Raw genomic sequence first — 72089 nt, forward strand, 5'->3', positions numbered from 1 at the left:
TATTCTGTTGATTTGGGGTGGAGAGTTCTGTAGATGTCTATTAGGTCCACTTGGTGCAGAGCTGAGTTCAATTCCTGGGTATCCTTGTTGACTTTCTGTCTCGTTGATCTGTCTAATGTTGACAGTGGGGTGTTAAAGTCTCCCATTATTAATGTGTGGGAGTCTAAGTCTCTTTGTAGGTCACTCAGGACTTGCTTTATGAATCTGGGTGCTCCTGTATTGGGTGCATATATATTTAGGATAGTTAGCTCTTCTTGTTGAATTGATCCCTTTACCATTATGTAATGGCCTTCTTTGTCTCTTTTGATCTTTGTTGGTTTAAAGTCTGTTTTATCAGAGGCTAGGATTGCAACCCGTGCCTTTTTTTGTTTTCCATTTGCTGGTAGATCTTCCTCCATCCTTTTATTTTGAGCCTATGTGTGTCTCTGCACGTGAGATGGGTTTCCTGAATACAGCACACTGATGGGTCTTGACTCTTTATCCAATTTGCCAGTCTGTGTCTTTTAATTGGAGCATTTAGTCCATTTACATTTAAAGTTAATATTGTTATGTGTGAATTTGATCCTGTCATTATGATGTTAGCTGGTTATTTTGCTCGCTAGTTGATGCAGTCTCTTCCTAGTCTCGATGGTCTTTACATTTTGGCATGATTTTGCAGCGGCTGGTAACGCTTGTGCCTTTCCATGTTTAGCACTTCCTTCAGGAGCTCTTTTAGGGCAGGCCTGGTGGTGACAAAATGTCTCAGCATTTGCTTGTCTGTAAAGTATTTTATTTCTCCTTCACTTATGAAGCTTAGTTTGGCTGGATATGAAATTCTGGGTTGAAAATTCTTTTCTTTAAGAATGTTGAATATTGGCCCCCACTCTCTTCTGGCTTGTAGAGTTTCTGCTGAGAGATCAGCTGTTAGTCTGATGGGCTTCCCTTTGAGTGTAATCCGATCTTTCTCTCTGGCTTAACATTTTTTCCTTCATTTCAACTTTGGTGAATCTGACAGTTATGTGTCTTGGAGTTGCTCTTCTCAAGGAGTATCTTTGTGGCGTTCTCTGTATTTCCTGAATCTGAATGTTGGCCTGCCTTGCTAGATTGGGGAAGTTCTCCTGGATAATATCCTGCAGAGTGTTTTCCAACTTGGTTCCATTCTCCCCGTCACTTTCAGGTACACCAATCAGACGTAGATTTGGTCTTTTCACATAGTCCCATATTTCTTGGAGGCTTTGCTGATTTCTTTTCATTCTTTTTTCTCCAGACTTCCCTTCTCACTTCATTTCATTCGTTTCATCTTCCATCGCTGATACCCTTTCTTCCAGTTGATCGCATCGGCTCCTGAGGCTTCTGCATTCTTCACGTAGTTCTCGAGCCTTGGTTTTCAGCTCCATCAGCTCCTTTAAGCACTTCTCTGTATTGGTTATTCTAGTTATACTTTCTTCTAAATTTTTTTCAAAGTTTTCAACTTCTTTGCCTTTGCTTTGAATATCCTCCCATAGCTTGGAGTAATTTGATCGTCTGAAGCCTTCTTCTCTCAGCTGGTCAAAGTCATTCTCTGTCCAGCTTTGATCCGTTGCTGGTGAGGAACTGCGTTCCTTTGGAGGAGGAGAGGCACTCTGCTTTTTAGAGTTTCCAGTTTTTCTGCTCTGTTTTTTCCCCATCTTTGTGGTTTTATCTACTTTTGGTCTTTGATGATGGTGATGTACAGATGGGTTTTTGTTGTGTATCCTTTCTGTTTGTTAGTTTTCCTTCTAACAGACAGCACCCTCAGCTGCAGGTCTGTTGGAGCACCTGGCTGGCCGTGTGAGGTGTCAGTCTGCCCCTGCTGGGGGATGCCTCCCAGTTAGGTTGCTCGAGGGTCAGGGGTCGGGACCCACTTGAGGAGGCAGTCTGCCCATTCTCAGATCTCCAGCTGCGTGCTGGGAGAACCACTGCTCTCTTCAAAGCTGTGAGACAGGGATATTTAAGTCTGCAGAGGTTACTGCTGTCTTTTTGTTTGTCTGTGCCCTGCCCCCAGAGGTGGAGCCTACAGAGGCAGGCAGGCCTCCTTGAGCTGTGGTGGGCTCCATCCAGTTGGAGCTTTCCAGCTGCTTTGTTTACCTAAGCAAGCCTGGGCAATGGTGGGCGCCCCTCCCCCAGCCTCGCTGCCACCTTGCAGTTTGATCTCAGACTGCTGTGCTAGCAATCAGCGAGACTCCGTGGGTGTAGGACCCTCTGAGCCAGGTGTGGGATACAATCTCCTGGTGTGCCATTTTTTAAGCCCTTCGGAAAAGCGCAGTATTTGGGTGGGAGTGACCCGATTTTCCAGGTGCCGTCTGTCACCCCTTTCTTTGACTAGGAAAGGGAACTCCCTGACCCCTTGCACTTCCCAAGTGAGGCAATGCCTCGCCCTTCTTTGGCTGGCGCACGGTGCGCACACCCACTGACCTGCGCCCACTGTCTGGCACTCCCTAGTGAGATGAACCCGGTACCTCAGATGGAAATGCAGAAATCACCCGTCTTCTGCGTCGCTCACACTGGGAGCTGTAGACCAGAGCTCTTCCTATTCGGCCATCTTGGCTCCTCTCCCCCCCCTCCTTTTTTTTTTTTTTTTTTCTTATTGAGCACTTCAGAAATTAAAACTGATGGCATTTAAGTATAAAATTTAAATATAAGTGTTAGCTGTTATATCTAATCTCTCTAATCCACACTCTACCACTGAAAATGGAATTTAATTGAATTAACTAAAGGGGCAATCTATCATTTGCTTTGCTCTGGATTAGGGCTAGTCTCTCAAAGAATTTTCCTTTCATATACTGACTCCTGAATGACCTGATTTTGCGGGTGACAGCAGTGGTTAGGTGAGTACACAGTCTCTCTGAGGATGTTCAATGTAAAGTCATAGCCTGTTTTGTACAAAAAGAAGTTTCTTAGAAAGCACTCAATTTTCTGAACTTTCTGAAATTTTATTTTAATTAAACATCATAACAATGTGCAGAGAATTGTATTAGTCATCACCCTGCTTCATGACATACTGTTGCCATTGGTCCACGCACAGCCCAACTTAATATTACTTACATAATAATTTATTAAATGAATAATCCAGTCCAAAGTCTCAAAAATTATCTACAATATATACTTACCAATGTTCTCTTTCCCTGTACTTTGCATCAGCTTACGCTCATCCCTACCTGCAAATAGCAACATCATGAATGTTTGTTTGTATTCTTTTATTTTTTGATGTGTAGCTTTACACACACACACACACACATACACACAGACACACACACATACACACACACACACACACACATACACACACACACACACACACCCCTGAAGCATATATTTTCTAGTTTGTCTGTTACTGAAGTTAATGAACATTTTCTATTTTATTCTGTGATTTTTAAAAAAATCAACAGTACTAAAACTTACCTGTTGTGTTGTTGTAGCAGTGGTTCATTCATTTTCAATGCTGCAGGATATTCCATTATGTGATTAAAATTTAATTAATTTATCCCTTCATCTGTGTAGCAGCTATGTGAATGAATTTGTAGATCTCCTTCAGGAGTGTAAATGACCCAGGATCTCAGCTTCTTACTTTGAAATCCCTTGTAGTAGTTTTTCTGACACCCAACTTCCCGTGGGTTGCTCCTTGCTAATGTCTGTGTGCAAAATGGATTCTAAGGTAGACCCATACCTGGAAGACACAGGAATCCTTTATCAGTCCGTTTTGGTTCAAGGATTTCTCAATAACTTTGCTGAATTGTCCTTCTACTTCATGACAGTTTAACATGCTTCTGCTCAATCTTGTCTTCCTCTCTTCTTGACTTGGGGTCTGACTTGCATCTTTCTTAGCTTTTCTGATTGTCTTCCCTATTTCCTTTTACATAGATATCCTCCTAACGAAATGTTTGCATGTGTAATCCCATCTTGGTGTCTGCTTCTTAGGACATTCTGCCAATGGATGTTGGAGTAGTTTCTAGATTTTTCTACTATACACAATATCGCTATATACTTTATTGTACATGTTACTTGGTACAATTAGTTTTCATGAGTATTGCAGTAGTTTCCTATTCCTGTTGCTTCTGTAACAAACTACTACAGAGTACTTGCTTCTACAGAATACTTGCTACTTCCTCCTCCTCAGTTCCAATGATGTCATCACTATAGTGGACCAGAGCAATGTTCTACAGTTTTCCAGACGATCAAGGTCCCACAGGCTACACTGTGGCTGAGGAGAGTTCAGATAGCCCTGGGAATTTTGGGGAATGTTTGGTGATAGCTTTGTTAGGAGAATGTACGTTGTTTCTGAACTTGCTTCCTGGTAAGTGTGGAAAAGAACACATTTCCAAATTCGTGCCAGTGAATACTTCTAGAGGCTGTTTTTTCCAGTAAAATTGCACATCTGGGATGGCAGCTAGATTGGTGCTTCCATTAGGCTAAGATTGTAATAGTCTATTTTCTGCCATAATCAGTGTGGGTTTCATAGTTCCTGGACTGGTGGATTAATTGGGGATATTGATGGCAGCGGCTGCTCCTGATGGCCAGTTGCTTCCATCACACCAGCTGCAGCAGGGAGGTGTGGCTGGGGCTGCATGCTCTGTGGGCCCAGCAGAAGCTGGGGACAAGCGGGAGCCCTGCCCCTTTCTAATTAGGGTGGGAGCTCCCTGGGTGTCATTGCTGCTGCTCAAACTATGGCTGCAAAGGGCCTCTTGCTCCACAGAGAGGGCAGGATCCCTGGCTTCTCCCCCCAACCCTGTGCAGCTGCAACCACCCAAACCACAGCTGCAGACTCAGGCATCCCTTCACTCTTGAGGTCCCAGGAAGTCCCGACTGACCCCACAGGCTTGGAAGTGCCTGCTCTCACTGTCTGCCTTTTCCCTGCTGTGGGTGCCCACTCTGATCTCAGAGCAAAGTCAGTGCCAAGTCCAGGGGCTATGAATGGCAGCAGGATGCAGCCAGATTCCTGGGCAGAAGGGTGCACCCCATGTTCAGGCCAGGGAGGGCCAGAAGGCTTGGGCTGGGCTGTGATTCCCACTGACCAGAGGGAGATCTTGTGGTGTATTTTCTGGGCCTACCCATGGCTGCTCATGGACCAATCAGCATGCACTTTCTCCCATCTGAGGCCCATAAAAGCCCCGTGCTCAGCCAGAGCTTGGCAGTTGATGGGACGACCAGGTGCAGAGAGCAGCTACCCTCTCTGCTGATAACAGGAGACATCAGGATGACCACCAGGAGAGAGAAGCTACCCACTCAAGGGCCTGCTGCCTGCTGAGAGCTGGGAAGACAACAGGATAACTTGCCTGGAGAGAGAAGCTACCCACTCAAGGGCCTGCTGCCTGCTGAGAGCTGGGAAGACAACAGGATAACTTGCCTGCAGAGAGAAGCTTCCCACCCCAGGGTCTCTTCTGTGCTAGGATCTGAACACTCATCAGGACACCCTGGCTGCAGAAAGGTACTACCCCATGCAAGTCTGCTGTGAACTGTTTTATTGCTCAATAAAGCTCCCCTGTATCTTGCTCACCCTCCATTTCTCTGTGTACCACATTCTTCCTGGTCACAGGACAAGAACTCAGGACCCACTGAATGGTGAAGCTAAAGAAGCTATAACACAAATGGAGCTGAAACATGCCCCTTACTTGCCATGTTGTGGGTGAAAAGAAGGAAAGAAGAGATTCAGCCTCTTTGGGAGCACAGACTTAGGAGCTTCCTGAGCCAGGGCTGTGCCTCCCTTTATGGGGTCCTGTGGTGCCTGGCATCTCCAAGCTTCCAGGTGCCACTAAGTTCCCTGATGTCAGCCAGGAAAGCTGCTTGCAGTGTGCCAGGTCCAGACACAGCCTCACAGAGAGCCAGTTCCTGTGCCAGCACCTAGAGCTTCCTGCTCTGCTGTGGCAGCCAGCATATCTGACTGTGCAGGTGCTGGACCCTACGCTTGCTCACACACCCCTCACCACTCCATGCCTGACTTGCCCTTGGCAGGAGTGGGATCCGGGCTGGTAGTGTAAGCTGAGTGCAGCCTGCCAGACCGAGTTGGTGGAATGAGCCCAGTGGGCCCAAGCAAAACTCAGGCAAAGGTGCCACTAGCCAGAGGTTTCAGGCCAGAAAAGCAACACCCCAAGGATCCTGTAACAATATGATGAGGACCACTACCTAATCTAAGTCTCATAGAGTGGCACTATTCCACTCCATTCCACTCCACCTGGAATAATTCTGATGTACTGTTATGTTTACCATCCCCCCAAATCACTTCCCCATTCACTGTAGTGATAGATAACCATTTTCTTCTGCCTCATAGAAGATTGAGCACCAGTATCCTTGGCAGTATGATATTGGCAGTAGGACCAACATCCTTGGCATCAGCCTGACTTCTTTCTTAACTGTACTGTTATCTGTGCAAAGAATCATGTGTCAGGTGTTGAGGATTAATCCATGAAATGTGTAATTTTTCTGGTGAGGAATGATGGAGACCTCACGCATGCATCCACTGCCAAGATTACCCACTACTCCTCTAGGCTAAGTGACAGCTCTGCCCATGCTTTTCTTGGTGTCTATACTTCCTGTATTGCATTATACCCTTCTGCCCATATGTCTTCTGTGGCACATACATACATGTATACGCACCTACAAACTTGACCTCAGAATTTGAAAAGAAACATTACTAATAAAAAGCCAACAATCCTTGGAGGTTCCTGATAGCTTGCTCAAGCTACCAAGCTGGTTTCACATATTTTATTCCATAAACTGTGTATTGAAAAACTTATAACGTTAAGACATTGAGGAGCTGAGGGAATTAACCTGCTCACATTTATCCTGTTGCTCTTTTATTCTACTTTCTGCATATAAAATGACAGACATGTACTTTCTGTGTGTTTATTTACAATAACACTGTTCAATGTTGTTATAGGCAGTTGCTTCACCCAGTAAGCTTGGAAAAGCTCTTGTTGCTGCCTCACTTTTCAACTGAGATACAGCTGTGCTGGACTGCCGCTGACTTCTCTCAATCTCTGTGAGAATGCTCTGTCTAGATTTCTGGTCTTTCCTTTCCACTTTCATTTGTCCATTTATTTCTTCAACAGATGTTTATTCAGATACTACAATATGCTGAGAATATGCTGGATGTTGGGAATCCAATGTTGAGCAAGTATTTTCCTCACCTTTATGTTCCATATTAGTGAGGACATTCATCTTTCCTTGTGGCAGGATGAGTCACACCATTATTCAGAGCCAATAAGGAAAGAAATTAATTAACCATCCATAACATCTAGATAATACCAGATAACTTCTAGAAAAATGTTACAACATTTTCTTTGTGATTTGGCATCTCCCTGTCTTTACAGAGAGAGTGTTTTCATTTAATTCCTTTCTGCTTGAATGGTGGTCAGAAACTTTAAAACTAATATAGTGTCAGTATCTCTTGGGAAGCAATTTTTATCCTCAGGAGATATATCTATTATATTTTCCAATATTAAAGAGCTTATCTATTTTAAAAAAGCAGCATTGGTTTATAATGTGAATATGTTCCCTATTTTATTTTACTTTTTAATAATTTCAATTTTTATTCTAGATTCAAGGTTTCATGTACAGGTTTGTTATATGGGTATGTTGCAAGATGTTGAGGTTTGGGATGTGAATGATTCCTTCACCCAGGTAGTGAGTATAGTGATATGGACAGGAGACAGAGAGACACTGGGTAGAAGAGGGCAGTGCACTGGCAAAGGTCCCACCTTTAAGGCTGGAGACCCGCCAGAAATAAGTGAAAACAGGGGTTTCTGTTTTTTTACTCCAAAAGTGGCCTTTCGGCCTGCTATGCCCCCCTATCCTATACCCATATAAGTTCTGAACCCCAGACTCCAGAGGCAGACAAAGAGATGAGGAGATGACAGAAGACAAATGGAAGAAAGGTGCAGCAGAGAGAGAGAGAAGAGAAGGAACATCTGAATGCTGAGAGGAATTCGGCTGGAGGCAGTTGGAGGGCAGTTTGGCTGCTGGATAGCCAAAATTCCAGGGGAAGGTCATCTTTCCACTCCATTGCCTTTCTGGCTCCCCATCCATCTTGCTGAGAATCACCTCCACCACTCAGTAAAGCCCTGCATTCATTTTTCAAGCTTGTGTGTGACCCAATTCTTCTGGGATGCTGGGCAAGAGCTTGGGATACAGAAAGCTGCCACACTGGCCCTCTGCCCTTGCAAAAAGGCAAATGGTCCATTGAACTGTTTAAACACTTAAGCCATCTGCAGATGGCAAGGCTAAAAGAGCATTTTTACACTGGGGCAGTAGGCACCCACCCCTAGACACTCCTGTGGGGCCGGAGCTCAAAGCACTCACCCCAGCTCCTGCAACTGACTGTCTGTGTGCTCCCCGTCTCCCTCCTATCAGGGGTTTCACCAGTAGTGGTGACCAAACCTGTGAGCCACACCCTTATCGCATATCCTGCAAAGGGGATCAGGGAACTCTCCCATTTCATTTGGGGCCCCATCTGGGATACAAAGAAGGATGAGTTGAAATGAGGATCTGTGTCTTTTCCAAGACCCTGCCACCTCTCTCTTTCCTACAGATAAAAAGAACATTGACTATATTTCTCTTCAGAGACATCTATCCACCACAGAACTGGAGTAAAGCTCTAGGGTAACCAAAGGGATTTTTTTTTTTTTTTCTGGAAGGCCCCAAGACTCAACTCCATTGGCCAAGACTCCCAGACTTTGCCTGGTGTCTTTACTTCTCTCAAGGTTTGAAATGCCTCTTATCTCTTCCCTTATAATGCTAAGGGTTTTGCTACAGACCGCGACAATGATACTAAACATAATGAGCATTTGGCGCAGCCATCAAAGAGTGAAATTCAGAGCAATGTGGTTTCTGTTTATTCTTAGAGGTACCGTCCCCATCCTGAACCTGACAGTCACAGACACGCAGCACATGACACCTCTTCTCCTCGCCCACTCCCTTCCTGGCTTGGGTGCCTGGGCGTGTCCACATCGTGCATAAGCCATGCCCAGTGGCCACGAGGGGTGGGAGAAAACCGCAACTGCTGCAGGGGCCTCATGTGGCCAGCTGTCCAGCACTTCCCGCCTGCCATGCTGATGGAACTTTTCCTCCCCTGATCAAGAAGGTCACCCTGGTCTGAACCAGGTGAAGGATACAATGATAAAGGAACCTGTTTGCACTGAGCAAGGTGTTTTTCCCCCAGGACCTCCCACTTTTGCCTCTTAAAACAATTTTTTTCTTTTCTAAATAAGAGGGCTCCTATCCCCAGCAAGCTGCTTATGATAGGAAAAATAATGGAGGAGCGACCCCTGCTGGCTAATAACTGCAAATTCAACAGGGCTAATTTGAGACCATCTAGACAGATACAGACAGCCCCTGAAATACCTTTTTTTTTTTTTTTGTCTCAAATTCGATGCCAAGCTTCAGGCTGAATCCTTAGAAAGGAAAACCAGATCTGAGGGATTCAAAGCCAGGCAACAGGCACAATGTGAATGGGCAGGACCAATTCCTGCTGACTAAACCCCCACCACATGGGAAGAGGTCATGCTCCATAACATAAATGAACCCAGGGATCTCAAAGGTTGCCAGCAGTAGGGAGGATGGAGGCATAGGTGAGGGCAAATAATTCGTATTCTCTAGGCCTTCCCTGCATCATGGGTACATGTCGCATTGGCACCCATGGGTGGGAGCTGCCGAGGTCTCCAGGACTCAGGGACAAAAGATGGAAAAGGAAAAGGGGACACTTGTTTTCTCTCTCTTCACACTGTGAGTTTTCACTGAAAGAAGGAAGGGAAATGAGAGTCACCTCTATTTCCTTGTCTTTCTGAATGGGCAACCAGCTCTTTTCACCACCCTTTGCTTATATTCCTTTGGAGTCTATCCTGAACCACTGGGACTGCTTTGACCCTTAGAATCTGGAAGAAAAATGCCTCATAGCCCTCTGCACAGAGGTTTGGTGAAATTATGAAGGACTGGGTCTGCCTTAGGAAGGAACAATTTATTTCAATACCATCCTGCAGTGTTATCTTTTCTGTAGATGTGCAGACAGATGGTCTGAGGCCCCATATTTGCAGGCTTTCTGTAACTTGCAGAACAACCCAGGTCTTTGCTGACAGTGTAGGATTAATCCAGCCCTCATGTTAACCATCTCAGGAAGGCTGCAAGGGGCAAGCCAAGGAAACTAAAAATACAAATTCCAGAGACACCCCTAGCAGAGGAGCCAGCTCCTTTCAGCCCTGTTCCTCCAGGTCCACCCTGACCTCCCTATCCAGCTTCAGCCTTACACTTGGCCCCACTTGGAAACCCTCACCATAGACAAATCCCAGTCTCACTCTTGCCCCTCCAACAGATGCCTGGTGAATTTTGCCTCAGTCAGGTCCAAGTCTCCTTCTCCTTTTAAGAGTTAAAGCAAATTAAGGGGGATCTCGACAAGTTTTCAGATGGCCCTGATCAATATATAGATGCTTTCCAGAATTTCACCAAATAATTTGAACTCTCCTGGAGAAATGTTATGTTACTTTTGAATTAGACCCTGATAAAGACTGGGAAGCAGGCCACTCTGCAAGCAGCAGAGAGATTTGGGGATGAACTTTGTATCACATATAGCATCAGGGAAGGGGGTGAAATCCTCTAACTGGAAGAGAAGCAGTACCAATGGATGACCTAAATGAGATCCCAATGACGAGATGGGAGGCTGGAAGAGGAGACACTTTCAGGTGTGCATAATGGAGGGATTACACAGTACTAAGACTAAGCCTCTCAATTATACTAAGTTATTCATGATTGATCAGGGATTTGATGAAAATCCCACTGTCTTCCTGAGAAAGCTAAGAGAGGCCTTGAAAAAGCATACCTCTCTATCTTCTGATTTAGTCAATGGAAAACTAACCCTAAAGCATAAATTTATTACTCATGTAGCCACTAATATCAGGAGGAAGCTGCAAAAACAGGTCCTGGGACCAGATAGTACTTCATAGAACCTCCTGGAAGTAGCCACCTCAGTCTTATACAATAGGGATAGGGAGGCCCAGGAGAGAGAGAGAGAGGAAATAGAGAAAAGAGATAGAGACTTTAATGGATGCCAGGCAAGCCCACAAACCCAGAATTCCCAGAGTGCACTTGTTAACTTCTACAGATGTGCCAAGCCAGGGCGTTTGAAGAAGGATTGCCCACGCAGCATAAGGAAGCCACTTTGACCTATCCAATCTGCGGTGGGGAACCCTGGAGGGTAGACTGTCACTGGGGACACCAGCAGTAGGATTGCCAAGTCCTGGGGCTCTTCTTCTTGAGTCCGGTGGTCCAGACCGTTATTATCATCCAAGAGCCCCAGATAGTTCTGGAAATTGAAGGGGAAAAAAGTAGACCATCTTTTGGACACTGGGGCTAGTCTCTCAGTTCTCCTCCCCAATCTGGACCCTCTTTCCTCTCTTAGCAAGACCATGAGGAAAATCTCAGGAAAAGCCTTTAACCTGATATTTTTCCCAACCACTTAGTTGTAGCTGGGGAGACCTTTGGTTCACCCATGCTTTTCTAATTATGCTGGAAAGCCCAGCTCCTCTGTTGGGTGGGGATATTCTGGTTTATATGGGGACACCATCCTGATGGCCCCTGGGCAAACTTTTTGTCTGCCTCTAGTGGAGACCATTTTAAACCAAAAGTTTGGGCAACTCGACGGAAAATTGGCAGAGCCACAACCACCATACTGGTCCAGGTCCATCTTAAGGATCTTACCTCCTTTCCTAACCAAAAACAATATCCCCTGAAAGCAGAAGTTAGGAAAGGACTAGAAGCCATCATTGATAACTTGAAGAGGCAAGCCCTCCTCAAACCCTGAAATGGCTCTTGCAATACCACAATATTGGGGGGTACAAAAACCCATTGGGGAATGGGGACTAGTTCAGGACCTCCATATCATTAATGAGGCCATGGTTTCAATACACCTAGTGGTTCCCAATTTTTATACCCCGCTAGCTCAAACATCTGAGGGAACTAAATGGTTCACAGTGCTGGACCTAAGGGATGCCTTCTTCTGCATACCATTGCCCTCTGACTCTCAGTATTTGTTTGCATTTGGGGATCCCTCTAACCAAACCACCCTGGATGGTGTTACCACAGAATTTCTGAGACAGCCCCCACTTGTTTGGGCAGGGATTATTGAGAGACCTCAACAATCCTCTGTCCTTTATCCTTAGGTTAAAGTTTTACAATATGTCAATGACCTTCTTATCTGCACTCCAACTGAGGAAATCTCACAGGAGGGCAGTAAGGCTTTTCTTAATTTTCTGGCTAACAGAGGATATAAGGTTTCAAAATCTAAAGCTCATCTCTGTCAGACTTCAGTGATGTACCTAAGCCTGGTGTTCTCAGAGGGCACAAGAGTGTTGGGTGAAGAGAAAATTAAACCCATTTTCCATTTTCCCTCCCTGCAACCCTCAAGCAACTGAGGGGATTCTTAGGCATTACAGGATTCTGCAGACTCTGGATACCTGGTATGGTGAAATAGATTCTCCCTTATAACACCTAAGAAAGGAGACTTAGGCAATTAAACCTCACTGTCTAATATGGGAATCAGAGGCTAGAAAGGCCTTTGACTGAGTAAAACAAGCCTTGCTTAAGGCACCAGTCCTTAGTCTCCCCATAGGAAAAACAATTAATCTTTGTGTCAGAGAGAAAGAAAATGAGAGTTGGAGTTCTAACACAGGCCTTTGGTCCAGCCCAGCAGCCTGTAGGCTACCTGAGTAAGGAGTTTGATCTGGTAGCCAAAGGATGGCTAGCCTGTCTCTGGGCAATCACAGCAGTGGCCTTGCTGGTACCAGAGGCTACTAAGTTAACCATGAAGAATAATTTAACTGTCTATACCTCGCATAATGTGGCAGGACTACTCTTTTAAGGGGAGTCTCTGGCTATCAGACAACTGCCTCCTTGGGTATCGAGCTCTGTTATTAGAAGGATCTGCAGTCCAATTAAAAACCTGTCCTTCCCTAAATCCAGCCACCTTCCTCCCAGAGGAAGCTGAGGAACCTGAACATGACTGTGAACAAATAGCACAAATCTATGTAGCCAGAGAGAACCTCAAGGAAACCTCCTTAGAGATCTCAGACTAGATTCTCTTTACAGATGGGAGTTCTTTTGTAGAATAAGAAACCCATAAAGTAGGGTATGCAATAGTTACTCTGAAAGATATTGTTGAGAGTGCACATCTCTCCTCTGGCAAAACTGCAGAACTGGCTGAAAAAATTGCTCTCATGAGGGTGCTTGAATTAAGCAAAGGAAAAACAGTTAACATTTATACAGATTCTAAGTATGCTTTCCTTGTCCTCCATGCCCATGCCACTATCTGGAAAGAGAGGAACTTCCTTACAGCTAATGGGTCTCCCATTAAATCCCATTAGGAAATTTAAAGACTATCATCCTTGGCTTTCTTCCCATGGGAAGTGGCAGTAATACATTGTAGAGGCCACCAAAGAGGGATGGATGAAATGGCCAAGAGAAATAGGCTGGCAGACCAAGCAGCTAAATCCATCAGTAAGGGGGGCCCAGGTCTCTGACCCACTTGAAGCCCCACTGATCTGGGAGGAACCCATAAGAGAAATAAAACCCCAATATTCTCCTGTGGAAATAGAATGGGCCACCTGTTGGGGAAACATCCTTCAGTCCCCAGGATAGCTACAATCAGACAATGGCAAGCTTCATATACCAGCTGCCAACCAATGGTAAACTCTTAAAAGCCTTCACCAGGCCTTCCACCTCGGTAAGAATAAACCTTATCAACTGTCTCAGAGATTGTCCTCAGGCAAAAACGTTATACAAACAATCAAACAGGTTGATAATGATTGTGAGACCTGCTTTAAAAACACTCCTCTTAATTGATGTCTTCTTCCCCCAGGAACCCAGAAGACAAAGGCTACCTTTTAGCAAATGTATTTCACCCATATGCCAAAAGCAAGAGGCATCCAGTATCTCCTAGTATGGATGGATGCTTTCATTAGTGGGTAGAAGAATTTCCATGTTGGACAGAGAGAGCCTCTGAGTTGATAAAAGTACTAATCAATGAGATCCTCACTTTGGACTCCCTAAGTGCCTCCTGAGTGATAATGGCTCCTTGTTCAAGATGGCTGTCACCTAGGGGGTCTCAAAGGCACTAGGTATACAGTACCATCTTTTTTGTGCCTGGAGACCACAGTCCTTAGGAAAGGTAGAAAAGACAAATGATATTATCAAAAGGTACCTCAGGAAACTCTCAGGAAACTCATCTCTGCTGGACTACCTTCTCCCCTTATCCCTGCTACATATTAGAAACACTCCTTCAAAGATGGTGAGTCTCTTTGAAATGATGTATGGACAGCTGTTTCTCACCAATTATTTCTTTCTAGACCAAGAAACCTCTGATTTAATTAAATACATAACCTCGTTGGCCCATTTCCAACAGGAACTGCAACAATTGTCAGAGACCCAATCCCATGAACCAGGGCCACCTCTATTATTAACTTAGGGGCCCTAGTGCTAGTAAAGGCATTTCCTTCCTTTTCTTCCTCTATAGGCCTAGGTTGAGAGGGACCTTACACTTTACTTCTTTCTACTCGTATGGCAGTGAAGGTCACAGAAATAGACTCTTGAATTCATTATTCCTGAGTAAAGGCTGGGAAGCTGATGGAGTCACTGCTGTTGACCCAGAAGAGCACCCAAAGTACCAATGTGAAGAGATCAGGGACCTCAAGTTAAAATCACAAAAGATAGGTGTTAATAATTTACCTTCCATGAATATCCCCCTTATAGTGTTGCCTGTGCTTGCTGTTCTTACCTTTGTTCTGTTCTATACTATGGGGCACAATAGTGTTTTTAGAATAATTACGATTCTTATTCTGTACACTTCTTATTTCTGTAATTTTTGGCACTAGAGTCTTTCCTTGTATAATACACATATAACCCATGCATACTTAACCTTACAAAACTTGTTTTTTTTTTCTCTCTCACATAGAGGCCATCAAACTCCAAACAGTCAGGCAATCTGACCCTCAGATGATGGCTTCCATTTGCCAGGGACTCTTAGATAGACCTCTGGGAGGAATCTGACTGCCATTTTCCCCAAAACTATGCCCACTGTCAACAAGAAGTAGCTAAGATTGGTCATCGCCCATATTCTAACAGCAGTTAGATGTGCCTATTCAGAGGGGGAAATGATATGGACAGGAGACAGGGAAATACTGGGTAGAAGAGGGCAGTTCCCTAGCAAAGGCCCAACTCTCAAGCCTGGAGACCCATGGGCTTAAGTAGGAACAGGCATTTCTGTTTTTGCACCCAAAAAGTTGCCTTTTGGTCCACCATGCCCCCCTTTTCCTGAACCCATATAAACCCCAAACACCAGGCTTCAGAAGCAGATGAGACAAGACAAGGAGACAAGCAGACAAATGGCAGAATGGTGTGGCAGAGAGAGAGAGAGAGAGAAGAAAAGGAATGACTGAACACCAAGAGGAGTTCAGCTGGGGGCAATCGAAGAGGAGTTTGGCCAATGTATGGCCAAAACTCCAGGGCAAGGTCATCCTCTCACTCTTTCCCCCTTCCAGTTCTCCATCCATCCCACTGAGAACCACCTCAATAACCACACATTCACCCTTCAAGCTCATGTGTGACCTGATTCTTCTGGGATGCTGGACAAGAGCTTGGGATGCAGAAAGCCGTCACACTGGCCCTTTGCCCTTGTGGATAGGAAGAGGATTCATTGAACTGCTTAGCACTTAAGCCAGCTGCAGATGGCAAGGCTAAAAGAGCATTGTAACACTGGGGCTGCAGGCACCCACCCCTGGACACTACCATGGGGCTGGAGTCCAAAGCACACATTCTGGCTCCTGCAAATGCTCATCTGCATGCTCCCCCTCCTGTCAGGGGTTTGAGCAGTGGTGTCTTGCTAGGTGGCAGCCAAATAGGCAAGCCACACCCCTGTCACACTTCCTGTGAGGAGGATCAGGGGCGTCTCTCATTTTAATATGATATGGTTTGGTTGTGTCCCCACCCAAATCTAATCTTGAATTGTAACTCCCACTATTCCCACATGTCACGAGAGGAACCCGGTGGGAGGTGACTGAATTATAGGGGTGGGCTTTTCCTGTGCTGTTCTCATGACAGTAAATGAGTCTTATGAGATCTGATGGTTTTAAAAATGGGAGCTCTCTTCTCTTGTCTGTCACCATGTGAAATGTTCCTTTCACCTCCCACCATGATTGTGGGGCCTCCCCCATGCCATGTGGAACTGTAAGTTCAAGAAAGTTCTTTCTTTTGTAAATTTCCCAGTCTCAGGTATGTTTTTATCAGCAGCATGAAAACAGATTAATACAGTAAATTGGTACCAGGAGTGGGGTGCTACTGAAAAGATACCTGAAAATGTGGAAGTGACTTTGGAACTGGGTAACAGGCAGAGGTTGAAACAGTTTGGAGGGTCCAGAAGAAGACAGAAAAATGTGGGAAAGTTTGGAACTGTCTAGAGACTTATTGAATGGCTTAGCCCCAAATGTTGATAGTGATATGGACAATAGAATTCAGGCTGAGTTGGTCTCAGTTGGAGATGAGGAACTCATTGGGAACTGGAGAAAAGGTGATTCTTTTATTTTATTTTATTATTATTATACTTTAAGTTTTAGGGTACATGTGCACAATGTGCAGGTTAGTTACATATGTATACATGTGCCATGCTGGTGTGTTGCATCCATTAACTTGTCATTTAGCATTAGGTATATCTCCTAAAGCTATCCCTCCCCTCTGCCCCCACCCCACAACAGTTGCCAGACTGTGATGTTCCCCTTCCTGTGTCCATGTGTTCTCATTGTTCAATTCCCACCTATGGGTGAGAATATGTGGTGTTTGGTTTTTTGTTCTTGCGATAGTTTACTGAGAATGATGATTTCCAATTTCATCCATGTCCCTACAAAGGACATGAACTCATCATTTTTTATGGCTGCATAGTATTCCATAGTGTATATGTGCCACATTTTCTTAATCCAGTCTATCATTGTTGGACATTTGGGTTGGTTCTAAGTCTTTGCTATTGTGAATAGTGCTGCAATAAACATATGTGTGCATGTGTCTTTATAGCAGCATGATTTATAGTCCTTTGGGTATATACCTAGTAATGGGATGGCCGGGTCAAATGGAATTTCTAGTTCTAGATCCCTGAGGAATCGCCACACTGACTTCCATGATGGTTGAACTGGTTTACAGTCCCACCAACAGTGTAAAAGTGTTCCTATTTCTCCACACCCTCTCCAGCACCTGTTGTTTCCTGACTTTTTAATGTTGCCATTCTAACTGGTGTGAGATGTATCTCATTGTGGTTTTGATTTGCATTTCTCTGATGGCCAGTGATGATGAGCATTTTTTCATGTGTTTTTTGGCAGCATAAATGTCTTCTTCTGAGAAGTGTTTGTTCATGTCCTTTGCCCACTTTTTGATGGGGTTGTTTGTTTTTTTCCTGTAAATTTGTTGGAGTTCATTGTAGATTCTGGATATTAGCCCACAAAGGTGATTCTTGTTATGTTTTAGCAAAGAGACTGGTGACATTTTGCCCCTGCCCTAGAGATTTGTGGAACTTTGAACTCAAGAGAGATGAACTCAAGAATATCTAATGGAAGAAATTTCTAAGCAGCAAAGCATTCAAGATGTGACTTGCATGGTGTTAAAGAAATTCAATTTTAAAAGGGAAACAAAGCATGAAAGTTTGGAAAATATGTAGCCTGACAATGTGATAAAAAAGAAAATCCAATTTTTTGAGGAGAAATTAAATTTCACTGCAGAAATTTGAATAAGTAACAAGGGATCGAGTGTCATTCACCCAGACAATGGGGAATATATCTCCAGGGCATGCCAGAGACTTTTGGGTGGAAGACCCAAGCCTTGGAAGCTTTAACTTCCAAGCTGTTGAGCCTGAGAGTGCACAAAAGTCAAGAACTGAGGGTTGAGAACCTCCACCTAGATTTCAGAGAATGCATGGAAATGCCTGGATGCCCAGGCAGAAGTTTGCTGCAGCAGTGGGGCCCTCATAGAGAACTTCTGCTAGGGCATTGCAGAAGAGTAATGTGTGGTCAGAGTCCCCACATAGAGTTTCTACTGGAGCACCACCTAGTGAAGCTGTGGGAAGAGGGCCACCGTCCTCCAGACCCCAGAAAGGTAGAGCCACTGACAGCTTGCACTGTGCACCTGGAAAACCCACAGACACTCAAGGTCAGTTTGTGAAAGCAGCCAGGAGTGGGGACATACCCCGCAAAGCCACAGTGGCAGAGCTGCCCAAGACGATGGGAACCCATCTCTTGCATCACCATGACCTGGATGTGAGACATGGAGTCAAAGAAGATCATTTTGGAGCTTTAAGATTTGACTGCCCTGTGGGATTTCAGACTTGCGTGGGGCCTGTAGCCCCTTTATTTTGGCCATTTTCTCCCACTTGGAATGGCTGTAAATTTACCCAACACCTGTATCCCCATTTTTTCTAGGAAGTAGCTAATTTGCTTTTTATTTTACAGGCTCATAGTCAGAAGGGACTTGCCTTGTTTCAGATGAGATGTTGGACTGTGGACTTTTTGAGTTAATGCTGAAATGAGTTAAGATTTTGGAGAACTGTTGGGAAGGCATAATTGGTTTTGAAATGTGAGGAAATGAAGTTTGGGAGGGGCCAGGTTGGAATGATATATTTTGGCTGTGTCCTCACCCACATCTCATTTTGAATTGTAACTCCCACTATTCCCATGTGTCATGTATGAAATCCGGTGGGAGGTGGTTGAATTACAAGGGCAAGTCTTTCCTATGCAATTCTTGTGATAGTGAATGAGTCTCATGAGACCTCATGTTTTTAAAAATGGAGGTCTCCCTGCACAAGCTCTCTTCCATTGTTTACCACCATGTGATATGCACCTTTAACCTACTGCCATAATTTTGAGCCCTCCCCAGCCATGTGAAACCGTAAGTCCAATAAACTTCTTTCTTTTGTAAATTGCCCAGTCTTGGGTATCTCTTTATCAGCAGCATGAAAATGTACTAATACACAATAGTACCCAACAGTTAGTGTTTCTAACCCTTACCCCAATTGCTCCTTCCCCCTAGTAGTCCCCGGTGTCTATTGTTCTTGTTTTTGTGTCTCTGTGTATTTAGTGTTTAGTTCCTACTTATACATGATAACATGTGGTATTTGCTTTTCTGTTTCCACTTTAATTCACTTAGGATAATGGCATCTAGCTGTATCCATGTAGCTACAAAAGATTTGAATTTTTTCATTTTTATGGGGGTATTCCATGGTGCATACATACCATGTTTTCTTTATCCAATCCACCATTGATGGGCACTTAGGTTGATTTTATGTTGTTGCTGTTGTGAATGATGATGTAGTGAACATATGAGCATTTATGTCTTTTTGGTAGAAAACTTTATTTTCTTTTAAATATTATCCAGTTATGGAATTACTAGATCAAATGATAGTTCTAAGTTCTTTCAGAAATCTCCAGATTGCTTTTCACAGTGGCTGAATGAGTTTACATTCCCAACAGTGTATAAGCATTCCCTTTTCTCCACAGCCTGGCCAGCATCTATTAATTTTTGACTTGTTAATAATAGACATTCTTGCTGGTGTGAGACGGCTTTCTCATTGTGGTTTTGATTTGCATTTTTCTGATGATTTGTCCTGAGCATTTTTTCATATGTTTGTTGGCTTCTTGTATGTCTTATTTTGAGAAATGTCTGTTGATTGTTGATATCCTTGGCTCACTTTTTAATGGGGTTATTTGTTTTTGCTTGTTGAGTTGTTTAAGATACTTATACATTCTGGATATTAGATTTGTTGGATACACAGTTTGTGAATATTTTCTCCCATTCTGTAGGTTTCCTGTACATGCTTTTGATAGTTTCTTTTGCTATGCAGAAGCTGTTTAATTGAATTAGGTTACACTTGTCAAGTATTGTTTTTGTCACAATTGCCTTTGAGGACTTAGTCATAAATTATTTCCCAAGGCTGATGTTCAGAATGATGTTTCCCAAGTTTTCTTCCAGTATTCTTTTAGTTTGAGGTCTCACATTTAAATCTTTAATCCGTCTTGAGTTAGTTTTTGTGCATAGCAAAATGTAGGCGTCTAGTTTCATTTATTTGGCATATTGGTAGCCTATTATCCCAGCACCATTTATTGAATAGAAGTTCTTTCTGCATTGCTTAATTTTGTTGACTTTGTTAAAGATCAGATATCTCTTTCTGTGTGTGTGTGTGTGTGTGTGTGTGTGTGTGTGTGTGTGGCTTTCTTTCTAGGTTCTCTATTCTGTTCCACTAGTCTATGTCACCGTTTTTGTAATAGTACCAGACACTTTTTGCCACTGTAGCCCTATAGTATGTCTTGACATCGGGTAATGTGATACCTCCAGCTTTGTTCTTTTGCTAAGGATTGCTTTCACTATTTGGGCTCTTTTCCAGTTTCATATGAATTTTAGAATATTTTTTCTAATTCTGTGAAAAATGGCATTGATGGCTGATAGGAACAGCATTGAATTTGTAGATTGCTTGGGGGAAGTTTGGCCATTTTAATGTTATTGATTATTGTAATCCATGAGCATGGACTGTTTTCCCATTTATTTTTGTCCTCTCTGATTTCTTTGCACAGTGTTTTGTAATTCTCTCTTTGTAGAGATATTTTATTTTATTGGTCTGATGTTTTCCTAATATTTTTATTATTTTTGGTAGCTATTGTCAATTGGATTGCATTTGTGATTTGGCTCTCAGCCTAATATTATTGGTCTTTAGAAGTGTTACTAACTTTTGTACTTTGATTTTGTTACCTAAAAATTTAGTAAATTCATTTATCAGCTCCAGGAGCCTTTTGGCAGAGTTTTTAGAGTTGTCTAGATATAGAATCATATAGTCCACAAAAAGAGATAGTTTGACTTCTTCTTTTCCTATTTGGGTGCGTTTTGGTTCTTTCTCTTACCTCATTGGTTTGCTTAGGACTTCTAGAACTATCTTGAAGAGCAGTGGTGAGAGTGGGTATCCTTGTCTTGTTCCAGTTCTCAAAGGGGAATGCTTTCAGTTTTTGCCCATTCATGATGTTGGCTGTGAATTTGGCATAGCTGGCATTTATTTTGAGGTACGTTGCTTTGATCCCTATTTTGTTGAGAATTTTTATTATAAAAGAAGGTAACATTTTATTGAAGGCTTTTTCTGCATCTATTGAGATCATATCGTTTTTGTTTTAAATGCTGTTTAGGTAGTGAATAACATTTTGTGATTTGCACATTTTCAACCAATCTTGCATCCAAAGAATGAAGCCTACTTGATCATGGTGAATTAACTTTTTGATGTGCTGTTGAATTGGTTTGCTAGTATTTCACTGATGGTTTTGCATCTACATTTATCAGGAATACTGGCTTGCAGTTTTCTTTTTTCATTGTGTCTTTGTCAGGTTTTTGTATCAGGCTGATACTAGTTTCATAGAATGAGTTGCAGAAGAGTCCCTCCTCCTCAATTTTTTCAAATAGTTTCACTAGAATTGGCCCCAGCTCTTCTTTTTACATCTGATAGAATAGAATTTGACAGCAAATTCTTCTGGTCTGGGATCTTTTTTTTTTTTTTTTTGGTTGGTAGGTGTTTTTTAGTAGAGATTCAATTTCAAAACTTGGTATTGGTTGGCTCAGGGTTTCAGTGTCTTTCTGATAAAATCTTGAGAGGCTGTATGTTCCCAGGAATTCATCCATTTTTCTCTATATTTTCTGGTTTATTTGCATGGAAGTGTTCATAACAGTCTTTGAGTATTTTTTTGTATTTCTGTGGGATTGGTTGTAATGTCACCTTTGTTCTTTCTGGCTGTGCTTATTTAGATATTCCCTCTTTTCTCTTTGTGAATCTGGCTAGCAGCCTGCGAATCTTATTTATTCTTCCAAGAAACCAAATTTTGTTTTCATTAAATTTTTGTATACATTTTGGGTCTCAATTTTGTTCAGTTCTGTTCTGATTTTAGTTATTTTTTTCTTCTGCTAGCTTTGGGATTTGTTGGCTCTTGTATTTTAAATTCCTCTAGAGGTGATGTTAGATTATTAATTTGACATCTTTCTACATATTCCTTATTGTAGAAAAATTAAGTTTTGGCAGAACAGCTATGTTGGATGATTTGTTGAGCTGAATGTTAACAACTGGGGCTGATTTAAAAGAACTTTTTCTCTATCACTTTTAAAGCTTCTTTTACTTCCTTATTTCTCAAGCTATAGATAAAAGGATTTAACATGGGAATAACTGTGCCATAAAATATAGAGGCCACTTTCATATTTTCCTGGGAATTATTAGACTGAGACTGCAAATACATGTAAGAGAGGGCCCCATAGAAAACGGCGACTGCGGTCAGGTGGGAGGCACGTGTTGAGAAGGATTTTTTCCTTCCTGCACTGGAAGACATTTTCAGGATGGTGGCCATGATGTAGATGTAGGAAAAGATGACGACCAACACAGTGAACATCAAGTTAAATCCCACAAAGACAACAAGTAGCATGATGTTGATGTCAACATTGGAGCATGAAAGAGCAAGAATAGGGGGAACATCACAGAAAAAGTGATTGATGCTATTGGACTGGCAGAAGGACAGTGAAAATGTAAAACCTGTTTGTACAGAGGCATTTATTGAGCCCATGATGTATGAACCAGCTACCAAATGGATGCAGACTGTTCAGGACATGATTACAGTATAGTGAAGGGGCTTACAAATGGCAACATAATGATCCATTGCCATCATAGCCAGGAGATAACAGTCACTGGTTGCAAATGTTGCATAAACCAATAATTGTATCACATAGCCCTGAAACGATATTAAATTCTTTTCCTCTGTGAAGCTTTGGAGCATCTTGGGAGTGATAGCAGAAGTGTAACATATATCAACAAAAGCCAAATGTTGTAGAAAAAAGTATATGGGTGTTTGAAATCTGGAATCTGTGTTGATGAGTAAGATTATTCCAGTATTACCCATTATGGAGGTCACATAGATGAGAAGAAATACAATGAAGAGGATACACCAAAACTCTTGCTGGGCACCAAATCCCAGAAGATAGCATTCAGTCACTTCAGTGCTATTTCCTAGTGTCATGGCTAGTAAAAGTCTAGAAATGACCAAGAGAAGGACCCAGAAAAGAAGGGAAATCTTTGAGATTTCTTGCAATGAAATGGCTCTATATTTCAGGTCACTTTTTTCAATTTGTATTTTTATGACAAATACAATAGTGTTATTCATTTTCAAATTTAAAAAATGTATTTATAATCATCAAGTAAAGAGTGATTTACTTGATGTAAGATGAAATGGATTCATCTTCAAAATTGAAGGAGATTGTCTTAGAAGTAGCATAACTCCCAACGTGTGTAGTTCTTAGAAACATAGATTAACAATTTTCCACTACATTAAACAGCGATCCATATTTTTAAAGTAATACTAAAATGTAATTTTTTACCTTTTCAGAAACTTATAATTGTTCACAGCCACTTACCATTTTAATTTTGGTTCCAGCTTTGGAAATTAGTAGAATTAATTAGAGAGAATTTTTTTGAAATATGTTCATGGTTCACATATGTTTGAAGGCTTTAACGTGTCTTTGTATTAGTATCCCTAGAATGCATTTCTCATCTAGGTGATATTCTTTACAAGCAAAGTAACCTCATTATGTAATGGATGCCTGAGAAATAGCCTTACATTTTCTATTCCTTTTTTTTTTTCAATTCTGTAGTTGAGGAACAAGAAGCAATTCTCTTCATTTTAACATCTAACAAAGACTGAAGTATAGTAAGTTCGTATAAGTTTCTTCCTAGGGTAAATTTACTGTGAAATGAAAGAAATACAGTTCTTTTAAGGAACATTCCTTTTATTGGGATAAACCATTATTAGAGGCAGGTAGAATAGGCCAGAGGTCTACTTAAGCTAGAATTTTGATAGAGTAATGACATTCATCATATCAATTTGACTTTAATCATCTGGATTGAAATAAAATAATATGAAATTGTGGGGATGCTTTTCAGGAGCTAACAAAAGTAGTACAAGCCCCCACCCCCAATTTCATGCAGAATCTATACATTTCTATGTTTATATTGAGTTAGCAGTTGGTTGATTCAACATGAAATATTTTATTTCATCTATGTTGAAGGTGTTTTCTAATCAAACGAGTGCTACAAAGAAAATGGCCAACTGCCTAAACTTTTTTTTAAACATTTATTTTATGTTCAGGGGTACATGTGAAGGTTTGTTACATAGGCAAACTCACATCATGGGAGTTTTCCCAAGCATTTTAAACATGCATAATATATGAATAGTGATGGATTTCTCAGGCTTCATTCATAAGTAGCCCTGGTTTTGAATTTTTGTCTCATCCGTTAGTAGAAAAAAGCCTATAACTCCCTTTGGCTCCAGTTACTTCCTCTGTACAATGGGGATCACAGAACTCATCTAGAAGTTAATTATATTTATTCACTTGTTTATAGTATCAGTAATATGCAGATTATATATAATATTATGTAACTTGCATTGAAAATAAGTTAATGAAAACCTTCTAATAGCAAAATTAGGAAATAGAAATGTATAAATTTTAGTAGACTCATTATTTATTAATATCTAGTCTAAAGCAGTGAGATAAATATATACTCTTATGGAGTCAAAAGAGAAAAGCATGTTGTAGAAAAATATGTAAGTTGTGGACTCTTTGAAAAAACTGTACTCTCTGTCACTCCTACTGTCTCTAGCTTTCATTCTTTTTTATTTTTGGAGATGGAATCTTGCCCTGTTGCCCAGGCTGGAGTGCAGTGGTGCCATCTCAGCACACTGCAACCTCTGCCTCCCAGGTTCAAGCAATTTTCCTGCCCCAGCCTCCCGAGCTGGGATTACAGGTGCATGCTGCATGCCTAGCTAATTTTTTGTGTCTTTAGTAGAGACGGGGCTTCACCATGTTGGCCAGGCTGGTCTCCAACTCCTGACCTCAGGTGATCCGCCCACCTTGGCCTCCCAAAGTGCTGGGATTACAGGTGTGAGCCACTGCACGTGGCTGCTTTCATTCTTTTTATTTATTTGTGGATAAATGCCAGAAAGTGTGCACATCAATTCAAGTATAGTTATTCATGGGTGTGGCATTAGGTGAACTAGAACATTATTTTCTAAACTTCTAAACTTTCACTTTTATAGGAGGAATTCATGACCCTTATTGTTTGAAAAACCTAGAAAATTATTTATGTTTTATGTGGTCATTGATATGTTAAAGTTGTCTGCCATTTTTTTAAATTAAGTGTTCGTTTTCTTTTTCGTTTCTCTCTCTTTCCTGCATTTCTGTGGGTCACTTGAACTTTTTAAAAATAATCTCATTATGGTGCATCTATAGTGATTTTGTAATATAGTGTTATTATTAAACATCTTTGTATAGTTTTTTTAGTGGCTGCTCTATGTGTTACATTATATGGGCATACCTTATTTTATTGTGCTTCACAGATATGGCATTTTTAAAAAATAATTTAATGGTTTGTGGTAATCCTGCATTAAACAAGTCTATTAGCACCATTTTCCAGCAGCACGTGCTCATTTAATGTCTTTGTGTTGACATTTTTTAGCAATAAAGTATTTTAAACAAATGCATATACTTTTTTAGACATAATGATATTGCACATTCAATAGACTACAGCACAGTATAAACATAACTTTTGTATGCATTGGGAAACCAAAATATTTTTGTGACTTGCTTTGTTGTGACAGTCACTTAATTGAGCTGGTCTGGAATTGAACTCACAATCTCTCTGAGATATGCCTGTATAATCATAACTTGTGTCCATTTTACCAGTTTTAGTGAAGTGTGGCAACCTTACATCCTTTTTTGTTTCTTTACTGTCTCCCACTTATAATATAATTGTTATAACTATTTCCTTCACGTACACTGAGACCCACCTTAGGCAGTATTATAATTTTTGCTTCAACTCTCAAATGTAATTTTAAAAACTCAAGAGAGAAGGAAAGTCTGTTGTATTTTACCCTTTCTACTTTCTTAACCTTCTGATGTTTCATTTTTCTTTCATTTAATAACAACTAAAAGAAAGAATATGGCAGAGTGGATAGAAAAATGATGCAATTATATTCTGTGTACAAGAAACTCACTTCAAGATGTAATAATAAATATAGGTTTGAAATAAAGGGGAGCAAAAAATATATCATGCAGACATTAATCAAAAGAAAGAATGTCTGTGGAAATATTAAAGTATATTTCACAGCAAAGAAAATTACCAAGGACAAAGAATAATATTACATAATAATAAAAATGTTAATCTATCAAGAAGAAATAGCAATCCTAAATGTGTAGGCACCAAACAAGTAAACTATAACATATATAAAGGAAAAACTGAAAAAATTGAATTGCGATAAAGGCCAATCTATAATTATAACTGGGGAATTCAATATTCCTTTCTCAGAAATTTACTGCATTAGACAGAAAATCAGCAAAGATATAGAAGAACTCAACAACATAAGCCAACAGGATATCAATGATATTTATAGAAAGGTCCAACTCACATGAATACAATACATATGTTTTCCAGCACTTGCAGAGCATGTACCAAGACAGATTGTATATAATCTCTGTAATTTTAGAAGAATTGAATTCACAGTTTGCGCTCCTGACCACAATGCAATTGAACCAGCAATCTCTGGCTGCTAGAAAGAGAAGGGAACCAGGGATCCCTGCTCCCCTCTTTCTAGATGGGTAGCCATTCATCTTCAGTCTGTAACCCTTTCAAATGCATCCTGAACCCTTGGGACTCCTTTAAAAAATGCCTTCTTTTTCCTTTCTTCTCCTTGGTTTTCTCTTCACTAATAGGTAATTGTGTCTCTGTACTATAGGACACTCCCCTCAGATGCATCCTCCAAACTGAAAAGTTAATTTCCCAAATCTTAAACTGGCTCCATTAGGATTGGGCTCAGGGGAAGGGAACCCAGATGCCCAGCATGCCAGCAAAAGGGAAAAGTTTTCTCGCATTTGAACTTTTGGCCTCCCTCTCCCTGTGTAAACTGGTAAAAGGTCTTGGAATTTTTAAGCTGTCCTTACCCCTCACCTTGTTTCACTTTAATACATGTTTTCTAATAACCCGGTTTGTCTGTTCTTGCCTTCAGGCCATCAAACACCAAACAGTCATGCAACTGGAGTCTCAGACAATGGCCCCTTCTGCCAGGAACCCTTAAATAGGGAAGCTCTTATTGCTGTTTCCCCAAAATAGCGGCCCCTGTCAGCAGGAAGCAGTTAAGATTGGTCTTCGTCCTTATCCTTAATCTAAGGGCAGTTAGATGTACTTCTTTAGAGGGGGGAATGAGACAGCCAGGTGGGAGGTGGCCCTCAGAGAAACTCCAGCCAGCCTGCCCTCTGAGGGAGAACCTCAGGAAGTTCATGATGTTTGCAGCCGGGAGGAGCCTGGCTTTTCCTATGGCTGTGTGGAAGCTGGGATTTGAACGGTGGGCGGGAAGTGCTCTAGCAGGGACTCTGGCCTCACGAGAGTCCCTGTTTCCCCCTTTTCTTCCTTTTCACCCAATAAAACCGTGTCTCACTCACCATTCAAATTGTCTGTGAGCCTGAATTTTTGTGGTCGTGGGACAAAGAACCCCATAAGTCCTGCAACACCACAGACATCTCTACACATATTAATTTGACAACTGAAATGAATCAATTAATGGAAATGTATAAACTAACCTATATGAAAAACTGATAATTTGAATAGCCCTACAGCCATGAAGAACTGAATTTGTAATGTAAAAACTTTCTTTCAATGATATCACTGGAAAATTCACTAAATGTATGAAAAAGAATTAACTTCAACCCTATACAATTTCTTTCAGAAAACAGATATAAAAGAACATTTCCCAGCTTACTCTATGAATTCAATATTAGCCTATTAGCAAAAGCAGACAAAATAGCAAACAAACAAACAAAAAACCACAGCCCAATATCTTTAATAAATATAAATGCAAAGTCTTTAACAAAATATTGGCAAGTAGAATTCAGCTATGTATATAAAGTTATACACAATGACCAAGTGGGGTATATTACAGGTCTAAAAGAGAAAAATCACCAGATAATATAAATTAATGAAGAAAAGGAATTTGACAAAATTTAACATCTACTTATTTAAAAAATCCCTGAAAACTAGGAAAAGAGGGCAATTTCCTCAACCTGCTGAAAAGCATCTACAGAAAAATCTATAGTTAAGATCCCACTTACTAGTTGTAGACTGAATGCTTGCCTCTAAAACTGGGAACAGGCAAGGATACTCATTCTCTTCAGTGCTATTCAACATCGTTTGGGAAGTTCTAGTCAGAGGAAAAGATGTAGAGGCATAAAAAGTGATACAGATCAGAAAGGAAGAAATAAAACTGTCATTGTAGATGATACAATAGTTTATGTAGAAGAGTCCAAGAACCTACCAAAAACTTCTAAAAGTAATAAGTGAGTTCAGAAAAGTTGCAGAATACAAGATAGTTCTAAAAAAACAACACTATTACCATATTAGCAGTGAACATGTGGAAGCTGGAATAAATAAAACATCATTGATAAAAGTTCAAAAAATGAAATACTTAGGTATAAATCTAACAAAACCAATATAGGACTTGATGATGAAAATTACCATAAGCTGATGAAAGAAATCAAAGAAGATCTAAATAAATAGATCTATTGAGTTTACGAGTTAGAAGACTCAATATAGTGGTGTCAATTTTTCCTAAATTGATACATAGGTTTAAAACAACTGCAATCAAAATCTCAGTATAATATTTTTGGTATGTGGACAAAAATATTCTAAATTTATAGGGGAGAGCAAAGGAGTTAGAATAGCTAATACAATTCAGAAAAAGAAGAAAAATAATGAGATGAATCACTTTACCTAACATCGAGATTTATTATATATCCACAGTAATTAATACTGTAGTATCGGTGGAATGATAGATACAAAGATGGAGCAAAATACTGAATTCACAGATTCACACAAGTGCAGCCATTTGATTTTTGAGCAGGTTCAAAAACTTTTTTAATAAATAGTGCTGAAACAATTAGATATTCATAGGCAAAAAAAGAACCCCAACCTAAACCTCATACCTTATATAAAAATTAACTCAAAATGAATCATAGCTTTAAATGTAAAATGGAAAACCTTAAAACTCTTAGAGAGTAATCTAAGACAAAATCTTCAGGGCAAAATTTTTAGGATAGATTTTGTGAAGAGTTCTTAGATATGACATCAAAAGCACTATCCAGAAAGAAAAAAATTCCACAATTGGATCTCATTAAAATTAAACTTTTGCTCTGTTAAAGACATAGTTAAGAGGATGAAAAACCATGCTACAGACTGGAGAAAAACATTTTCAAATACAGTATCTGATAAAGAACATGTATTTAGAAAATATAAGAACTCTCAAACTAAAAAAAGAAAAAAATTAAATTAGAAAACACGTGGAAGAAATGAATAGACATTTTACCAAAAAAGTCTATATGAGTCGTGAATAAGCACAGGAAAAGATGTCCAACATCATTAACAATTTGGGAAATGCAAAATAAGAACAAGATGAGATATCACTACACTACAAATGACATATCACTACAGAATGGCTAAAATGAAAAAAAAGACAGTGACAATAACAAATGCTGGAAAGACGCAGAGTAACTGGATCACTCACACATTGCTGATGAAAATGGTAGTCACTCTGGAAAATAGTTTGGCAGTTGTGTAAAAAGCTGCTAGACATACACTTACCATACAACCCAGTCTTTGGACTTGTGGGCAATTATATTTGCATAAAACATTCACACAAAAACCTGTACAACAGTTTTCATATCATTTTCATTTGTAGTTGCCAAAAACTGTAAACAATCAAGTGCCTTACAATAAATGAATGGTTTAAAATATTGTGGTACATCCATGCTATGACATATTACTCAAAATAAAAAGGAATAAACTGTTGATACATGCAACAACTTAGATGACTCTCAAGGGCATTATTGTGAGTGTAAAAAAGTCAACATCAAAGATCATATACTATATGATTTCATTTACAAAACGTTATCAATATGATAAAATTGCAGAAATAGAGAATGGATTGGTGATTGCCAGAGGTTTTAGTGGTAAGGGGAGGGGTGTGGTGTGACCAGAAGGGGTAGCACATAGCAGACCTGTAGAATCTGAGATCTGTGATCAAGCAAGTCTGTATCTTCACTGCAGTGGTAGCTAAACAAGTATACGTACATATGAAATGACATAAAGCTATACACAACTGTCCCAGTATTAAAATCTTGTTTCGATGTCATGTTATAATTATGTAAAACTGTGCCCTTAAGGAAAAAGTAGGTGAAGGATATATGGGACTTCTCCTTATTATCTTTGGAATTTCCTGTGAATCTATAAGTATTTCAAAATAAAAAGTTAAAAAACAAAGAAGAAAAAGTAAAGTCTATTGTGCAGTGATGTGAGAGTTAAGTGAGCAAATTTATGTAAATTTCTCAGCACAGGGCTGGGCATGGAAAGTATGCCCAGCAAATGACTTTAATAACAATGCAAATAATACATTAAAGGTATATTATATTAATTGGTTAATTGAGCAATCAATTGATTGATTCACTCAATCATTTGTTCATTCACGTTCTTTCCCAGGTAATACTCAGGCTGAATCAAATCCATCCCTTTATTTCCAGTAAATTACCAAGGATGAAGTAATTCCTCCTGGTTTTGAGGGAAAACATGCTGGGACTTTGGCTAATCTTTTGTTCCAAAATTTCCTGCGTGTACTGGCATGATACATGTCAGATTTTGAAGAAAATGCTATTTGCTTTGTTTTACTTACTTTAAGGTTGCCTACATGTTCTCTTTCTGCAACTGACACTGATTGCTGACCAAGGTCTCTCTTTTCAGTTCCTCCTCATCAGCGAGTATAGCTGGGGCATAAGAGATCAATACCCACTCCCTGGAGAACCTGAGGTTCCAGGGGCTCAGACATAATGGGAAAAACAACGTTTGCTAGTTATTTTCTGCTGAAGTGCAGTTAAGCTCTCCAGGGGGAAGAAAATTCTTGTTTTAATGCCGTCAGGGACTGTTTGCTTTCATTTTTGAGAATTGCCCTGCTATTGACACTTTGCTACTAACCTTCTTCCCTCTCTCCCTTTTATTCTTCCTTCTTTTCTCCCATTTTTTTCTGTTTCTTCCTGCTTTTATTTCTTCTTACCCTCACTTTCTCTTTTCTTCAGGGGTGAGGGATGAATAACAGAACATCTATATGGTAAAAAATTCAGAAGTATGAAGGTGTATAGAGAACAAACCATGTCACCATCCCCATCCATCTATTAATTTCTTTTTTTCTTTTTCTTTTTTTTTTTTTTTGAGATGGAGTTTCGCTCTTGTTGCCCAGGCTGCAGTGCAATGGCATGATATTTGTTCACCTCAATCTCTGCCTTCTGGGTTCAAGTGATTCTCCTGCCTCAGCCTCCCAAGTAGCTTGGATTACAGGCATGCACCACCATGCCTGGCTAATTTTTTATTTTTAGTAGAGATGGGGTTTTTCCACATTGGTCAGGCTGGTCTCGAACTTCCGACTTCAGGTGATCTGCCCTCCTTGGTCTCCCAAAGTGCTGGGATTACAGGCATGAGCCACTGCACCCAGACTATTAATTTCTAATCTTCAGTTTCCTTCCCTGGAGATCACCACTGTTACAAGCTCTTGTTATTCTTCCAGATATACAAGCCTTGCATTGCATTTGAAAACATATTAAATTCATATTCTTTGTTTTACCCTGCAGCAAAAGAAAACATATTATTCACATTGCTCAGCTTTCATTTTTCCTAATATTTTTGGGTGATTTGTCTCCATCAGTACGAAAAGAGAAGCCTCACTCTTTTTAATGGTTGTGTTATATTTTACTGAACAGTTGCATTCATTATTCTGTTTAATCAGACTCTTTCCCCCACCCATTGGTTGACATTTAGGTTGTTTTCAATCTTTTACTAATATAAACAATGTTACTGTAAATAGTATTGTGAATACATCTGTAGGATTAATAGGTATTTTGGAGAGAATACTGAGTAAAGGGTATAATAATGATAACTTTTGATACTTATTGCCCAGCTACCCTCCAGAGGCTCTTCCAATTTATACCACCTCTACCAAATCTAGTGACTATTTCTCTAAATTCTATCAGACTGTGACAAAACTTTATCAAAATTTGCTTTTTTTTTTTGAAACAAAGTCTAGCTCTGAACCCAGGCTTGAGTTCAGTGGTGTGATCTCTGCTCACAGCACCCTCTGCCTCCCAGGTTCAAGGGATTCTCCTGGCTCAGCCTCCCAAATACCTGGGACTACAGGCACATGCCTTCATGTCTGGCTAATTTTTGTATTTTTAGTAGGGACTGGGTTTCAACATATTGGCCAGGCTGGTCCTGAACTCCTAACCTCAAGTGATTCACTTGCCTCAGCCTCCCAAAGTGCTGGGATTACAGGAATGAGCCACTGTGCTTGGCTAAAATTTGCTATTTGTATAGGTGAAAAATAATATATTTTGTTTGCCCTTTTCTCGTATGAGCTGGGTTGGGTATCTTCATGTTTCTCAGCACAATCAATTTTTCATTTCATGTGAATTATCTGTTATATATGTTGCCCTCTGAAAAAGTGTTTTGTTTTAAAATTGATATTTTGAACTGCCCTTTTTGCCTCATTAAAAAGAATGAGACACTATTTTCTACTATACACAATATTGCTATAAATTTTATTATACATGTTACTAGGTACAATTATTTTTCATGAATATTGCACTAGTTTCCTCTTCTTATTGCTTCTGTAACAAACTACTGCAGGGTAATTGCCACTTCCTCTTCCCCAGGCCCAAAATTTTCTGGAGAAAGACATACAAAACTTGAGGGGTTTTTTTTTTTATTACCGAGCACTTCAGAAATTAAGATTGATGGAATTTAGCTATAAAATTAAATTATAAGTGTTGGCTGTTCTAGCTAATCTTTCTAATCCACACTGTACCACTGAAAATGGAATTTTATTGAATTAACTAAAGGGGCAGTCTGTCATTTCTTTTGCTTTGGAATAGGGCTAGTCTCTTAAAGAAGTTCCCTTTCATATTATTGACTCCTGAATGACCTGATTCTGGGGGTGACAGCAGTGGTTGGGTTAGTACACAGTCTCCATGAGGATGTTCAATGTAAAGTCACAGCCTGTTTTATACAAAAAGAACAGTTTCTTAGAAAGCACTCAGCTTTCTGAATATTTTGGAATTTTATTTTAATTAAACATATCATAACAATGTGCAGAGAATCTGATTAGTCATCACCCTGTTTCATGACACACTTTTGCCATTGGTCCATGCACAACATTATTTAATATTAATTACATAATAATTTATTAAGTAGATAATCCAGTCCAATGACTCAAAAATTATCTATAAGATATACCTACCAATGTACTCCTTCCCCATATTGTGCACCTGCTTAGCCTCTTCCTTATCTGCAAATGGCAACATTCACAGAATGTTTCTTTATGTTCTTTTATTTTTTGATTTATAGCTTTGCACACACACACACACACACAGACAGACAGACACACAAACATATGCTTTCTAGTTTGCCTGTTACCGAAGTTAATAAAAAATTTCCTTCTATTTTATTGTGTGATGTTTACTTTTACTCAACAGTACTAAAATTTATCTGTTGTGTCGTAGTTTCCCTGCTGCATAATATTCCATCATTTGATTAAAATTTAATTAAATTTATCCCTTCACCAGTATAGCAGCTGTGTTAATGAATTTGTATACCTCTTTCAACTAGTATAAATCACCAAGGATCTCAGCTTCTTACTTTGAATTCCCTTGTAGTAGTTTTTCAAGGGAATGTGAAAATGACTGTGTGCAGTATGGATTCTAAGGTAGACCCATACCTGAGAAACACAGGACTCCTTTGTCAGCCCATTTTGGCTCAAGGATTTCTCAATAAGTTTGCCAAATCATCTTTCTGCTTCATGACATTCTCACATGCTTCTGCCCAATCTTCTCTCTCTCTCTTCTTGACTTGTAGTCAGACTTGCATCACTCTTAGCTTTTCCCATTGTCCTCCCTATTTCCTTTTACATAGGCATCCCCCTAACAAAATGTTTGCATGTGTAATCCCATCTTGGTGTCTGCTTCTTAGAGGATTTAGATGAAAACATTCTACCAATGGATGTTTGGGTAGTTCCCAGATTTTGCTGCTATTCACAATATTGCTATACATTTTATTGTACATGTTACTTGGTACAATTATTTTCATGAAGTTTGCACTAGTTTTCTGTTTCTATTGCTTCTGTAATGAACTAGCACAAGGTACTTGCTACTTCCTCTTTCTCAGGTCCAATCATGTCATCACTAAAGTGGAGCAGAGTGATGTTCTACAGGTTTTTTAATGGTCAAGGTCCCGTAGGCCACACTGTGGCTTAGGAGAGTTCAGATAGCCCTGGGAATGATTGGGAATGTTTTGTGATATCTATGCTAAGAGAATGTATCTTGCTTCTGAACTTCCTTCCTCATACATGTGGAAAAGAATGTATTTCCAATTTAGTGTCAGTGCATAGTACTAGAGGCTGTTTTTTCCAGTAGCAATTGCACATCTGGTACAGTGACTGAGATTGGTGCTTCCATTTGGCTGAGATTGTGGTAGTCAATTTTCTGCCAGTATCTGTTTGGATTTTGTAGGTCCTGGACTGGTGAGTTAAATGAGGATATGATGAGGACCGCCACCTTATTTATTTATTTATTTATTTTTACTCTAAGAACATAAGATTGCTTTAATTCCAGAAAACCAATTACATACATTGACATATGGTTAATTATTACCATATCAAGGGATGAAAGCCATATGATTGTTCCAGCAGATACAGAAAAAGATTTACTAAAAGTCAACATAAATTTATTATGCAAAGCTCTTAGCAAACTAAGAATAGACAGGAATCTATTTAACCTCAATAAATATCATCAATTAAAACTATGGCAAATATCATGCTTAAAAATGTAATGTGGAAAGCATCCCTTTCAGGTTAGACAGGAGTAAGGTAACCTTATAATTTATCCAAAAATTGAAGTCTTAGAGAATTGCACTATTCAACTTCATTCCACACCACCTGGCATAATTCTGATTTACTATTATGTTTACTATTCCCCAAAATCACTTTCTCTTTTACTGTAGTGGTAGATGACCATTATCTTCTGCCTCATAGAAGATCGAGCATCAATATCCTTGGCAGTAGGATATTACAGCTCCAATATCCTTGAAAGCAGTGTGACTTCTTTCTTAACTGTGCTAATAAGTTATTTATGCAAAGAATCATGCCAGATGTTAAGGATTAATTCATAAAATATGTAGTTTTCTTGGTGGAGAATGATGGAGACACCACACATGCATCCACTGACAAAATTACCCACTACTACTCTGGGTTAAGTGATAGCTCTGCCCGCATTCTCCTTGGTGTCTATAATTCCTGTATACCATTAGATATTCTGCCTTTGTATCTTCTGTGACATATACATACAAATAAAAAGAAAACATTATTAATAAAAACCCAGCATTTCTTGGAGATCCCTGATAGCTTGCTCAAGCTACCAAGTTGATTTCACATGTTTTATTCCATAAACTGTGTATTGAAAAACTGATAACGCTAAGACACTGAGGAACTGAGGGAATCGACCTGGTCACCTGTATCCTGTTGCTCTTTTATTCTATACTTCTGCATATAAAATGACAGACATGTACTTTCTGTGTGTTTATTTACAACAACATTCTTCGATGTTGTTACAAGTAGTTGCTTCACCCAGTAAGCTTGGCAAAGCTCTTGTTGCTGCTTCACTTTTCAACCCAGAAACAGCTGCATCGGACTGCAGCTGACTCCTCTCAACTCCACTGAGAGTCCTCTGTCTAGATTTCTGATCTTTCCTTTCTGCTTTCTTTTGTCCATTTATTCCTTCAACATATGTTTGTTTGTTTGTTTATTTATTTAATTAATTAATTTATTCTTTTAGACAGAGTCTCGCTCTGTGGTCCAGGCTGGAGTGCAGTGACAATCTTGGCTCACTGCAACCTCTGCCTCCCTGGCTGAAGTGATCCTCCTGCCTCAGACTCCTGAGTAGCTGGGACTACAGGCACACACCTCCATGCCTGGCTAATTTTTTGTATTTTCAGTAGAGACAGGTTTTCGCCATATTGACTAGGCTGATCTCAAACTTCTGACCTCAGGCGATTCACCCACCTCAACCTCCCAAAGTGCTGGCATTACAAGTGTGAGCCACCATGTCCAGCCAACAAATGTTTATTGATCAATTACAGTGTGCTAAATATGCTGGATGTTGGGGATCCAATGCTGAGCAAGTTGGATTGCTCACCTTTATGTTCTGTGTTGGTGGGGATGTTCATCTTTCCTCATGGCAGGATGGATCACACCATCTTTCAGAGCCAATAAAGAAAAAAATTAACCATCAGATAGCAAGAAAGATGCTACAACATTTCCTGTTTAATCAGGCATCTCCCTAAACTATCTTTACAGAGAGAGTGTTTTCATTTAGTTTCTTTTTGCTGTAATGGTGAAGTCAGAAACTTTAAAACTGCGTATTGTCAATATTTCCTGTGAAGCATTTTTCAGCTCCAGGAAATATTTCTGTTATATTTTCCAAAATGTAAGAGCTTATCTATGGAAAGAAGTGCATTGGTTTATGATGTAGACATGTTCTTTATTTTGTTTTTTATAATTTCAACTTTTATTTTAGATTCAGAAGTTCATGCACAAGTTTGTATATTGCATGATGCTGAAGTTTGGGATATGAACAATCCTGTCACCCAGGCAGTGAGTATAGTACCCAACAGTTGGTTTTTAAATCCTTGCCCCACTTGCTTCCTTTCATGCTAGTAGTCCCTAGTGTTTATTGTTCCCATTTTTGTGTCCTTGTGTACTCAATGTTTAGCTCCCACTTATAAGTAAGCACATTCAATATTTGCTCTCCTGTTCCTGCATTAATTCACTTAGGATAATGGTCTCTAGCTATATTCATGTGGCTGCAAAGGATATGAATTTGTTCATTTTTATGGCTGTGTGATATTTCATGGTGTATATGTACCACATTTTCTTTACCCAATCCACCACTGATGGGCACTTAGGTTGACTGTATTGTTGCTATTGTGAATAGTGCTGTGATGAACATGCCAGCACCTGTGTCTTTTTGGTAGAAAAATTTATTTTCTTTTCAATGTATATCCAGGAATGGGATTACTTGGTTGAATGGCAGTTTTGTTTTAAGTACTTTCAGAAATCTACATATTGCTTTCCACAGTGGCTGAACTAATTTAGACTCCCAACAACAGTGTATAAGTATTATCTTTTCTTTGCAGCCTCACTAGCATCTATTGGTTTTATTCTTGACTTTTTTAATAATAGCCATTCTGACCAGTGTGTGATGGCTGTCTCATTGTGGTTTTGATTTGCATTTTTCTGGTGATTAGTGATGTTAAGCATTGTTTTCATATGTTCATTGGTGGCTTGTATATCTTTTGAGGAGTGTTTGTTCATGTCCTTTGTCCACTTTTTAATAGGGTTATTTGTTTTTTTGTTTGTTGAGTTGTTTAAGTTCCTTATAAATGGATATTAGACTTTTGTTAGATGCATAGCTTGTGAATATTTTCTTCTATTTTGTAGGTTGTCTGCTTACTCTGTTGAGATATATATATATTTTTAACTGTGCAGAAGCTCTTTAATTTAATTAGGTCCTACTTGTCAAATTTTGCTTTTGTTGCAATTGCTTTTGAGGACTTAGTCATAAATTCTTTCCCAAGGCTGATGTCCAGAATGGCATTTCCCTGGTTTTCTTCTAGGATTTCTATAGTTTGAGGCCTTACATTTAAATCTTTAACCTATCTTGAGTTAGTTTTTGTGTCTGGTGAAAGGTAGGGTCCAGTTTCATTTTTTGGCATATGGCTAGCTAGCCAGTTATCCCAGTACAATTTATTAAATAGGAAGTCCTTTCTCCATTGCTTACTTCTGTTGACTTCGTCACAGATCAGATGGCTGTATGTGGGTGGCTTTGTTTCTAGGTTCTCTATTCTGTTCCATGGGGTCTATATTTCTGTTTTTGTACTAGTACCATGCTGTTTTGGTTACTGTAGCCTTATAGTATGTTTTGAAGTGGGTAATGTGATGTCTCCAGTTTTGTTCTTTTTGCTAAGGATTGCTTTGGCTATTTGGGCTCTTTTGTGGTTTCACAAACTTTTAGAATAGTTTTTCTAATTCTGTAAAAAAAAAGGTATTGGTAGTTTGATAGAAATAGCATCGAATTTGTAGATTGCTTCAGATAGTATGGCTATTTTAATGATATTGATTATTCTTATCCATGAGCATGGACTGCTTTTTCATTTGTTTGTGTCATTCTGATTTCTTTGGGCAATATTTTGTAATTCTGTTTGTAGAGATATTTCATCTCCTTGGTTAGATGTATTCCTAGGTCTTTTTTTTTTTTTTTGGTGGCTATTGTAAATGGGATTGCATTCTTAAATTTGGCTTTCAGGTTGAACTTTATTGGTGTATGAAAATGTTTCTAATTTTTGTATATTGATTTTGTAACTTAAAACTTTACTAACATCATTTATCAGTTTCAGGAGACTTTTGGCAGAGTCTGGAGTTTTCTAGATATACAATCATATTCTCCACAAAGAGAGAGAGTTTGATTCTTTTTCTATTTGGATACCTTTTGTTTCTTTCTCTTGTCTGGTTACTCTACTTAAGACTTCCAGTACTACATTTAATAGGAATGGTGAGAGTGAGCATCCCTGTCTTGTTCTAGTTCTCAAGGGGAAATTCTTCCAGTTTTTGCTCATTCATTATAATGTTGGCTGTGAATTTGTCATAGATGGCAGTTATTTTGAGATATGTTGCTTTGATGCCTAGTTTTTTGAGGGGTTTATTATAAAGGGATATAGGATTTTATTGAAGAATTTTCCTGCGTCTATTGAGATGATCATATGGTTTTTGTTTTAAATCCTATTGATGTGGTGAATCAGATTTAATAATTTGCATAGTTTGAGCCAAACTTGCATCCCAAGAATGAAGCCTACTTGATCATGGTGAATTAACTTTTGATGTGTTGTTCAATTCGATTTGCTAGTATTTCATTGTTGGCTTTGCATCTATGTTCATCAGGGATATTTGCCCGCAGTTTTATTTATTTTTTTTGTTTTGTCTTTGCTAAGTTTTGGTATCAGGGTAATTGTGGCTTCATAGAATGAGTTACAAAAGAGTTCCTCCTCTTCAATATTTTGAAATAGTTTCAATAGCATTGATATCAGCTCTTCTTTTTACATCTAAGAGAATTTGACTGCAAATTTGTCTCGTCTGGGCCCCTTTTTGGATGGCACTTAGCTTCCACTTAAGAACTTGATATTGGTTCATTCAGGGTTTCAAATTTTCCCTGATTAAATCTTGAGAGGTTTTGTGTTCCTGGGAATTTATCTATTTCCTCTAGATTTTCTAGTTTATTTGCATAGAAGTGTTCATAATAGTCTCTGAGGATCTTTTGTATTTCTGTGGGATTGTTTATAATGTCACCTTTGTCCTTTCTGCTTGTGCTTATTTGGATCTTTCCTTTTTTTCTTTGTGACTCTAGATAGAAGCCTACCAATCTTATTGATTATTTCAAAATAAAAAACCAGTTTTGGTTTCATTGATTCTTTATGGACTTTTGGGTCTCAATTTTGTTTAGTTTTGTTCTGATTTTAGTTATTTCTTTTCTTCTGCTAGCTTTGAGATTGGTTGGCTTTTATTTTTCTAATTGCTCTAGATGTGATGTTAGATGGTTAATTTGAGATTTTCCTACATGCTCCCTATTTCAGAAACATTAAATTTTGGCAGATTAGCTGTGCTGGATGCTTTGTTGTGTTGAATTTTAACAACTGTGTCTAATTTAACAAAACTTTTTTCCTATCACTTTTAAAGCTTCTTTTACCTCCTTATTTCTCAAGCTATAGATTAAAGGATTCAACATGGGAATAACAGTGCCATAAAATATAGAGGCTACTTTCATATTCTCCTGAGAATTATTAGACTGAGGCTGTAAGTACATGTAAGAGAGTGTCCCATAGAAAATGGTTACTGCTGTCAGGTGGGAGGCACATGTGGAGAAGGATTTTTTCCTCCCAGCAGTAGAAGACATCTTCAGGATGGTGACCATAACGTAGATGTAGGAAAAGATGATGACCAACCCAGTGAACATCAAGTTAAATCCTACAAAGACAACATCTAGAATGATGTTGATGTCAATGATGGAGCATGAAAGGGCAAGAATTGGGGGACCATCACAGAAAAAGTGATTGATTTTATTAGACTTGCAGAAGGACAGTGAAAATGTAAAACCTGTATGTACAGAGACATTTATTGAGCCTATAATATATGAACCAGCTACCAATTGGATGTAGACTGTTTGGGACATGATCGTGGGATAGTGAAGGGGCTTACAGATGGCAACATAACGATCCGTTGCCATAATAGCCAGGAGGTAACAGTCACTGGTTGCAAATGTTGCATAAACTAAGAATTGTATCACACAGCCCCAAAATGATATCAAATTCTTTTCTTCTGTGAAGCTTTGGAGCATCTTGGGAGTGATAGCAGAAGTATAACAGATATCAACAAAAGCCAAATGTTGTAGAAAAAAGTACATGGGTGTTTGAAGTCTGGAATCGGTCTTGATGAGTAAGATCATTCCAATATTTCCTATCAGGGAGGTCACATAGATAAGAAGAAGTACAATGAAAAGGACATGCCAAAATTCGTGTTGGACACCAAATCCCAGAAGATGGAATTCAGTCACTTCGGTGCTGTTTCCTCAACCCATGACTACCAAAAGTCTAGAAAAGACCAAGAGAAGGACCCAGAAAAGGAGGAAAATCCTTGTGACTTTTCCAATAAAATGGTTCTATATTTTAAGTCACTTTTTTCAATTTGAATTTTCATGGCAAATACTCACAATAGTGTTATTTCCAAATTTAAAAAATATTTATAATCATCAAGTAGAGTTACTCGATGAAAGATGAAACAGATTTATCTTCAAAATGAAGAAGATTTTCTTAGAAGAAGACTGACTTCTAATGTGCATCATTCTTAGAAACATAGAGAAGCATTTTTTTTCACTATATTAAACAGATATTCGTATTTATTTTAAATAATGTTAAAATGTAATTCTGTACCTTTTTAGAAACAGAATTATTCATAACCACTTATCATTTTATTTCTCTTTCTAGTTCTTGAAATTAGTAGAATTAATTAGAGAGCAATTTCCCAAAATACGTTCATGTTCACATGTGTTTGAAGGCTTCAAAGTGTCTTTGTACTAGTATTCTTAGAATGCAACTTCCATCTAGGTGCTATTCTTTACAAGTATAATAACCCTGTTATATAATGGATGTCTGAGAAATGGCCTTACATTTTCTATTGCTTATTACAAAAATTATGTAGTGGAGGAACAAGAAACAAGAAATAATTCTCTTCAATTAAACATTTAGTGAGGTCTGAGATATAATAAGTTGGTATAAGATTTTTCCTGGGTAAATTTACTGTAAAATGAAAGAAATGCAGCCCTTTCAAGAAGTCTTTCTTTCATTGTGATAAACACTTGCTAGAATAGGCCAGAGGTCCATTTAAGCTAGAATTTTGACAGAGTAATGACATTTATTATATCACTTTTGACTTTAATTATCTGGATTGAAATAAAATAATATGAAATTATGGGGATTCTTTTCAAGGACTAAGGAAACTAATACAAGCCCCACCACCTACCCCCTCATACAGAATCTGTACATTTCTGGGTTTATGTTGAGCTAATTGTAGGTTGGTTTAGTATAAAATATTTTGTTTCATCTATGTTGAAGGTGTTTTCTGATCAAATAAATGCTACAAGGAAAATGGCCAACTACTCAAGCATTTCAAACATGCCTAGCAAGTGGGTAGTGCTGGGTTTCTCAGGCTTCATTTAGATGCAATATTTTGCAGTAGAAAGGAAATAGGTAGCCCTGGTTTTGAATTATTGTCTCACCAATTAATACAAAAAAGGATAGAACTCCCTTTAGCCCCACTTACTTTCTTTGTACAATGGGGATCACAGAACTTATCTAGAAGTTAATTGATGTTCATTAGATTGTTTATAGTATAAGTAATATGCATATCATATACCATATAATGTTATGTAACTTGTATTTTAAATTAATTAAGAACAATTTTCTAATAGCAAAATTGGAAGGTAGAATTGTATAAATTTTAGTAGATTTGTATTATGTATTAATACATAGTCTAAAGCAGTGAAATAAATATATACTCTATGGAGTCAGAAAAGAAAAGCAAGTTGTAGAAAAATATGTAGATTGTGGGGAAAAAAAGATGGCCAATTAGAAGGAGCTGTGGTCTGCAGCACTCACAGAGAGGAAGGAAAGCGGCAAATGAATTCAGCACCCTCAACTGAAATATCCAGGTTCTCATACTGGGGCTGACTAGGCAAACAACCTGACCCACGGAGTATGAAAAAATGCGGGGTGGGGTGATGGCCCACCCTGGAGCAGCATGGAGCCAAGATAATCCCCATCTGCAGCTAAGGGAAGTGGTGAGTGATTTTGCAACCCCACCTGGAAAACCACACTTCTCTCATGGATCTCTGCATCCCACAGATCAGGAGATCCCCTCATGAGCCCATGCCACCATGGCCTTGGGCCCAATACACAAAGCTGTGTGGAGTCATCACAGCAGACCAGCCACTCAGGCACATGCAGAGACCCAGGAATTTTACATACTCAGGCCCCAGGAATTCTGGCAATATGAAAGACATGCTTGAACATTCCCTTAGGAAGGCAGCTGAATCTAGGGAGCCAAGCAGTGCCATTTTGTGGCACCTCACAAGTTAAGGCCCACTGGCTTAGAATTCCAGCAAGCCAAGGGAAACAGGCTGGAGACTACCTGAGATGGGATGGAGTTCCTGGGAGGCAGGGAGGGGTAGCCACCATCTCTGCAGTTTGGTCAGCTCTGCTCTTCCAGTCTGCCGGCTCTGGAGACTCCATGTGGTCTGGTCAAGGAGGGGTCTCCCACAACATAGCAGAGCTGTTGCCAGATTGTGGCCAGACTGCTTCTTTGAGTGGAACCTTGATCTGTCCCTCCTCACTGGGTGGGGCCTCCCTGTGGGAGTTTCAGCAACTCCAGCCAGAGTTATATGAATAGAACTCCGATCTCTCCCTGGGATAGAGCCCCCACGTGGAGGGCTGGCCACCATCTCTGTAGTTCGTTCGACTCAGCCTTCCCACCCCGCTGGCTCTACAGAGTCCAGGTGGTTCAGACAAGAAAGGGTCCCCCCAACACAAGACACCTGCTTTAGCAAAAAACAGTCAGACTGCTGCTTTAAGTGGGTCCCTTAGCCTGTCCCTTCTGACTGGGTGAGAACTCCCAACGGGGGTCTCCAGACACCCCCTACAAAAGCACTTGGGCCAAAAACAGGTCAGTACCCCCCTGGGATGGACCTTCCAGAGGAAGGAGCAGGCTACCATCTTTGCTTTCTCATAGTCCTCATTGGTGATAGCTCCAGGTTTGGGAAAAACGGAGGCAACTGGGGTCTGGAACAGACCCCCAGCAAACTGCAGCAGCCTTACAGACAAGTGGCCTGGTTGTTAAAGGTAAAACAAACAGAAAACAACAACATCAACGAAAAAGACCCCACAAAAAAATCCCATTGAAAGATCAGCAGCCTCAAACATTGAAAGTAAATAAGCCCACAAAGATGAGAAATAATTAACTCAAAAACACTGAAAATTAAAAAAAAAAACAGAGTGCCTCTTCTCTTCCCAATGCCTGCAATACCTCTCCAGCAAGGGCACATAACTGGGCTGAGGCTGAGATGGTTGAATTGACAGAAGTAGGCTTCAGAAGATGAGTAATAACAAACTTTGTTGAGATGAAGGAGCATGCTGTAACCCAATGCAAAGAAACTAAGAACCCAATAAAACAATACAGGAGGTGATAACCAGAATAGCCAGTTTAGAGGGGAAAATAACTGACCTGATGGAGCTGAAAAGCACAACACGAGAACTTCATAATGCAATAACAAGTATTAATAGTAGAATAGACTAATTGGAGGAAAGAATCTCAGAGTATGAAGACTATCTTTCTAAAATAAGACAGGCAGACAGAAATAGAGAAACAAGAAGGAAAAGGAGCAAACAAAACCTCCAAGACATATGGGTTTATGTGAAAAGACCAAACCTATGACTAGTTGGGGTACCTGAAAGAGATGAGGAGAACAAAACCAATTTGGAAAACATACTTCATGATATCATCCAGGACAATTTCCCCAACCTAGCAAGACAGGCCAACATTCAAATTCCGGAGATTCAGAGAATGCCAGTGAGATATTCCACAAGAAGACCAACCCCAAGACACATAATTTTCAGATTCTCTTAGGATGAAATGAAGGAAAAAATGTTCAAGGCAGCCAGAGAGAAAAGATAGGTCACCTACAAGGGGAAGCCAATCAAACTAATAGTGGATCCCTCAGCAGAAACCCTACAAGCCAGAAGAGATTGGTGGCCAATATTCAACATTCTTAAAGAAAAAAATTTCCAACCCAGAATTTCAAATCCAGCTGAACTAAGCTTCATAAGTGAAGGAGAAATAAGATCATTTTTGGCCCAGAACTTAAAGTAAAAAAAAAAAGATGGTTTTTTTTTTTGTTTTTTTTTGAGACAGAGTCTTGCTCTGTCACCCAGGCTGGAGTGCACTGGTACAATCTTAGCTCACTGCAGCCTCTTCCTCTCAGGTTCCAGCTATTCTCCTGCCTCAGCCTCCTGGGTAGCTGGAATTTCAGGCAAATACCACCACGTCCGCTAATTTTTGTATTTTTAATAGAGATGGGGTTTCTCCATTTTGGCCAGGCTTGTCTCAAACTTCTGACTTCAGGTGATCTGCCCACCTTGGCCTCCCAAAGTGATGGGATTACAGGTGTGAGCCATTATGCTTGGCCTAAAAAATCCTTTTTAGACAAGCAAATGCTGAGGGAATTCATCACCACCAGACTTGCCTTACAAGAGCTCCAGAAGGAAGCACTAAATATGGAAAGGAAAAACTTTACCAGGCACTATGAAAACACACTGAAGTACACTGACCAGTGACAGTATGAAGTAACCACATAGACGAATCTGGAAAATAACCAATTAACATCATGATGACAGGATCAAATTCATACATAACAATATTAACCTTAAATGTAAATGGGCTAAATGCTCCAATTAAAAGACACAGAATGGAAAGCTTGATAAGGTCAAGGCCCACTGATATGCTGTCTTCCAGAGACCCATCTCATGTGCAAAGACACACATAGGCTCAAAATAAAGGGATGGAGGAAAATTTACCAAGCAAATGTAAAACAGAAAAAAGCAGGGGCCATAATCCTAGTTTCTGAAAAAAGAGACTTTAAGCCAACCCAGGAAAAAAAGAAAAAAGACAAAGAACAGCATTAGATAATGGTAAAGCATTCAATTAAAGAAAAAGAGCTAACTATCCTAAATATATATGCACCCAACACAGGAGCATCCAGATTCATAAAGCAAGTTCTTAGAGACCTACATTCTTCTAATTGCCACATGGCACTTATGCTAAAATTGATCACATAATCAGAAGTAAAACACTCCTCAGCAAATGCAAAATAACTGAAATCATAACAGTCTTTCAGACTACAGTGCAATCAAATTAGAATCAATGACTAAGAAATTTACTCAAAATCACACAACTACATGGAAATTGAACAACCTGCTCCTGAATGACTCCTGGATAAGTAAGGAAATCAAGGCAGAAATCAGGAAGTTCTTTGAATCTAATGAGAACAAAGAGATGATGTACCAGAATCTCTGAGATGCAGCTAAAGTGGTGTTAAGAGGGAAATTTATAGCACTAAATGACCATATCAAAAGGCTAGAAAGATCTCAAATGTACAACCTAACATCATGATTAAACAAACTAGAGAACCAAAAGGAAACAAACCCCAAAGCTAGCAGAAGACAAGAAATAACCAAGATCAGAGCAGAACTGAAGGAGATGGAGACATTAAAAAAAGCCTTCAAAAAATAAATGAATCCAGGACCTGGTTCTTTGAAAAAAAAAATTGATAAAATAGGTAGACCACTAACTAGGCTAATAAGGAAGAAAAGAGTGAAGAATAAAATAGACACACTCAGAAATGATAAGGGGGATATCACCACTGACCCCACAGGGATATAAACAACCATCAGAGAATACTATAAACACCTCTATGCACATAAACTAGAAAATCTAGAAGAAATGGATAAATTCCTGGACATGTAACACCCTCCTGAGACTGAACCAGGAAGAAATTGAATCCCTGAATAGACCAATAATAGGTTCTGAAATTGAGGCAGTATAAATAGCCTACCAAAAACAACAACAACAAAAAAGCCCAGGACCAGACATATTTACAGCTGAATTCTACAAGAGGTACAAAGAGGAGCTGGTACCATTTCTACTGAAACTTTTCCAAACAATTGAAAAGAGAGATTCCTCCATAACTCAATTTATAAAGCCAGCATCATCCTGATATCAAAACCTGGCAGAGATACAACAACAAAAGAAAACTTCAGGCCAATAGCCCTGATGAACATTAATGCAAAAATCCTCGATAAAATACTGGCAAACTGAATCCAGCAGCACATCAAAAAGCTTATCCACCACTATCAAGTAGGCTTCAACACTGGGATGCAAGGTTGGTTTAACGTATGCAAATCAATAAACGTAATTCATCACATAAAGAGAACTAAAGACAAAAACTACATAATTATCTCAATAGACACAGAAAAGGCCTTCAATAATCAACATCTCTTCATGTTAAAAACTCTCAATAAACTAGGTATTGAAGGAGCGTACCTCAAAATAATAAAGCCATATGTGACAAACCTACAGCCAATATTATACTGAATGGGCAAAAGCTGGAAATGTTCCTGAAAACTGGCACAAGATAAGGATGCCCTCTCTCACCACTCCTATTCAATATAGTATTGGAAGTTCTGGCCAGGGCAATCAGACAAGAAAAAAATAATAAAGCGTATTCAAATAGGAAGAGAGGAAGTCAAATTGTCTTTGTTTGCAGATGACGTGATTCTATATCTAAAAAAGCCCATCGTCTCAGCCCAAAAGCTTCTTACGCTGATAAGCAACTTCAGCAAAGTCTCAGGATACAAAATCAATAAGCAAAAGTCACAAGCATTCCTATACACCAACAACAGGCAAGCAGAGGGCCAAATCATGAATGAAGTCCCATTCACAATTGCTACAAACATAACAAAATACCTAGGAACACAGGTAATAAAGGAAGTGAAGGAACTCTTCAGGGAGAACTAGAAACCACTGCTCAAGGAAATCGGAGAGAACACAAACAAATGGAAGAACATTCTATGCTCATGGGTAGGAAGAATCAATATCATGAAAGTCGTCATACTGCCCAATTTATATATTCAATGTTATTACCATTACACTACCATTGAAATTCTTCACAAAATTAGAAGAAACTATTTTAAAATTCATATGGAACCAAAAAACAGCCAGAATAGCCAAGATAATGCTAAGCAAACAGAACAAAGCTGGAGGCATCACCCTACCTGACCTTAATCTATACTACAAGGCTCTAGCAACCCAAACATCATGGTATTGGTAAAAAACAAAAAACAACAACAACAAAATAAAAACAGGCACATAGACCAATGGAAGTAAATAGAGAACACAGAAATAAGACTGCACACCTACAACCATCTGATCTTTGACAAACCTGACAAAAACAAGCAATGGGGAAAGAATTCCTTATGTAATAAATGGTGGTAGGAGGACTGGCTAGCCATATGCAGAAAATTGAAACTGGACCACTTCCTCACACCCTACACAAAAATAAACTCAAGATGGATTAAAGCCTTAAATGTAAAACCCCAAACTTCAAAAACTCTAGAAGAAAATCTAGGCAGTAACATTCAGGAGATAAGCATGGGCAAATATTTCACGAAGAAAACACCAAAAGCAATTTCAACAAAAGCAAAAATAGACAAATGGAATCCAGTTAAACTAAAGAGCTTTTGCACAGCAAAAGAAACTATCATCAGAGTGAACAGACAATCAAAAGAACTGGAGAAAATTTTTGCAGTCTATCCATCTGACAAAGATCTAATATCCAGTCTACAAGGAACTTAAATTTACAAGCAAAAAACAAACAACCCCATTAAAAAGTGGGCAAAGGATGTGAACAGATGCTTCGCAAAAAAAGACATACATGTGGCCAATAAACATGAAAAACAGCTCAATATCACTGATCACTAACAAAATGCAAATCAAAACCACATTGAGATAGCATTTTATGCCAATCAGAATGGTGATTATTAAAAAGTCAAAAAACAACAGATGTTGGTGAGGTTGCAGAGAAAAAGGAATGTGGGAGTGTAAATTAGTTCAACTATTGTGGAAGTTAGCGTGATGATCACTCAGAGACCTAGAGGCAGAAATACCATTTGACCCAGCAATCCCATTATTGGGTATATACCCAGAAGAATATAAATCATTCTATTATAAAGATACATGCACACATAAGTTCATTGCAGCACTATTTACAATAGCAAAGACATGGATCAACCCAAATGCCCATCAATGATAGACTTGATAAAGAAAATGTGGTAATACACACCATGACATACTAGTGGACAAGAAACGAGATTTTGTCCTTTGCAGAAACATGGATGGAGTTGGAAGCCATTATCCTCAGCAAACTAACACAGGAACAGAAAACCAGACACCACATGTTCTCACTTATAAGTGGGAGCTGAATAATGAGAACACATGAACACATGTTGGGGAACAACACAGATTGGGGTCTGTCGTTGGGTGTGGGTGTAGGGAGAGCACCAGGAAGACTAGCTAATGGATGTTGGGCTTAATACCAAGGTGATGGGATGATCTGCCTAGGAAACCACCATGGCACACATGTAACTGTCTAACAAACCTGCACATTGTGAACATGTACCCCTGAACTTAAAATAAAAGTTCAAAGGAAAATAAAGAATCCCCCCAACCATGGCATCAAAAAATATGTAGCTTGTGGATTCTTTGAAAAACCAAAGTCTCTCTCACTCCTACTGTCTCTTGCTTCCATTGTCTTTATTTATTCATGGATAATTGCCAGAAAGTGTGCACAGAAAATTCAAGTACAGTTATTCACGGATGTGGGATTAGGTGAAAAAGAACACTATTTTCCAAACTTATAAACTTCTGAACTTTTACTTTCACTTTTACAATGGGAATTTATGACCATTATTGTTCTAAAAATGAAGAAAACAATGTACATTTTATGTGGTCATTGATATGCTACAGTTGTCTGCCATTTTTAAAACTAACTGTTCTTTTTCTTTCTTGTTTCCCTCTTTTCTTTTTCCTGCATTTCTGTGGGTCACTTGAACTTTTTCTTATAATCCCATTTTGGTGCATCTATAGTGATTTTTTTTGTACAGTGTTTTTATTAGATATCCTTTTATGGCATTTTTAGTGGCTTCTCTAGGTGTTGCATTATGTGGGCATACTTGTTTTATTTTGCTTTACATATATTGTATTTTTAAATAGATTAAAGATTTGTGGCAATCCTATATTAAGCAAGTCTATTAGCACCTTTTTCCAGCAGCATGCACCCATTTAGTGTTGTTGTGTCAGCATTTTTAGCAATAAAGTATTTTTTTAATTAAGCCACATACTTTTTTGAGACATAATGCTATTGCACATTTAATAGACTATAGTATAGTGTAAACTTATATGCACTGGGAAACCAAAAAAATTGTGTGACTTGCTCTATTGTGATAGTCATCTAATTGAGGTGGTCTGGAACTGAACCCATAATATCTCTGAGGTATGCCCATAAAATCATAACTGCTGTCCATTTTATCAGTTTGAGTGAAGTGGGGAAACCTTACTTCCTTTTTAACTTCTTTACCTTCTCTCACTTATAATTGTCTTAAGCAATTCTTCCACATACACTGAATACCACATTAGGTAGTGTTATAATTTTTTGCTTCAACTCTCAAACATAATTTTTAAAACTCAAAAGAGAAGAAAAGTTTGTTGTATTTACTCTTTAAACTTTTTCTTTACCTTCTGATGTTTCATGTCTCTTTCATTTAATAACAAATAAAAGAAAGAATATGGCAGAATGGAAACAAAAATGACACAATTATATTCTGTGTACAAAAAAACTCACCTCTAATATAGTAACACATGTAGCTTAGAAATAAAAAGAAGGGAAGGATATATCATGCAAACACGAATTAAAAGAATGAAAGTATGGCTATATAAATATTAGACAAAGTATATTTCACAGCAAAAAAAATTGCCAAAGACAAAGATGGACATTACTTAATAAAAATGTTAATCTGGGGGTGGAGGCAAGATGGCCAAATAGGAAGAGCTCCGGTCTACAGCTCACAGAGTGAGTGATGCAGAAGACCGGTGATTTCTGCATTTCCATCTGAGATACTGGGTTCATCTCACTAGGGAGTGCCAGACAGTGGGTGCAGGACAGCAGGTGCAGTGCACCATGCACCAGCTGAAGCAGGGTGAGGCATTGCCTCACTCGGGAAGTGCAAGGGGTCAGGGAGTTCCCTTTCCTAGTCAAAGAAAGCAGTGACAGACAGCACCTGGAAAATCAGGTCACTCCCACCTGAATACTGCGCTTTTCCAACAGGCTTAAAAAATGGTGCACCAGGAGATTATATCCCACACCTGGCTTGGAGGGTCCTACACCCACGGAGTCTCACTGATTGCTAGCACAGCAGTCTGAGATCAAACTGCAAGGCAGCAGTGAGGCTGGGGGAGGGGCGCCCGTCATTGCCCAGGCTTGCTTAGGTAAACAAAGCAGCCTGGAAGCTCGAACTGGGTGGAGCCCACCACAGCTCAAGGAGGCCTGCCTGCCTCTGTAGGCTCCACCTCTGGGGGCAGAGCACAGACAAACAAAAAGACAGCAGTAACCTCTGCAGACCTAAATGTCCCTGTCTGACAGCTTTGAAGAGAGCAGTTGTTCTCCTAGCACTCAGCAGCTGGAGATCTGAGAATGGGCAGACTGCCTCCTCAAGTGGGTCCCTGACCCCTGACCCCCGAGCAGCCTAACTGGGAGGCACCCCCCAGCAGGGGCAGACTGACACCTCACACAGCCAGGTATTTCTCTGAGACAAAACTTCCAGAGGAATGATCAGACAGCAGCATTCACAGTTCATGAAAATCTACTGTTCTGCAGCCACCGCTGCTGGTACCCAGGCAAACAGGGCCTGGAGTGGACCTCTAGCAAACTCCCACAGACCTGCAGCTGAGGGTCCTGTCTGTTAGAAGGAAAACTAACAAACAGAAAGGACATCCACACCAAAAACCCATCTGTACTTCACCATCATCAAAGACCAAAAGTAGATAAAACCACAAAGATGGGGAAAAAACAGAGCAGAAAAACTGGAAACTCTATAAAGCAGAGCGCCTCTCCTCCTGCAAAGGAATGCAGCTCCTCACCAGCAACAGAACAAAGCTGGATGGAGAATGATTTGACGAGTTGAGAGAAGAAGGCTTCAGACGATCAAACTACTCCGAGCCACAGGAGGAAATTCAAACCAAAGGCAAAGATGTTGAAAACTTTGAAAAAAATTCAGGCGAATGTATAACTAGAATAACCAATACAGAGAAGTGCTTCAAGGAGCTGAGGAGATGAAAGCCAAGGCTCGAGAACTACATGAAGAATGCAGAAGCCTCAGGAGCTGATGCGATCAACTGGAAGAAAGGGTATCAGTGATGGAAGATGAAAAGAATGAAATGAAGTGAGAAGGGAAGTTTAGAGAAAAAAGCTAAAAAGAAATGAACAAAGCCTCCAAGAAATATGGGACTCTGTGACAAGACCAAATCTAGGTCTGATTGGTGTACCTGAAAGTGACGGGGAGAATGGAACCAAGTTGGAAAACACTCTGCAGGATATTATCCAGGAGAACTTCCCCAATCTAGCAAGGCAGGCCAACATTCAGATTCAGGAAATACAGAGAACGCCACAAAGATACTCCTCGAGAAGAGCAACTCCAAGACACATAACTGTCAGATTCACCAAAGTTGAAATGAAGGAAAAAATGTTAAGGGCAGCCAGAGAGAAAGGTCGGGTTACCCACAAAGGGAAGCCCATCAGACTAACAGTGGATCTCTCAGCAGAAACTCTACAAGCCAGAAGAGAGTGGGGACCAATATTCAACAATCTTAAAGAAAAGAATTTTCAATGCAGAATTTCATATCCAGCCAAACTAAGCTTCATAAATGAAGGAGAAATAAAATACTTTACAGACAAGCAAATGCTGAGAGATTTTGTCACCACCAGGCCTGCCCTAAAAGAGCTCCTGAAGGAAGCACTAAACATGGAAAGGAACAACCAGTACCAGCCACTGCAAAAGCATGCCAAATTGTAAAGACCATCGATGCTAGGAAGAAACTACATCAACTAATGAGCAAAATAACCAGCTAAAATCATAATGACAGGATCAAATTCACATATAACAATATTAACCTTAAATGTAAATGGGCTAAATACTCCAATTAAAAGACACAGACTGGCAAATTGGATAAAGAGTCAAGACCCATCAGTGCGCTGTATTCAGGAAACCCATCTCACATGCAGAGACACACATAGGCTCAAAATAAAAGGATGGAGAAGATCTACCAGCAAATGGAAAACAAAAAGAGGCAGGGGTTGCAATTCTAGTCTCTGATAAAACAGACTTTAACCCAACAAAGATCAAAAGAGACAAAGAAAGCCATTACATAATGGTAAAGGAATCAATTCAACAAGAAGAGCTAACAATCCTAAATATATATGCACCCAATACAGGAGCACCCAGATTCATAAAGCAAGTCCTGAGTGACCTACAAAGAGACTTAGACTCCCACACAATAATAATGGAGATTTTAACACCTCACTGTCAACATTAGACAGATCAATGAGACAGAAAGTTAACAAGGATACCCAGGAAATGAACTCAGCTCTGCACCAAGTGGACCTAATAGACATCTACAGAACTCTCCACCCCAAATCAACAGAATATACATTTTTTTCAACACCACACCATACCTGTTGCAAAATTGACCACACACTTGGAAGTAAAGCTCTCCTCAGCAAGTGTAAAATATCAGATATTATAACAAACTGTCTCTCAGACCACAGTGCAATCAAACTAGAACTCAGGATTAAGAAACTCACTCAAATCTGCTCAACTACATGGAAACTGAACAACCTGCTCCTGAATGACTACTGGGTACATAATGAAATGAAGGCAGAAATAAAGATGTTCTTTGAAACCAACGAGAATAAAGACACAACATACCAGAATCTCTGGGACACATTCAAAGCAGTATGTAGAGGGAAATTTATAGCACTAAATGTCCACAAGAGAAAGCAGGAAAGATCCAAAATTGACACCCTAACATCACAATTAAAAGGACTAGAAAAGCAAGAGCAAACATATTCAAAAGCTAGCAGAAGGCAAGAAATAACTAAAATCAGAGCAGAACTGAAGGAAATAGAGACACAAAAAACCCTTCAAAAAATTAATGAATCCAGGAGCTGGTTTTTTGAAAGGATCAACAAAATTGATAGACTGCTAGCAAGACTAATAAAGAAGAAAAGAGAGAAGAATCAAATAGATGCAATAAAAAATGATAAAGGGGATATCACCAGTGATCCCACAGAAATACAAACTACCATCAGAGAATACTACAAACACCTCTATGCAAATAAACTAGAAAATCTAGAAGAAATGGATAAACTCCTCGACACATACACCCTCCCAAGACTAAACCAGGAAGAAGATGAATCTCTGAGTAGACCAATAACAAGATCTGAAATTATGGCAATAATCAATAGCTTACTAACCAAAAAGAGTCCAGGACCAGATGGATTCACAGCCGAATTCTACCAGAGGTACAAGGAGGAACTGGTACCATTCCTTCTGAAACTATTCCAATCAATAGAACAAGAGGGAGTCCTCCCTAACTCCTTTTGAGGCCAGCATCATCCTGATACCAAAGCCGGGCAGAGACACAACCAAAAAAGAGAATTTTAGACCAATATCCTTGATGAACATTGATGCAAAAATCCTCAATAAAATACTGGCAAATCAAACCCAGCAGCACATCGAACAGCTTATCCACCATGATTAAGTGGGCTTCACCCCTGGGATGCAAGGCTGGTTCAATATACGCAAATCAATAAATGTAATCCAGCATATAAACAGAACCAAAGACAAAAACCACATGATTATCTCAATAGATGAAGAAAAGGCCTGTGACAAAATTCAACAACGCTTCATGCTAAAAACTCTCAATAAATTAGGTATTGATGGGACGTATCTCAAAATAATAAGAGCTATCTATGACAGACCCACAGCCAATATCATACTGAATGGGCAAAAACTGGAAGCATTCCCTTTGAAAACTGGCACAAGACACGGATGCCCTCTCTCACCACTCCTATTCAAAATAGTGTTGGAAGTTCTGGCCAGGGCAATTAGGCAGGAGAAGGAAATAAAGGGTATTCCATTAGGAAAAGAGGAAGTCAAATTTTCCCTGTTTGCAGATGACGTGATTGTATGTCTAGAAAACCCCATCATCTCAGCCCAAAATTTCCTTAAGCTGATAAGCAACTTCAGCAAAGTCTCAGGATACAAAATCAATGTACAAAAATCACAAGCATTCTTATACATCAATAACAGACAAACAGAGAGCCAAATCATGAGTGAACTCCCATTCACAGTTGCTTCAAAGAGAATAAAATACCTAGGAATCGAACTTACAAGGGATATGAAGGACCTCTTCAAGGAGAACTACAAACCACTGCTCAAAGAAATCAAAGAGGATAGAAACAAATGGAAGAACATTCCATGCTCATGTGTAGGAAGAATCAATATCGTGAAAATGGTCATACTGCCCAAGGTCATTTATAGATTCAATGCCATCCCCATCAAGCTACCAATGACTTTCTTCACAGAATTGGAAAAAACTACTTTAAAGTTCATATGGAACCAAAAAAGAGCCCACATCACCAAGTCAATCCTAAGCCAAAAGAACAAAGCTGGAGGCATCACACTACCTGACTTCAAACTATACTACAAGGCTACAGTAACCAAAACAGCATGGTACTGGTATCAAAACAGAGATATAGATCAATGGAACAGAACAGAGTCCTCAGAAATAATGCTGCATATCTACAACTATCTGATCTTTGACAAACCTGAGAAAAACAAGCAATGGGGAAAGGATTCCCTATTTAATAAATGGTGCTGGGAAAACTGGCTAGCCATATGTAGAAAGCTGAAACTGGATCCCTTCCTTACACCTTATATACAAAAATTAATTGAAGATGGATTAAAGACTTAAATGTTAGACCTAAAACCATAAAAACCCTAGAAGAAAACCTAGGCATTACCATTCAGGACATAGGCATGGGCAAGGACTTCATGTCTAAAACATCAAAAGCAATGGCAACAAAAGCCAAAATTGACAAATGGGATCTAATTAAACTAAAGAGCTTCTGCACAGCAAAGGAAACTACCATCAGAGTGAACAGGCAACCTACAAAATGGGAGAACATTTTCGCAACCTACGCATCTGACAAAGGGCTAATATCCAGAATCTACAATGAACTCCAACAAATTTACAAGAAAAAAACAAACAACCCCATCAAAAAGTGGGCGAAGGACATGAACAGACACTTCTCGAAAGAAGACATTTATGCAGCCAAAAAACACATGAAAAAATGCTCACCATCACTGGCCATCAGAGAAATGCAAATCAAAACCACAATGAGATACCATCTCACACTAGTTAGAATGGCAATCATTAAAAAGTCAGGAAACAATTGGTGCTGGAGAGGATGCGGAGAAATAGGAACAGTTTTACACTGTTGGTGGGACTGTAAACTAGTTCAACCCTTGTGGAAGTCAGTGTGGCGATTCCTCAGGGATCTAGAACTAGAAATACCATTTGACCCAGCCATCCCATTACTGGGTATATACCCAAAGGACTATAAATCATGCTGCTATAAAGACACATGCACACGTATGTTTATTGCAGCACTGTTCACAATAGCAAAGACTTGGAACCAACACAAATGTCCCACAATGATAGACTGGATTAAGAAAATGTGGCACATATACACCAGGGAATACTATGCAGCCATAAAAAATGATGAGTTCACGTCCTTTGTAGGGACATGGATGAAATTGGAAATCATCATTCTCAGTAAACTATTGCAAGAACAAAAAACCAAACACCGCATATTCTCACTCATAGGTGGGAATTGAACAATGAGAACACATGGACACAGGAAGGGGAACATCACACTCTGGGGACTGTTGTGGGGTGGGGGGAGCGGGGAGAGATAGCTTTAGGAGACATAACTAATGTAAATGACGAATTAATGGGTGCAGCACACCAGCATGGCACGTGTATGCATATGTAAGTAACGTGCACATTGTGCACATGTACACTAAAACTTAAAGTATAATAAAAAAAAAATGTTAATCCATCACAAAGAAACAGCAATCCTAGGCCGGGCGTGGTGGCTCATGCCTGTAATCCCAGCACTTTGGGAGGCCAAGGCGGGCGGATCACGAGGTCTGGAGATCGAGATCATCCTGGCTAACACGGTGAAACCCCGTCTCTACTAAAAAATGCAAAAATTAGCTGGGCATGTTGGCGGGCACCTGTAGTCCCATCTACTAGGGTGGCTGAGGCAGGAGAATGGCGTGAACCCAGGAGGCAGAGCTTGCAGTGAGCCAAGATCGTCCCACTGCACTCCAGCCTGGGTGACAGAGCGAGAGCAAGACTCCATCTCTTAAAAAAAAAAAAAAAAAAAAAAAAGAAATAGCAATCCTAAATGTGTAGGCACCAAACAAATGGGCTACAACATATATAAAGGAAAAAATAATAAACTGAATTGAGGTAAAGACAAATATACAGTTATAGTTGAAGAATTTAATATTTCTTTCTCAGCAATTTATAGAACAACTAGACAGAAAATCAGCAAGGATATAGAGGAACCCAACACCCACCATCAACCAACAGGTTGCCACTAATAGTGATAGAACAGTCCACCTCACATGAGTAGAATCCATGTGTTTTCCAGCACTTGCAGAATATATATCAAGACAGATTGTACATAATCTATATAATTTTAGGAGAATGGAATTCACACTGTGTGTTCCTGACCACAGAGAAATTGAAGGAGATAAAAACCACAGAAATGTAACAGGAAACTCTCCAGGCACTTCGAAACAAAATAACGCATTTATAAACAATCTTTGGGTCAAAGAGGCAGTCACAAGGGAAATACAAAACATTGAACTTAATAAAAATACAGTACTTAAAATTTATGGGGTACAGTTAAATCAATGTTTAGTGGGCATCATAGAGTTCTAGATGCTTACATTAAAAAAAGAAAAAGGTTAAAATCAATAATCTAAGACTCTACTTCAAAAATGTTGAAAAAGAAGAAAAGCAAAGTAGAAAACAAGAAGAAAACAAATCCAAAGCAAGCAGAAGAAAGAGAATAATAACGCTAAGATCAGAATTCAATGAATTGGATACAGAAAAACGATGGAAAAAAAACGGTGAGAGAGAGGCTCGTTTTTAAGACAATAAAACTGACAAACCTCCAGAAGGTTTGTCCAAGATAAGAGAGAAAAGATGCAAGTTACTAAGTTCAGAAAAACAGGGATATCACTACAGACCCAGCAGACACAAAAAGAGAGTAACAGAATACTACAAACATCTATACACATATTAATTTGACAACTGAAATGACATAAATAAATTAATTGAAAAGTATAAGCTAACCCATATGAAATTGATAAATTGAATAGCCTTACAGCCATGAACATTGAATTTATGATGTAAAAACTTCCTTTTAACAATATCACATCATAATTCACTAAACGTTTTAAAAAGAATTTACTTCAGTTCTATACAATTTCTTTCAGAAAACAGATGTGGAAAGAACACTTCTCAACTTGTTCTATGAATCCAGTATTACCCTATTAGCGAAAGCAGACAAAATGGCACACAGAAAAGACCATAGCCCAATATTTTTAATGAATATAGATGCAAAAATCTTTAACAAAATATTAGCAAATAGAATTCAGTGATATGTAAAAAAATTATACACAGTGACCAAGTGAGGTATATTGCAGGTCTAAAGGAGAAAAATCACAGGATCATATAAATAGATGAACATAAGGAATTTGATGAAATTCAACATCTACTCATAATTTAAAAAATCTCAGAACACTAGGAAAATAGGGCAACTTCCTCAACTTGATGAAGAATATCTACAGAAAAACCTATAGCTAACATCCTACTTAATAGTTACCAACTGAATGCTTGACCCTAAAATTGGGAACAGATGGGAGAGAATTCACACTCTCCCCAGTGCTATACAACATAGTTGGGGAAGTTCTAGTCAGTGAAGGAAGAATAGGCATAAAAGTCATACAGATCAGAAAGATGGAAATAAAACTCATTTGTAGATGACATGATGGTATATGTAGAAGATTCCAAGAATATACTAAAAACTTCTAGACATAATAAGTGAGTTCAGAAAAGTTACAGAATACAAGACAGTTATAAAAAAGCAATAGTATTTCCATATTATCAGTAAACATGTGGGAACTGGAATAAATACAGTACCACTGATAATAGTTCAAAAATGAAATAAGTATAAATCTAACAAGCCAGTATAGAACCTGATGATGAAAATTACAATATGCTGATGGAAGAAATCAAAGAAGATCTAAATAAAGATATATTGCTTTTGGGAATTATAAGACTCAATATAGTGGTGTCTGTTCTCCCCAAATTGATGTACAGGTTTAACACAAGTGCAATGAATATCTGAGCATAGTATTTTCAGTATGTGGAAAAGAATATTCTAAATTTATAGGGAAGAGCAAAGAAGTTAGAGTAGCTGATAGAATTCTAAAAAAGAAAAAAATGAGATGAATCACTTTATCTAACATTGAGAGTTTTTGTATATCAACAGTAATTAACACTGTGGCATTGGTGGAATAATAGATACAAAGATGGAACAAAATAGTGAATTGACAAATAGATCCACGCAAGTGCAGCCATTTGATTTTTGAGCAGGTTCAAAAACAATTCAATGGAGGAAGCCTTTTTTCAATAAGTAGTGCTGAGACAATTGGATATTCACAGGCAAAAAAATGAACCCCAATCTAAACCTCATACCTTATATAAAAATTAACTCAAAATGAATCACAGCTTTAAATGTGAAATATAAAACCTTAAAACTCTTAGAGAGCAATCTAAGACAAAATCTTCAGGGCAAAATTTTTAGGATAGGTCTTGTGAAGGGTTCTTAGATATGACACCAAAAGAACAATCCCCCTCCCCACCAAAGAAAACCTCAGTAATTGAATCTCATTAAAATTAAGCTTTTGCTCTGTTAAAGAGGATGAAAAAGCACACTACAGACTAAAATAAAATATCTTAAAATGCTGTGTCTGATAAAGGACATGCATTTAGGAATACAAAGAACTCTCAAACTAAAAAAAAAAAAAAAAATCAAATTAGAAAACGAAGGAATGACATGAACAGACATTTTACCAAAAAGTGCTATATGGATGGTAAATAAGCAGATGAAAAGATGTCCAACATCATTAGCCAGTAGGGAAATGCAAAGTAAAAACAAAATGAGATATCACTACACTACAAGTGAGATGTCACTGCAGAATGGCTAAAATGAAAAAGCAATGACAATAGCAAATTCTGGCAAAGACACAGTAACTAGATCTCTCATACACTGCTGGTGAAAATGGTGATCATTCTGGAAAATAGTCTGGCAGTTGTGTAGATAGCTAGACATACACTTACTATACAACCCAGTCCTTGGACTTGAGGGCAATTATATTTGCATAAAACTTATATTCACACAAAATCCTGTACAAAATTTTTCATAACATTTATATTGGTAGTAGCCAAAAACTGTAAATGATCAAATGCTCTATGATAAGTGAATGGTTTAACATACTGTAGTACATCCATACTATGAAATATTACTCAAAATAAAAGAGAAATAAACTATTGATATATGCAGAAACTTAGATGAATCTCAAGGGTATTATTGTGAGTGTAAAAATCCAACATCAAAAGGTCGTATACTATATAATTCCAGTTACAAATATTATCAAAATTACATTATAGAAATATGGAACAGATTGGTGATTGCTAGAGGTTGGGGTGGTTAGTGAAGGAGTGTGGTATGACCAGAAGGGGTAGCACAAAGGAGACATGTAGAATCTGAGATCTGTGCTCAAACAAGTCTGTATCTAAACTGCAGTGGTAGCTACACAAATCTACGCACATTTGAAATGACATAGAGCTATACATACAATTGTCCCAGCATCAAAATCCTGTTTTGATGTCATATTATAATTATGTGAGATTGAACCATTGAGGGAAAAGTGAGTGAAGGATATATGAGACTTCTCCCTATTATCTTTGAAACTTCTGTGAATCTATATTTCCTAATAAAAAGTTAAAAAATGAAGGCAAAAAAGTAAGGTCTGTTGTGCAGTGATGTGAGGTTTAAGTGAGCAAATTTATGTAAATTCCCAACACAAGGCTGGGAATGGAAGATATGCCCAGCAAATGACTTTAATAACAATGCAAATAATACATTAAAAGCATATTGTGTTGATTGCTTAATTGATCAGTCGATTGACTGATTCATTCAATCATTTGTTCATTCGTATTCTTTCCCAGGTAATACTCAGCCGGAATCAAACTACCAGGGATGAAGTAATTCCTCCTGGTTTTGAGGTGAAACATGCTGGGGATTTGAGTAATCTTTTGCTCTAAAATTTCCACCATGCACTGGCATGATACATGGCAGACTTTGAACAAAATGCTATTTGCTTTGTTTTACTTACGTTGAGGTTGCCTACACATTCTCTTTAGGCAACTGGCACTGATTGCTGATCAAGGTCTCTCTTTTCAGTTCCTCCTCATCAGTGAGTATACAGCTGGGGCATAAGAGATCAATACCCACTCCCTGGAGAACCTGAAGTTCCAGGGGCTCAGATGTAATTGGGAAAAACAATGTTTGCTAGTTAATTTCTACTGAAGCAAAGTTAAGCTCTCCAGGGGGAAGAAAATTCTTGTTTTAATGACAGCAGGGACTTTTTGCTTTCATTTTTAAGAATTGCCCCTGCTACTGACAATTTATTTTTAACCTTCTTCCTTCCTTTTATTCTTCCTCTCTTTCTTCCCTCTTTTTTCTTTCTTCCTGCTTTTATTTCTTACCCTCACCTTCTCTTATTTTGAGTGTGAGGGATAAATAACAAACTATTTTATGGTAAAAATTCAGAAATATGAAAGTGTATGGAGTATAAACCATGTCTCCACCCCTCCCTTGATTTCTGATCTTCTGTTTCCTTCCCTGGGGATCACCACTATTACAAGCTCATGTTATTCTTCCAGATATACAAGACTTGCCTTGCATTCGAAAACATATTATGTTCATATACTTTATTCCCTCTGCAACAAAAGACAATGTGTGTCTTATTCATACATATTATTCACATTTTTGGGGGTGATTTGTCTCCATCAGTATGAAGAGAGAAGCCTCACTCTTTTTATTGTTTGTATTATATTTTATTGAACAGTTGCATTCATTACTCTGTTTAATCAGACTCTTTCCCCCACCCACTGGTGACATTTAGATTGTTTTCAATATTTTACTAATATAAACAATGTTACTGTAAATTATGGTGAATATATCTGTAGGATTAAAAGGTATTTTGGAGAGGAAACTGTGTAAAGGATATAATAATGATAACTTTTGATACTTTAATCAGAGTTTTACACTTTTTTAATCAGAGTTTAATCAGAGTTTAATCAGAGTTTAATTTTTAATCTTTTTTAATCAGAGTTTAATCAGACTCTTTCCCCCACCCACTGGTGACATTTAGATTGTTTTCAATATTTTACTAATATAAACAATGTTACTGTAAATTATGGTGAATATATCTGTAGGATTAAAAGGTATTTTGGAGAGGAAACTGTGTAAAGGATATAATAATGATAACTTTTGATACTTATTGCTCAGGTACCCTCCAGAGGCTGTACCAATGTATACTACTTCTACCAAATCTAGTGACTATTTCTCTAAATTCTAATAGACAGTTAGGAAACTTTTATTAAAATTTATTTTTATAAGTGAACAATAATATATTTTGTTTGCCCTTTTCTCATATGAACCAGGTTGGATATCTTTTTATATTTCTCAGAATAATTAATTTTTTATTTTATGTGAATTATTTGTTATATATGTTGCCATCTGAAAAAGTTTTTTGTTTTAAAATTGATATTTTGAGTTAAGTACCCTCCTTTATACGAGTTGATATTTAGTTTATTTATATCTCAATATTAATTTTTTTACTTTGCTTACTTTTGCTGTGCAGAAAAGTTTGATTTTTATGTAGACACACACACACAAACACACACACACATACATAGGTAAATGTGTGTGTTTACGCTGATATGGTTTGGCTCTGTGTACCCACTCAAATTTCATCTCAAATCGTAATCCCCTTGTGCCAAGGGAAGGACCCTGTGGGAGGTGATGGGATTATGGGCGTGCTTCCCCCATGCTGTTCTCATGATAGTGGGTGATATGATTTGGCTGTGTCCCCACCCAAATATCATCTTGAATTCCCATGTGTTGGGTGAGGGACCTGGTGGGAGGTAATTGAATCATGGGGGCAGGTCTTTCCCGTGCTGTTCTCGTGATACTAAATGCCTCTTATGAGAGCTGATGGTTTTAAAAATGGGAGTTTCCCTGAACAAGCTCTCTGTCTTTGCCTGCTGCCATCCATGTAAGATGTGACTTGCTCCTCCTTGCCTTCTGCCATGATTGTGAGGCCTCCCCAGCCACGTGGAACTTTAGCTCCATTAAACCTCTTTCTTTTATAAATTGCCAAGTCTAGGGGATGTCTTTATTAGCAGCGTGAAAATGGAATAATACGGTGAGTGAGTTCTCTTGCAATCTGATGGTTTAAAAAAGTGTTTGGCAGTTTTCCCCTGCACTCTTCTCTCTGGCCTGCTGCCATGTAAGACATGCCTCACTTCCCCTTTGTTTTCTGCCATGATAGTAAGTTTCCTGAGGCCTCACAGCCATGAGAAGCTGTGAGTCAATTAAACATCTTTACTTTATAAATTACCCAGTCTTGGGTACTTTCTTGATAGCAGTGAGAAAATGGACTAATTCATACAGACACTCACATACACATGCACACACACAAACACATATACTTTTTTTAAAATTTCAACTTTTATTTTAAATACAGGGGGTACATGTGCAGGTTTTTTACATGACTATATTGCACTCAAGTAGTGAGCATAGAACCCAATAGGTAGTTTTTCAACCCATACCCACTTCCCTTTCTGTCCCCTAGTAATCTCCAGAGTCTATTGTTTCCACATTTATGTCCATATATGCTCAATGTTTAGCTCCCATTTATAAGTGAGAACATGCAGTATTTGGTTTTCCATTCTAGCATTAATTCACTTAGGATTATGGCCTCCAGCTCCATCCATGGTGCTAAAAAAGACATAATTTCATTATTTTTAATGGCTGCATAATATTCCGTGGTGTATATGTACCACATTTTCTTTATCCAATTCACCACTGATGGGCAGCAAGGTGGATTTAATGTCTTTGCTATTGTGAATAGCATGGTGATGAACATATGAGTGCATGTGTCTTTTTGGTATATACCAAGGGTCAAATGGTAGCTCTGTTTTATGTTGTTTGAAATCTCCAGACTGCTTTCCACAGTGGCTGAACTAATTTACATCCCCAACAGTCTATAAGCATTCCCTTTTCTCCACAGCCTGGCCAGCATCTATTGTCTTTTGACTTTTTAATAGTAGCCTTTCTAACTGGTGTGAGATGGTATCTCATTGTGGTTTTGATTTACATTTCTCTGATAATTAGTGATACTGAACATTTTTTTTCACATGTTTGTGGGCTGCATATTTTTTTGTTTTGAGAAGTGTCTGTTCATGTTCTTTGCCCACTTTTTAATGGGGTTGTTTATTTTTTGCTTATAAATTTGTTTAAATTCCTTATAGATTGTTGATATTAGACCTTTGTTGGATGTATCATTTTTGAATATTTTCTCCCATCCTGTAAGTTGTCTGTTTACTCTATTGATAGTTTCTTTTGCTGTGAAGAAGATTTTTAATTAGGTCTCACTCATCAAATTTTGTTTTTATTTCAGTTGCTTTTGAAGACTTTGCCAAAATTTTTTTTGCCAAGTCTGATGTAGAGAAAGGGTATTTTCTAGGGTTTCTTTTAGGATTTTCATAGTTTGAGGTCTTACATTTAAATATTTTATCCATTTTGAGTAATTTTTGTATATGGTGAAATCAGTCTTCTGTATTTGGCTAGCCAGTTATCCCAGTATCACTTATTGAATAGGAAGTTCTTTCCACATTGCTTATTTTTGTTGGCCTTGCCAAAGAACAGATGGTTGTAAGTGGACAGCTTTATTTCTGAGTTTTCTGTTCTGTTCCATTGATCTATGTGTCTGTGATTGTGTCAAAACGGTACCATGCTGTTTTGATTATTGTAGCCTTATAATATAGTTTGAAGTCAGATAGTGTAATACCTTCATCTTTGTTCTTTAAAGACTGAATACTATTCCTGTGTGTGTGTGTGTGTGTGTATGTATACTACCTTTTCTTCATTCATTGATGGACATTTAGGTTGTTTTAATATTGTGGCTATTGTGAATAATATTGCAAAAATATGGGCATGAAGATATCTCCTGGAGATCCTGATTTAAATTCCTTTTGATAATAACCAGAAGTAGAATTGCTTGATGATACGGTAATTCTAATTCTAACTTTTTGAGGAACCTCTATACCTTTTCCCATAATGGCTGTACCAAATTACAATCCCACCAACAGTATACAAGTGTTTCCTTTACTCCACATCCCTGTAACACTTATCTTTTGTGTTTTTAATAATAGCCATAGTAACAAGCATGAAGAAATATCTCATTGTAGTTTGACTTGCATTTCCCTGATAAGTAGTCGTGTTGAGCGTGGTCCCATCTTCAAATTTATTAAGAGTTCCTGGTGAGACCTACTCAGAAGGAATACCTGACCCTTCTAGTCTTCATCAATGGTCATGAGAGGGATAACTTTTTCTTCTTTCTTCCATTCAGGACATTCTCTCTTAAGATGCCCTGGCTTTTCACAATTGTAACATCCACTTAGTCTTAGGACTTTTCCCTGAGTTTCCCTTCTTTCTCTGTGTCAAAACCTTATCTACTTTGAGGGAAATCTTGATCTAACCTTTCTCTGACTACCTCTTCCACAGTGGAGACTATGATTTTGGCTTTTTGTTTCTGCTTCTCTTCTCTTCTTACAAAGACCTTCTCAGCTTCACTCACTAATTCCTCAATCGTTTCTCATTCCATTCATCAGTTTTTTGGAAATTTTTTTGTAATGTCAGGCCAGCTCTTAGTTACAAAGTTAACCTGCAGAAGGCCTTGCCCTACTAGGTCCTCTGGATCTAATCTGGAGTATTTTCTCATTTGATCTCTGAGCCTCTGTAGGAATGCAGAGGGAGTTACCTCTTTTTCTTGTTGAATCTTGAATGCTTTTGAGACATTTGGTGTGCTAGAAGTGGATTCTTTGATCAATTTAATTATAGTTCCCTGAGGTCCTGCATTTCGGCCCATTCCCTGGGATCATTATTATACCATTTGGGATCGACATTTGAAAATTTTTGTTCATCTGGCAAAACTTCTTGCCTGAGAGGGTATTGCCTCTATTAAATGGTCATGCCCGGTGTAAAAGCCAGGTCCTAGGAATTGGTCCAGCTGGTCTGCTAAACTGAGGGGATCTTCTAGGAGTGGTTTCATTTCCTTCTTGAAATTCTTAACTTCAGTACTTGTAAGAGGAGCATTTACAAAGCCAATCTCTCCCTGTCCCATGAGAACTTCCCTAAGAGGAAACATGCTAGATGTCTGTTGTGCGAAAGGAATAGGGAATTTCTCAATATTCCTCTTACACTGTTCTAATTATTTTCTTAAATTTGAATAAGGATTGAAAGGAGGAGTTGGTTTGGCTCCCCCATGGTCTCCAGGTCTTTCTTCCTCAAACCCACCTGCAGCCCCTTGATCTTCCTGTCCCCTATATTGTGAGACATATGGAGTGGGCAAGCATGATAGGGGGTCCCGGGGCTTTTCACTGGGCAAGGGCTTCTTGCTAGTTGTTTTTCTTCTTCTTTGAGGGGGAATGTGGGGACTAATTCCCTGATCCAGCTAAGAGCATAACTTATCTCCTCTTGTGAGGATGGGGTTTTATCATTCACATAGAAAATTAAAGCTTGGCACACCCAATCCTCATTTGAGCCAAATTTAGGCCAAAACACTGAAGGCTTATGAATGAGGACTTTGAGCCAGATAAGACAGGAATACTTTATCATCTTTTGCTTTTCCTTGTCCCTGGTTTGAGGGTTGTCCCTCCAAACCTGCAGCATTCTCCCCAAAGGAGTATCCAGGAAAATGTCAGAGGGATTCTCTTTGACTCCCTCTTTCCTTTGTCCCCTAGGCCTAGAATTTCTGTTTCCCATTTTTGGTCAGTCTCTGTGTCTGAACTTTTCCTTGTATACTCAACCCCCACTACTAGAGATTTTTTGCACACTCTGAGAATCACTTCATCCATCTCTGGCCATTTCCCTTGCGGGAGAACAAAACTCTGCACTCACTTTGCATCTAGGATACATCTCAGTTACACACACTTGACCTTCCAACCACTAAGACAGTACATATAGTCCAATTTTCCTACCTTGGCTCATGAACGAGGTTGCCTGGTTGCTGCAGTGCCTGCTTTTCTCCGTGTCGTCTCTGCTGCCTTCTGAATAACAGTCTCAGGTTTGTCTATGGCCTCTGTGGGGAGCCAGGACATCTGGACAGAGAGGGCCACCTAAATCAGGTGGGAGGCATCTCCCTTCTCAACTGGAGTCCCACTCCACACAGGCTCATAGATCCCAGGTGAGCCCTCAAGTTTGTGAGAAACACATTCATCTGTCCAAACCCAAAGAATGGACTCGGAGACACAAAGAACAGCAGAAGCAAGTCTTTTAATGGTGGCCTTGCAGGATTGGGTGTCTGGTAGGCAGGCACACCTGGGGCAGTTACAGCAGGTAATTTATCTCCTAGCACACAAGTCCCTTCCCCAGTTCCTCACTGGTTGAGTACTATGGGGTTATAATCTTACTGAATGTTGCCTAAGTTTCTTTATCCTCCTTATAAGGTTATACCCTGGTCTCCTTCCCCACATAAGTTTTGATTTCCCAATAATGAAACTTCCGTTTTATGGGCTGACCCATCCTCTACATTCTGTTTGCTTATTGCGACTTTCTAGGTGCATGAGCTGTGTGGTTTCTCACATCCGCAGGCTGGCTGCCAGTACTTAGATTTATCATACCTTGAAAATGGACCATGTAAAATGTTTTCTCACAGATGTGTTTATTAGGACTTACAGGACACTCTTGGACAGCAGCAGGAGAATTCTAGAGATCCATGCCTCTTCCCATCTCTAAACTGCTTTTAAGGTAATTTTTTGGCCTTTTGTGTACTGTGTGCATGCAATGAGACTGATTTTCTTGTTAGGTTCTCAGATATTCTCTGGAATGTTTAGATTTTCAGGGACACCTGCTCCTTCGCTGGGCACCATGGACTTAGCTCACAACCCAGCTCTCAGGGTTCAGGAACCAGGCATATATATACCCTTAAGTAACCTCATGTGGGACGTGTAACACAATAGTCCTCAAAGATGTGTTACTTTCTTGCCATTAACTGTCGCAATATGCATGGAGTACTGTTAACCCAGGAAGCTCACCTGAACTTTTGGTGTCTGGAGTTTTTATTGGGACTTGATTATTTACTGACCACGTGACTGATTGGTCTCTAAGATCCAAGGTACTCCTGGAGGTTCAGAATAATACCTCAGTCTCCAGTGCCTCTGGAGGTTTAAGTAGACATAGAATATCCTAAAGACCCCATCACAAATAACATTGTTAGATTGTCCAGTGGCTAAAGACTCCAAGCAAATAAAGGCATTCTTATTAGGCAGTACACCCCAGTGATTTAGAGATTGTCTCCCAGTAGCTGAGGGCAAAGGTCAGATTTGTCTTTAAGTAAGCTTCATTCTTCACTACATTTTCTCCCCCAATACATGACCTTTACTCACAGCCATATCTCAGGAAGGCAAACTAAGACAAGTGTCACCATAGCTACAATGGAAGCTTGGACATAAGGTCTTTATTTATGTGGCTGCATTACCTTCCACACAAAATAATAGTCCTTTCAGGAAGAAATAAAGGAGAATGAATAGTGGGTAGACAACCAACTATGTTTTATTACAACAATGGAATACACATATGGAATAATAAATAAATTCTTTGTCTTTCAGCTTGTGTAGGTATTCTCTTCTCCATGTTATTTCTGTCCACAAATGCTCTCTGTATGATGTCATATTTCTTCCATCAGAGACTAGACTAATATTTTTTAAAAATAAAGTTAGCCAAAACAGACTTTAAACCAACAAAGATGAAAAGAAACAAAGAAGGACATTACATAATGGTAAAGGGATCCATTCAACAAGAAGAGCTAACTAGGTGGGCTGTTCCAAGATGGCCGATAGGAGCAGCTCCAGTCTACATCTCTCAGCATGAGTGATGCAGAACATGGGTGATTTTTGCATTTCCAACTGAGGTACTGTGTTCATCTCACCAGGGCTTGTTGGACAGTGGGTGCAGGACAGTGGGTGCAGTGCACGGAGCATGAGCCAAGGCAGGGTGAGGCATTGCCTCACCTGGGAAGTGCAAGGAGTCAGGGAATTCCCTTTCATAGCCAAGCAAAGCTGTGACAGATGGCACCTGGAAAATCGGGTCACTCCCACCCTAATACTGCGCTTTTCCAATGGTCTTAGCAAACAGCACACCAGGAGATTATATCACATGCCTGACTCAGAGGGTCCCACGCCCACAGAGCCTCACTCATTGCTAGCACAGCAGTCTGAGGTTGAATTGCAAGGTGGCGGCGAGGCTGGGGGAGGGGTACCCACCATTGCTGAGGCTTGAGTAGGTAAACAAAGCTGCCAGGAAGCTCAAATTGGGTGGAGCCCACCACAGTTCTAGGAGGCCTGCCTGCCACTGTAGACTCTACCTCTGGTGGCAGGGCATAGCCAAACAAAAGACAGCAGAAACCTCTGCAGACTTAAATGTCCCTGTCTGACAGCTTTGAAGAGAGTGGTGGTTATCCCAGCATGGAGTTTGAGATCTGAGAATGGACAGACTGCCCCCTCCAGTGGGTCCCTGACCCCCGAGTAGCCTATTTGGGAGGCATCCCCCAGTAGGGGCAGACTGACACCTCACACGGCCGGGTACCCCTCTGAGATGAAACCTCCAGAGGAAGGATCAGACAGCAACATTTGCTGTTCAGCAATATTCGCTGTTCTTCAGCCTCCGCTGCTGATACCCAGGCTAATAGGGTCTGGAGTGGACCTCCAGCAAACTCCAACAGACCTGCAGCTGAGGGTCCTGACTGTTAGAAGGGAAACTAACAAACAGAAAGGACATCCATACCAAAACCCCATCTGTACGTCACCATCATCAAAGACCAAAGGTAGATAAAACCACAAAGATGGGGAAGAAACAGAACAGAAAAACTGAAAATTCTAAAAATCAGAGCTCCTCTCCCCCTCCAGCAATGGAACAAAGCATCTCCTCACCAGCAATGGAACAAAGCTGGTTGGAGACTGACTTTGACCAGTTGAAAGAAGAAGGCTTCAGGCGATCATACTTCTCTGAGCTAAAGGAGGAAGTTCGAACCCATTGCAAAGAAGTTAAAAACCTTGAAAAAAGAATAGATGAATGGCTAACTAGAATAACCAATGCAGAGAAGTCCTTAAAGGACCTAATGGAGCTGAAAACCATGGCATGAGACCACATGATGAATGCACAAACCTCAGTAGCTGATTCAATCAACTGGAAGAAAGGGTATCAGTGATGGAAGATCAAATGAATGAAATGAAGCAAGAAGAGAAGTTTAGGGAAAAAAGAATTAAAAGAAATGAACAAAGCCTTCAAGAAATATGAAACTATGTGAAAAGACCAAATCTACATCTGATTGGTGTACCTGAAAGTGACGGGGAGAATGGAACCAAGTTGGAAAACACTCTGCAGGATATTATCCGGGAGAACTTCCCCAATCTAGCAAGGCAAGCCAACATTCAAATTCAGAAAATACAGAGAACGCCACAAAGATACTCCTCAAGAAGAGCAACTCCAAGACACATAATTAGCAGATTCACCAAAGTTGAAATGAAGGAAAAAATGTTAAGGGCAGCCAGAGAGAAAGGTTGGTTTACCCACAAAGGGAAGCCCATCAGACCAACAGCTGACCTCTCGGCAGAAACTCTACAAGCCAGAAGAGAGTGGCAGCCAATATTTAACATTCTTAAAGAAAAGAATTTTCAACCCAGAATTTCATATCCAGCCAAACTAAGCTTCATAAATGAAGGAGAAATAAAATCCTTTACAGACAAGCAAATGCTGAGAGATTTTGTCACCACCAGGCCTGCCCTAAAAGACCTCCTGAAGGAAGCACTAAACATGGAAAGGAACAACCAGTACCAGCCACTGCAAAAACATGACAAATTGTAAAGACCATCGATGCTAGGAAGAAACTGCATGAACTAATGAGCGAAATAACCAGCTAACATCATAATGACAGGATCAAATTCACACATAACAATATTAACCTTAAATGTAAATGGGCTAAATGCTCCAATTAAAAGACACAGACTGGCAAATTGGATAAAGAGTCAAGACCCATCAGTGCGCTGTATTCAGGAAACCCATCTCACATGCAGAGACACACATAGGCTCAAAATAAAGGATGGAGGAAGATCTACCAAGCAAATGGAAAACAAAAAGAGGCAGGGGTTGTAATCCTAGCCTCTGATAAAACAGACTTTAACCCAACAAAGATCAAAAGAGACAAAGAAGGCCATTACATAATGGTAAAGGGATCCATTCAACAAGAAGAGCTAACAATCCTAGATATATATACACCCAATACAGGAGCACTCAGATTCATATAGCAAGTCCTTAGAGACCTGCAAGGAGACTTAGATGCCCACACAACAATAATGGGAGACTTTAACACCCCACTGTCAACATTAGAAAGATCAACAAGACATAAATTTTACAATGATATCCAGGACTTGAATTCACTCTGCACCAAGCGGACCTAATAGACATCTACAGAACTCTCCACTCCAAGTCAACAGAATATACATTTTTCTCAGCACCACATCACACTTATTCCAAAATTGACCACATAGTTGGAAGTAAAACGCTCCTCAGCAAATGTAAAAGAACACAAATTATAACAAACTATCTCTCAGACCACAGTGCAATCAAACTAGAACTCAGTATTAAGAAATTCACTCAAAACTGCTCAACTACATGGAAACTGAACAACCTGCTCCTGAATGACTACTGGGTACATAACGAAATGAAGGCAGAAATAAAGATGTTCTTTGAAACCAATGAGAACAAAGACAAAACATACCAGAATCTCTGGGACACATTTAAAGTAGTGTGTAGAGGGAAATTTATAGCACTAAATGCCCACAAGAGAAAGCAGGAAAGATCTAAAATTAATCCCCTAACATCACAATGAAAAGAACTAGAGAAGCAAGAGCAAACACATTCAAAAGATAGCAGAAGGGAAAAAATAACTAAGATCAGAGCAGAACTGAAGAAGATAGAGACACAACAAACCCTTCAAAAAATCAATGAATCCAGGAGCTGGTTTTTTGAATAGATCAACAAAATTGATAGACCACTAGCAAGACTAATAAAGAAGAAAAGAGAGAAGAATCAAATAGATGCAATAAAAAATGATAAAGGGG

At 39.2% G+C, this 72089-nt stretch overlaps 2 protein-coding genes across 2 annotated transcripts; both read right to left on the reverse strand.

Annotated features, from left to right (window-relative positions):
• Positions 1 to 22106: 22106 nt before the first annotated feature.
• LOC129007444 (olfactory receptor 5AK2-like) lies at positions 22107 to 23036 on the reverse strand. The gene is given in 1 exon segment (XM_054438357.2): positions 22107 to 23036. A coding segment is annotated over 1 exon segment (930 nt).
• A 16864-nt stretch (positions 23037 to 39900) lies between these two features.
• Positions 39901 to 40830, reverse strand: LOC129008595 (putative olfactory receptor 5AK3). The gene is given in 1 exon segment (XM_054440989.2): positions 39901 to 40830. A coding segment is annotated over 1 exon segment (930 nt).
• Between the last annotated feature and the right edge of the window lie 31259 nt (positions 40831 to 72089).

Source organism: Pongo pygmaeus, chromosome 9 (genome assembly GCF_028885625.2).
Source record: "Pongo pygmaeus isolate AG05252 chromosome 9, NHGRI_mPonPyg2-v2.0_pri, whole genome shotgun sequence".
In the NCBI taxonomy this organism is placed as follows: domain Eukaryota; kingdom Metazoa; phylum Chordata; class Mammalia; order Primates; family Hominidae; genus Pongo; species Pongo pygmaeus.